At 41.7% G+C, this 71,474-nt stretch overlaps 5 protein-coding genes and 1 pseudogene across 5 annotated transcripts in view; 1 reads left to right on the plus strand and 5 right to left on the minus strand.

The window, feature by feature from the left end:
• Window positions 1–7,771: 7,771 nt before the first annotated feature.
• On the minus strand, window positions 7,772–9,353 carry LOC133911226 (EPIDERMAL PATTERNING FACTOR-like protein 2). The gene is made up of 3 exons (XM_062353433.1): window positions 8,579–9,353; window positions 8,432–8,472; window positions 7,772–8,315 (listed from the first exon to the last, which is right to left on the minus strand). Exons 1-3 carry the CDS (start codon window positions 8,652–8,654, stop codon window positions 8,061–8,063), a joined length of 372 nt encoding a protein of 123 aa, XP_062209417.1. The 5' UTR covers window positions 8,655–9,353; the 3' UTR covers window positions 7,772–8,060.
• Window positions 9,354–11,123: 1,770 nt separating this feature from the next.
• On the minus strand, window positions 11,124–13,143 carry LOC133910747 (probable protein phosphatase 2C 11; annotated as a pseudogene).
• Window positions 13,144–14,219: 1,076 nt separating this feature from the next.
• Window positions 14,220–14,575, minus strand: LOC133910748 (probable galacturonosyltransferase-like 1). The gene is made up of 2 exons (XM_062353035.1): window positions 14,487–14,575; window positions 14,220–14,445 (listed from the first exon to the last, which is right to left on the minus strand). The coding sequence occupies exons 1-2, from the start codon at window positions 14,573–14,575 to the stop codon at window positions 14,220–14,222; spliced, it is 315 nt and encodes a 104-aa protein (XP_062209019.1).
• Window positions 14,576–15,381: 806 nt separating this feature from the next.
• LOC133910749 (uncharacterized) lies at window positions 15,382–23,298 on the minus strand. The gene is made up of 21 exons (XM_062353036.1): window positions 22,981–23,298; window positions 22,768–22,844; window positions 22,366–22,444; window positions 22,153–22,227; window positions 21,949–22,063; window positions 21,802–21,859; window positions 21,668–21,739; window positions 21,251–21,387; window positions 21,050–21,173; window positions 20,888–20,957; window positions 20,565–20,661; window positions 19,993–20,404; window positions 18,746–18,813; window positions 18,542–18,612; window positions 18,111–18,371; window positions 17,267–17,427; window positions 17,121–17,176; window positions 16,960–17,012; window positions 16,765–16,888; window positions 16,210–16,307; window positions 15,382–15,706 (listed from the first exon to the last, which is right to left on the minus strand). The coding sequence occupies exons 1-21, from the start codon at window positions 23,179–23,181 to the stop codon at window positions 15,635–15,637; spliced, it is 2,481 nt and encodes an 826-aa protein (XP_062209020.1). The 5' UTR covers window positions 23,182–23,298; the 3' UTR covers window positions 15,382–15,634.
• Window positions 23,299–25,864: 2,566 nt separating this feature from the next.
• Window positions 25,865–34,209, minus strand: LOC133913209 (homeotic protein knotted-1-like). The gene is made up of 5 exons (XM_062356283.1): window positions 33,505–34,209; window positions 33,179–33,301; window positions 32,915–33,059; window positions 27,204–27,436; window positions 25,865–26,393 (listed from the first exon to the last, which is right to left on the minus strand). Exons 1-5 carry the CDS (start codon window positions 33,862–33,864, stop codon window positions 26,193–26,195), a joined length of 1,062 nt encoding a protein of 353 aa, XP_062212267.1. The 5' UTR covers window positions 33,865–34,209; the 3' UTR covers window positions 25,865–26,192.
• Window positions 34,210–69,597: 35,388 nt separating this feature from the next.
• Window positions 69,598–71,474, plus strand: part of LOC133913210 (uncharacterized) — a 2,270-nt gene continuing 393 nt past the window's right edge. Inside the window, exons 1-4 of the mRNA XM_062356284.1 lie at window positions 69,598–69,904; window positions 70,004–70,103; window positions 70,313–70,401; window positions 71,233–71,344. Coding sequence (XP_062212268.1) covers window positions 69,758–69,904; window positions 70,004–70,103; window positions 70,313–70,401; window positions 71,233–71,344 — 448 coding nt within the window. The 5' untranslated portion in view covers window positions 69,598–69,757. The remainder of the gene's footprint in view (window positions 69,905–70,003; window positions 70,104–70,312; window positions 70,402–71,232; window positions 71,345–71,474) is intronic.

Genomic DNA, 71,474 nt, shown 5'->3' on the forward strand with positions numbered 1-71,474 from the left:
TATGATGAATCTATTTAAAAGTATTCACCTCAATACCCGTCTAGGTTTCAAAATAAAAAAAAACTCTAAAAAGAGCTACTTTCAGAACTTCTAGAATTTTTAAGACCTCAAAGATATTCCAAAATCTGAGAAAATTCACTAATATTCCTCTCATATGGCGTAATAATTTCTAAAATTATTTTCAACCTTAGGTTACTTGGTGAAAAAGTGAGTTCCTTTGCAATACTCCATTTATATGCATTTTTATCATTTCATGTAATATTCTATTTTTAATTCAATTTGAATTCAAACATGCACAAATTCATCCAAACTCTTATGGAATACATATAAATATGAATGTGCACAATTTGGGATGTGACATCAAATAAAAAAAATGAAATGTCAACAATCAAATAATTACCTGCACAAAATTACATCGAACGAAAATATCGGCAATTGAATATCATTTCTCAATTAAGCAGAACTACCATCATCATCGCATTATCACGTAACATTATCACATAGCAAATGATCAAATCTTCCGAGAGTTAGTGCTACCAAATTAATCTACGCAACATTAAGCCGCAATATAATCGCTCTTCTCTCGAGGCATCTAGAGAGTCACCGGCTACTATATATAGATATAGGCCAATGTACACAGCTATCCTTGCAACACAAGAACTGATCGAGAACGAAGCTTTATTAGGCACAGGTAGCTAGCTACAACAATTACCGGGCAGTACAAGACCTCCATGACACCAGTAATCGCGGCTCTCGTTCTACTCCTGCTGATGATGCTCCCCTCTATTGCGTTGGCAACGCGCCTACCCGCAAGAACTATTATCGATCGCCTCCCCTTGGATCCCCTAGTCATCTATCCCTCGCCGCCGGTGACTGAGAGGGAAGCACCTAAAAAATGATTGACTTAGGATAAACCTAAATGAACTTATACATGAATCGTGTGAAACAAATGATTTCATCGTAAGCCTGTTCATGAGGCCTCCATGCTAATATCACTACGTCAAAACAACCTCCTAGAGACAGTTTTTTTGCCCCTGTAGACACGGGTATAACCACGTCTAGGTTTCCTAGACACGGTTTTTGCACCCGTCTTGGAGCCGTTGCCGTTGCTCCCGTCTCAAACACATAGAGACGGTTTTGAAAGCCATGTCTCTTAGCGAGAAACGATCCTTTGGTATGGCCAAAACCGTTGCAACATTATGAATTCAAATTTGGAATCAGATTGCTACATACACAAATGTTTATCTCTATTATAAAACTAACCGTGTCTAGTTTGAAATAGAAAATATGAAATTAAACATGTAGGGATGGCTAGCAACATACTAGATACGGTTTGCTCTGTCTCTACGTTGCATGTACATATGATCAACACCCTACTAGATACAGTTTGCCCCGTCTCAATGTTGCATGTAGAGACAATCAGCACCCTACTAGACACGGTTTGCATCGTATCTACGTTGAATGTAGAGATGATCAACACCCTACCAGGCATAGTTTGCCCCGTCTCTACATCACACGTAGAGACGATCAGCACCCTACTAGAGACGGTTTGATCCATCTGATAGCTGCATGAAGAGACGGTCAACATCATAGTAGACACGGTTCACACTATCTAAAGGTTACATGTATATACGGTTAGCATAGTACAAGACACGGTTACACCCGTTGCTACTCTGTTAGATCATGTTAATAATTTTTGTATTATGAACGGATTTCATTTTTTAGACACAATTGCAACCATCAATACTGTTACGTCATAGATCATATTTGTATCTAGATGTGCTGAACGATCAAACACAAGAATGTAATAATTCAAAGTTCAATCTTTCTCTCATCACCAAGGTCCACACATCAGTTTGATGCAAAGAAAAACAACATACTAAAGAATATTCTTAATGATGATATAACGTTCACTAGCTAGTGAAAAGTGACAAATGAATGATACATCTACAAGATCGAGCTAACATGCACGTCCAATGCAATATCTAGCTAGCTTGATGAAACTGCTATGTATAACTTTTCTCTAGTCTTCGTCTGAAGATCTATGTGACTCTCTACTAGTTGAAGATGAATCATTATGTGCTGACTGACTTGTGCTGTTCTCGTCGAACTAGAAATATAAAATAAAGTATGTTAGTTTGCGAGTAATGTAGATGTTCATTCAAAAATATGATATCCACAAAAGGTATATTGTTTAGTTTTGAAAGATATGAAACATATAAGAGTACGGAGACGAGTAAATTTGTAATCACCTAGTATATATCCATATAAATTCATATTTATTAGCATGTCAGTCAAAAAAAACATCTTTAAAATGCACATAGCTCTCGTAGAAACAGTGATACTTGAGACATGAAATCCTCTTCGGGAAACTTCTTTTGCAGAAATGATAACATAAATTTCATGAAACCCTTTGCATCATTCTAGTTACTAGAGCTAGTTCCTGGTTCATTGCGTACAGGGGAGTTCCGAAATCTTATACTATAGTAATTTAATGGAGTAAATGAAGTATTACAAATGAACTCACTTTTTTACTAAGTAAATTAGGGATAAAAATAATTTTAGAAATTATTACGTTACATGAGATGAATATTAGTGATTTGTTTCCAGATTTTTGAAATTTTTTTGAGGTCTTAAAAATTACTAGAAGTTCTAAAAGTAACCCTCTTTGTAGTATTCTATTTTGAAACCTATATATGGTATCGAGTGAATCCTTTTAAAATAGATTCATCATGAATTATATAGCATACAGATAAAGTTTCATGAATTTTGAAGCATGACAACCCTAATGTCCAAATAGAGGAAAAATTGGAATCCTAGCACTGTTCATCCGACCTTCAATGATGGTGTGAAAATTAACTCACGGCCCCGCAAAAATATTTTTTATTTTAATGAGCGAAAAATCAGTTTTCGCGTATCGAAATAGTGAAAATATGATTTTTGCTAGTTCATTATGCGAAAACTAGATTATGCTAAACCATATGGCGACATTTGGGTTATTTTTATAATTTTTGAATTTGTGCAATATTTTTGAAATTTCCGTAAAAAGATAATATTAAAAAGAATCGTCAAATGCAGCCGCCGCGACGCGCACATGCATGCAGTTTTTGTTTCTTACCAGCAGATCAGGCCCGTTGACGTGGTGTCAGGCGACCGGTGAGGCGGCTGTCGCTGCATCTCTCGATGGCCCCCGTACGTCATGTGGTGCCTCAGCGCCCGCGCGGGCGGGGGGACGCGGCTCGGGCGCGGGGTAGCGCGCGTCTCCGAGTCGATGCCGTGGCACGGGCGCGCTGTCGGTCGTCGTCGTCGTCGGCACCATTGCCCCGGCGGCGGGCTCTCCCGTGGCCTGCTCGCGCCTTGCCATCTCGCGCGCACCTGCGTTTCTGTCGACGACTTCGCGACCGGGATCACCGCTTTTGCGTTCCTCGCTGCCGTGCTTACCGGGCCCTGGCACCGCGGCTAGCCAGCCATACGGTGCGCGGAAAGACCGAGTCGCCGTAAAACGGGAGCACGTGAGATTCCTTCGCCTGATCGGAGTAGGGAAGGAAAAATTACACCCATTTTATCTCATCCTATATTTACATTAGGGTTCATGTTAGAACGTTTGATGAAAAAAATATGGAATGTATAAGAGAATTAATAGATTGATGAGAAAATAAGACGATTGAGAAAGATGATACTCGTTCCGAAGTTGTATTTTTCTGTAGCCGCTCAACGGCTGCTCGACCGTGATCGTTCAGGTCTTTTCGGAACGGGTCCGGCTCCTCGTGGACTTTTTGTCGACCGATCGAAAACGATACCCTGCGAATCGATTGCGAGCCACTGATCAACGCTGGCACATGAGACATGTGGATGCCACCAAGTTACTCGGAAAAGAACGTACTATCCCCAGCCCGCATTGCTGGACCAGTCACCTACTGGCTACTCAGCTGTGCTACCAGCTGCCACCATTTATCTTTACGTCCAAGCGACGACGTTTCCGAGTCAAGATGTTGCTCGCAATCGGTCCGGAGGTTTCCTCACATGCATCACGCTTAGGCGATCGAGAAGCTCGTCGACGGTAGGACTATGTATGTCATGATGTCTTCTAGCTGGGCCTATCTCCTGGCCCCAGCAATGGCGCCGGCCGTTTCCCCCGCTGGCCGGGACGTGTTAGGTGTGTCGCCATCGTCTCCTCTCGATCTACAACATCTGGGTAGCCGATTGGCTACGTAGCGATCGAACGTGCCTGGCACCGTTCGCCTCGATCGGATACGCGCTGGATTCTGCAGGCTTTGTCGCGTGCGCGCGCGTGCGTGCAGCTCCATCGCACAGTCTCGCCATACATACTTCCCCCCGCAATTATTCCATCCCCATCCTTCCCCCCGCAATTATTCCATCCCCATCGCCGTCGTCTCGATTGGCATTCAGTCCGTGGCTAGAACCCAGTGACGACCGGTGATTTTTATTTAGTTGTTATATCTATTTAGATAGATTGATTTATTGATATGAGCTTTTGTTCACCGAATCTAAGATCGAACTAGCGGATATAAGATTTAAGATTATAATTAATTATTTGTATGAAGGTTATTTTGTGATACTAACAAATTAACTCTTGTACGAGTGCCTTCATTCGCTAGGCCTAAATAGAACAATGTATACAAGAAACCAAACACATTTCTCATTGAGATTATACACATTCGCCAAAACAGATTCCTCCTGTGCAGGCAACCAATCAACCCCTTTAGTTCCCAACACATGGGCTGCGAGGAGGGGGTGAATGGACTGCATTTTGTTTTCCTTTCGTACAGTCGGATCTTAAGGGTACGTTTGTTTGGAGGACGGGAATTGATTGGATTGGATAAGGTCATTCCTATTTTTCAGGATGAGATAATCTAATTTTCTGTTTGATTGATATGGATGAAATGAGCTAAATTTTTATTTTGTAGATGGGATTAGAGTGAATAGAATGAACTAATTTTCTATTTGGTTAGATGGATTGTTTATGATAACCTTTTAGTGAACTTACCTCTTGATTGTGTAGCATTTGGATAAAATTGTGCATGTTTGAATTTGTTTGAATCCAAAATGAATTAAAGAGAGAATATCACATGAAATGATAAAAATACATATAAATAGATAATTACAAAGTAACTCATTTTTTCACCAAATAATATAGAGCTCAAAATATTATTATAAATAGTACATCACATGAGAAGAATATAGTGAATTTTTTCTAGATTTTTGAGAATTTATTTGAGGCATTAAAATCGCTAGAAGTTATAAAAGTATGCTTCTTTGAAAATTTTTAATTAAATATTGGTTCAGGATTTTGTACGGACCAATTAAAACAGGTTACTAGTAAGCTTTAGTTTACTTATAAAAATATTTAAAAATTTATATTACTCTTATACTTTAAATAAAATCAAGAGTTAAATGAAAAGCATCTAACGCATACACACAACAACACAGACAAGGTAAGGGCGATGGATGATGGCTAGGTCCCGCTATTTTTTCCGGATCAGCCCAACCAGGATATTAAGAAATATTCTTTAATGGTGATCATCTTATCTATCCTACCCATCTAACTCAACATCGTGAACAACTGAATGACCATCTCCTATCAGGTTCATCCATCATGCATCCAAACACACAAAATTCCTGATCCCGAGTGCGCGCGCTCAGTAGCCCAAGTCATGGCCCATTGGCCCACAGGAGCTCACTAGTGCCCGGGTAACTTGTTCTTGGTAATTTTTTTAAAAAACTTTTTCCTAGTAATCTTTTTTTCAAAAAATTTATCAGTAACTTTTTCGTAGTAATTTTTTCTTAAATTTTTTAGCAGGATAGTTTTTTTAAAAAGTTTCTAAAAAAAAAAGGAAAGAAGCGGAGGGAAAGAAGTTTTCGAAAAAAAAGGAAGGAGGGAGCTGTCGGGGAGATGGGCGAGCAGCGCGAATTAGTCACGTCCTCCAAACACACCCTAACATGACCGGTTTGATGGACTCTGCTCATGGGATGGGCACTGCTGCGTGACACAAACATGGGCCGGGATCCAAGATCGTGGTAGCCCCCCTTCTCTGCTGCTCACCGGATGTTTGATCGATAACAATATAGCATGTAATCAACTGGCGTTGTAAATAGTGTACAATGACCTTGTCAGTGCCCGCATGCACCTGATATGTAGCTAGTGTCGGTAAACTTGCAACTGGTTCGGATGTGAAATTTCTGCGAAATTCTTGCGTTCTGAAAGGAGCCTGACGAAAGTCGCAAATGTTAGTCTTTCATCTTCGTCTATTTGCAGCCTCTGAACAAAGGAAAATTTTCCCCATACTTTCACTAAAAAAAATAATCTCCTTACTACTCTGTATGCTCATCTAGTCATTTATTTCACTGCACACAGTTGTCTGCTGGTAACTTGGAAGCAACACCTCTCATGATTGTTGCGTTTCGCTGCTGCTGCTCCTCTTAAGCAATGGCTCGGCATAAATGTTCCTGATGCTCGCTCTCCCTGTGAAATGCGAAGCGCAGGGGGGCAAAAGAGACAGACGCTTCAATGCCGAGGTCGGCTTGGGCGTGACATGACCTCTCGCTAGGAGCCGAGGGCTCGCTTCATGACTCGAGTGAGAATTTATTTGGGCACAGCACTGTCCTTTCCTCGTGCCCAGGTGGTCAGGCAAAGATTCATCCTTCTCCGTGTGGTAGGATCTGAGTTGAATGCAGTGGCCTTTTTCTGAAGACATGAGTTCGTCATGCAGTCGTGCACATAGCTAAAGCATAAAACTTGGATGCCTAGTTCAGAGTTCAGACTCGTATGGCTAGTTTTGGTAGAAGGTCAGTTCTTCAGACTACTCACAAGCTCGATCTCAATGCTGGATTTGAGCTTCGAATGTGTGCCCCGTTTGATTGGCACTTGGCATTTTTCTGACGTTTACTGCGGCTAATGGAAAGAGCAGCAAGATTCGCCAAGTCTAATGCATTATGCTTAACTGGGAGAGTTCAGGACTGGAAAGTGAAATGTGCAATGGACAGTCTTCCGTGCATGGAATTGAAGCCGTCTAGTGCATCGTATTGTACAGTCTTTATGTAACGAGATCGCTGTATCCGTTTATCATTGTACTGACTGACGTGAAGCCGATTCCTGGAGGACATGTCCTGAACCTGACGTGTATGAAATGCTTACGGTACAAGTTCTTCAAGAGGAAAAGACACCGCTAGCAATGATGCGCGTGCCTCCAAGATCGAAAAGTTTTTTTGTCTTACTGTTTCTCCTTTTCAGACACCCTTTTTTTCTTTCTATGATTCTTGAAAAAAAACATAGCAGGTAATAATGTAAAATTGTCCACTCCTGAATCCTTACAGTGGTTACTAGTTGGCCAGTTGCTAATACTACTCTACAAATTAAACGTCGAACGGCACATAAATAGTTAACCAACACTGGACATTTCTGCATCCTGCATGGACCATCTTTTGTGAAGATAAGTCACTCAAGCAATCAGCATCAGATTAGATGGAACTCTTTTGATGTATCGAAATGGTAATGCCACACTACTGATGCAAAAGGACACCACTCTTTTTTTTTCATGAAACAGTATGATCATCCTTATGTATTAAATTTAAAATAAAGAGAGAATACAAAATATATTACCAACCAAAAACAAAAAAAACAAGAAAAGCCCTAAAACAGTTATTTTAAAGAAGCAAGCCATTGACACATGTCATCAATTCTAGAACTTTTAGCTCAGTTAATTATTTGAGCCAAATCTTGCTTGAAAAAAATACCAAACTGCTTGTTTTCATTGCAAAAGGTATAGCAAGTCTTCTCTTGAAGGACACCACTCTTAATATAATACACCAAAGCCTATAGGCTTACACTGAGTAATAAGAAGCAAAGTCTTCCAGTGATGATGGATCACCAGCTGCAAACTACAAGCATCTTTCTCTATGCCTACCAAAACCTAGCTAGTGATGAGAAAATTTCCAAACAACCATCTTGGTCATGGATCATTCGGCATCTGCAAGAACTAGTAGTGACTAGTATATCATAGTGGTATGTATCGTGGGTTCAGCAGCTCCAGGGAACCGGATCACGGATCCATGGCTCGCCGGTCGGCGCACCTGCACTTCCAGTTCAGGGGCTTGTAGTCGGTGTAGCTCTCCTCGACCCTGTCGCCGACGGCCCTGAACAGGCGGGCGCGGCCGGCCTCGGCCCTGTCGACCCGCGGCGCCACCGGCACCTGCACCGCCTCGCACCGGCCGCACGGCGCGCACTTGCCCTCGCACCGCGGCGGCCTCGACCCGATCAGCGCCTCGGCCATCGCAACACCCTCCTGATCAGCAGCCTATACCTCCCATTGCGCAAATGCAGAAGCAAATTAGCAGAAGCAGTTCGTTCGCATGCCTAGAGAAAGATGAAGACATGAAGCTCATGCATGGTCAGCCAGAGAAGACAACCCACCTTTGGAGGATCCTTGAGCTGATGATAATGCAGTGCTCTACCTGCAAGAAATTAAATCGATACGCTTGTATCAACTACCAATCTGTCAAGAAAAGAATAGGGCGAGAGAGGACATCTAGGTTTAAGCAGGCAAAATATTTTTTTTACCTTCGGTGCAGCAGAGGCCTTGAGAGGATAGCAGCAGGAGGAGAAGCAGGGACGAGGAGTGAAGGAGAAGTTCCATGAGAGAGCTTGATTGAACGTTGCCTGCCTAGTCACTGAGTGAGGTGGGCAACAGTTGCTAGGTTGCCTACTTATATCAGAGCGAGGATGCTACAGCACCAACATGCTCACTGTTCACTATGGCAGGAGGGTCCTTGTAGCTCCGGTGTTGGGAATCAGAGAGAGAGAGAGAGAGGAGGTTATGTACAGCAGTGTACTACGGATCAGGTCATTGAATGCGTCTGAATCCTGAGACCATAAAGACTTCGGCCATTGCTTCGGCTGCAGTGAGAACAGAGAGAGAGAGGAGGGCTGTCAGCCTGAGGAAGTGAGGAGCACAAAAGTTGGAGGAGAGAGAAGCGCAGCAAGGGCTGAAGAGCTGGTGCAGAGATAGCAATGCGAAAATGACACAAGCCTTGCACGCCCATGGGCACTGATTGCTGAGGTCCTTTGGGACACCACTCGATGAAAAAAAGACTACTCCATTATTTGGTACGAACTGAAGCAGTGAAGCTTGAGAGAGAGAGAGCAGGGGAAATGCAAGCGAGAGTGAAGTGCTTACATGCAACTAGCCTTGTTGCCAAAATAAGGGGCCGCGGTTGCGTCGTGCACAGATTCTGCGAGAAGGGATCACAAATAGGTTCAAGAATTCAAGAGACATCTGGAATAGCAGTGGAGAAAGAAAGAAGACACTACCACACTGTACCTTGCCACTTGCCTCTACCTTCGATCCGGAATTCGGGATAACTTCTGATGACTGGTGCTCCACTGCTAGGATAGCCAGATAGCAAAACATTTTCCCAAAGATTTTGCTTCATCGTGGTCTCCAAAAAAAGGGATTTTGCTTAATAGTTACATATGTCAATGGGCTTACCTATTGATCACTTATTATGTGTTTAGTAGGGATTCAGATTCTCTTTAAAAACATTTTAATTTCGAATTCTCTTTGGAAACACTCCTCTGATGAATTAGAATTATTTTTGTAAATCGTTTGACTAACTGATTGAATTTAGTTCTTAAAAAGATAATGGTAGTGCAATTAACCAATTTGCTCTTGTCCTGATTTATTTTTTTCATGATTATTTAGTGTAACAATAATTCTATTTCATTTTTCTTGGAATAAACCAAATACTCAACCAGCCCACTCTCATTCGGTTTATTCCAGCCCACTCTTCTCACTCACACACTCAAACCCGAGTGACTCAAGGCGGCGACGGCACTGTGTGCCTTTATCGGCGATGAACGGAGGCGCGGCTCGGCCAGCGAACGGCGGCAGCAGCGCCAACACGTCATCGCATGGCGGTGGAGGCGTTTGGTCACCGGCACGCAAGGAGAAGGTCGCGGGAAGAGGAGGAAGAAGGGGTGGGCGGGTGGGCCGGCGGTGAGAACTGAGAGCTCCGATCCGTTCGAGGACACGGCCAGAGTGGCAATTTCGAGTTAATATGGTCAAGTACATGTCGAACCTCATACGCCCGCACCAAAGAAACGGACGTTCATGGCCTATTCACATAATCGTATCGGCTGACGGATTCGCTAGAACGGCCAAGAATCGGTTCCGATTCCAGCAGCCAAACGCACCCTTACACTGAAAATCCTAACGACAACAGGATCATAAGTTCAGTAAATAACAGGTCAAATATAGCTAGTCAAAGAACAGTGAGTGGTGCGCTGTCGAGGTGATCATCGCTGCGAGCAACAGAGAGTTAAAAGAGGCTCAGGTCAAGGCTGGAAGCTTGCTACAGTACTAGAGCAGGACGCACGGCAGGAAGTCAATAGCCGTAATTCTCGCCATGGGTTCTCTGTCCGAGATGCAAGACACAGCAGGTTTTATTGGCTGGATGACACAGTGTGGCCCGGTACATCTGTTGACTGTCATGCACAGCTTCTGCGGCCTCTGATGGCCTGATCCCTGATCGTGAACGAGGAGAAGAAGCAGCCCCCCAGCTTGGTGGCCGCCGGCACAGGTCGTTGCTGAAGCGGACGGCCGGCGTACATGTGGATTTGGGATGATCCGTTTGATAGCAACTAGTAGTATCTGATGGACTGTTATGTACTCATGCGTTATAACAGGAGTCGAATATTTTTACGCTATAATATGTGTTGCGGTGGTTGAACAAGCGACGACGAGTGGATGCCGATGTCTAGACTGGGGACAAGCAGTGTGACCTCACGTGGCTGCTCGACGCCTGCGCCTGTCGAGAGGCCAACAGTGATCCCTCCCTAGACACCAGCATCCTAGGTACATCGTAGGACACACGGTGCACGATGGGAAAGGGCGAGAGAGGAAGTGAATAGGGCGAGCGGGCAGGGAGGAAAACGAGAGAAGGATCAATCTTGTGGGGCATCAATCAGTTATAAGTAAAACACAATTATGAGTTATAAAAAAGTACTCACATACTTACGGCACGAAGCAAGGTGCATAATGTTAACAAAAAGTATAGACCATTGATCAGTTATAAGTAAAACACAATTATAAGCTACAAAGAAGTACTCACATACTTAAATCATGAAGCAAGGTGCACAATGTTAACAAAAAAGCAAGAGAATGCTCACTAATTGCTCTTGTCAAGTTTGAACTTCTATTTATTTATCCCATATGGATGAAACCCCATACATTTAGTATTCTCTCTTAGCTGTGAGCTCCAGTTTACGGTCCCTTGATAGATTATATGCCTATTATAGATGTGACATAGAGAATATATACTAAGGCTATTAAAAATATCTTCTTTACTAACTAATGGAAGAGCAAGAATATATACCTACCCACCCCTTGAAATTACACACCGGGAATCATCAGCGTTTGCCACAACAAGTTGGCTATTTCTTATTAGTGCTACACATGTTGTACTCCCACATGTCGGCCCAACAAAATCAGAGTGAGGCCCCTGACAAAAGATTCCATAACTCAAACAATCGTGATAAACTGCAACATGTGAACTCCAGAATATCGAAACATTGAAACTTCATATTTCATAATTAGCTTATAGTACATCATTATTGACAACACATCTTTCATGCTTGGGTCATATTTGTTCTCTTTGCATAGGTTTTATTTTCCACCATAAAGTTCAGTTGTTAATGCAATTCACAACTGACATGACTTAAAGTATTTAACAATTTGAAACAGATAAAATTTATATTTCAATGAGAAATGAAATCAATTGTACATCTATTTTTTTTTAAAAAAAGTGAAAATAATTGTAGCCAGTTGCATATGTACGTCCTCAAAGGCCCAATCATCTTGTTGATTATCACTGCTCCTTAGAGATCAAATCAACCCTTCTATCATACCACTAAACTTGTTTATCTTATCTCCAAGTGCAGATAGTTCTTTCCAACCTCTTTGTCCTCGCATCATTTCATCAATTCTAAAGTAGCACAACCACAGTATTAGAAATTATCATCTTCATGTTGATAGTGATGTTAACAAATGTTGAAGCGTTACACCATTTCATGTGGAATCTGATTTGCCATATGCCTAAAGAAAGCTCTAAGGATAGCAATACCTAGGTCACTAGCTGAATAGGCTTCACTTTTGAGAACTTGACTGTGCAGATATTTCACACAGAATTTGGCAACCACTCTTCCTGAATAAAACGATCCATAATGAGATACTGCAGTCGCTACAAATAGTTGGCATGGCGGTGTCCCCCATGAGTAGTCTAGTACAATGAAGGAATGTGAAAAACACTTATCTTTGTGAGTATGCTTACCTCCATAGCCATCAAAAACACCAAAGAATGTTATCTCGCTATCAAGATCTAGCAATATAGAGTGTTGCAGGGTTGCACAAAATATTAAACATTGTACAAGAAATAATTTCAGAAATAGCATGATTGATGAAAATGCTAAAACCGCATCCTTGAAAAATTACTAACTATGTATGTAGCGTGACACTGAACAAATTCAAATCACTGTGCGAACTAATTAAAATCACTATGTTAAAGCACCATGGCAACTACGAAAATTCACTATGTGAACTAATTAAAATCATTATGTTAAAGCACTATGGCACTATGGCACCATGGCAGCACACTAATTGTCTCCATCAGCAGCAACTGAATAAAGTCTTACATGGTTCCTCATATGTAGAATGCATTCCAAGTTTCATCGTACCCATGACAACTACAAAACATGGAGATATGGCTTATTCTCTTTAACTTATGTTTACTAATACACAGGAGTTGAGATAACCAAACGTTTTCAGAAAGTAAGTCATTCAATAAATAAAAGAGGTCAAACAACTAATGTTAGCCACCAATGCACTTAGTGAGTGAAAACATAGAATAAAAATTTCTTTTGGAAAAAAGACAAGCCACCTCATATAGAAGTCTAATAATATATTCTCTATCCAGTTGCAAGTACTCCCAAATCTGCCTCCTATCTTTGTCACATCAAACTAAGATCTATATGTTGATTAAGAGAAATCAGTGCCTCATGTGAGAAGAGTAAGAATTGCTGAATTGAAATAAAGGTGGGAGGAACCATATTTATTGAATAATTAATTACGCAAAATCGGAAACCTACCAAACAAATCTACAAACACTGACATGCAAATTTTGAGTGATATCATGCAACACATATGCAAACATCACTTGCGATGTGGTAAAATTAAACAGTCAGAGAAAAACTCAAAAACAAAGCTTAGCCTTCTCAAATTATCTTTAAACTTTGCTCATGTTGTAACATATACTAGAATTGATTCATCAATATGCTCCTTGAGAGTAGAAAAAAATAATAGAACCAGCCTTTATCATATGTGGGATACCATTGATCATAATGACACAAGCTCAAACAATGATTATAATCTGTCACTAAGTTTTTTAAGCATATCTTACTTATAATTTTCCTTAAGCACATGATGACGATGATATAGCAATGACAAACAAGGCCAGAAAGGTGAGACCCCAACAAATATGATGAGTTAAAAGCAATAATGACATACTAAGTTACTAAAAGATCTGTAAAAGTGAAATATGGGCACATAATTCCCAAACAATTTAGAGATCTTTTAGTGGAACTTTCTACACTATTGCACCAAAGTAACAAATTTTTAAAGAAAATCGAGAATCACAACTCATAAATAAATAAGATTAAATACATATCAAGTGTAACACACGTGTAACCCACGGATGTAACGCTTTAATTCCTAGTCAGTTCCTTTTTTAACATGATTATCCAAAGAGTAGGTATAATGTGTGAAATTTACTTTGGTCATGTTATTCCACAAGGCCCCATAATAAGCATAATTCTAAATATGCTAATCCTATATACCAGAAAAAATAGTAAGAACTATAAAAAAAAAACTCTAAAATTACTAAAGCATTGTACATCATAGTGAATTGATTGTACACATGGACCTAACGTTTCCAGATATGGCCAAAGATTGAAAATAACCATACTATATTTGTTTTGTTATTTTATCCGACACATTATGGATGTGGGGAAAATGGGAAGGGAATAACCTTGAGCGCTTATAGCGGATTTCTCTAAGTACCACGAGGATGTACTTGCCGAAACCACTCCGAGCGATGTTGAAGTAGCACGCGTGCTGGTGAGCAAACATCGATGATAGCGCGGGAGACGCCTAGAACCCCGGTGTGAAGTAGGCAGTGAAGCTGGTGCAACAGTACTCAGGCGCTGCCACGGCTGCCTCCCCCGGGAGCAGGGTCGCCGCGAGCACCGCGATGTTGTTGGTGAGGATGACGTCGGAGTCGAGGTACACGACATGACGCACGCACGACGACAACATGGGGGCAAGATAGGACCGCGCGTAGTTGAGCGGCCGGTCGAGCGCGCTGCGGATGGAGGTGCTGATGAGCCCCTCACACACTCCTCATCGGTGAACGGTTACACTCGGAACGCCAGCGACGGGAACGATGCGCGGACGGTGTCCATTAGTTCCACCGACGCCGCGGACCCTATGGCGGAGGGCGACAACATGGCAAACCTCGCTGCGTGCGACGACGGAGCTTGCGGGCTCACTTCGGTCAGTAGCGACGCGGTTGAGATGGTGGCAGCGGTGTCAGTGAAGGGCGACTGTAGGCGTCGGGGAGGCAGATCCGGGCGGTGCCAGCTCGGAGTCGATGGCGCGCGCCCACCTAGTGCAGCAGCTCATCGGCGTGGCGGGCTCACCTCGGTCGGCAGCGATGTAGTCGAGATGGTGGCAGCGGTGTCAGTGAAGGGCGACGATAGGCATCAGGGAGGTAGATTCGGACGATGGTGGCTCAGATCTGGTGGAGATAGCGTGGATTTGGGCGGTTGCATCGCGAGATAAGACAGAAGCGAGAGGCGGCGGGGAGGTGGCGCGACCAAGGCGTTGTGTGGGGAATCGGCTAGACGGTGGTGAGGCACCTGAGTCACGAGGTGGAGGGAAGGAGGCAAGGAGCGTGAGGGGGTCGGGGAAGGGGGGAGCGAAGTGAGAGCAGGGATGGTGTCGTCGGCGCGACGACGGCTTAGGAGACTGGAGAGCAGTGGTGTGGATGGAGGGGTGAGTGTGCAACATGCAGACCCCACCTGTTGGGGACGTGGGAGAGGAGCAGGACAGGGTGAGTAAGCGACACGAGAAATCATTGGACGAACGTAGAGAGTAGATGGCCCACACAATGGAGGTGAGAGATTCAGAGTATACTTGAGATTCAAGTGGTACGAGACTCGTTACTTACTTTTCAAGTAGAATAGATTAATTATCAGCCGATAATACAGGTGATCTATGCGTTGGGGAAAAGGGAATGTTTGGCGCATCAATCTGAGATCCTTGCTGCCCGCCTCTTACTTCTCTGTTCGAGAAGCAAAAGCACAGCGAATTTCATTGTATACATGGATAACAGATTGTGGTCCAGCACATCGGTACATGTACAATGCGTTGCTGGAGTCTGGAAAAGAACCTACGCGGCTCAAAAATTACAGGAAGCGTAGAGACCCAACTTACAACGAGTTCTACACTCCGACCGGAATTGACCCACAAAAAGAAGAATTTGGCACCACCTTAGCACCCCCATGTTAGTAAAGAAAATGATCGATCATGTGAAAAATCACGTCAGCTCCATCAGAATTCAAGAAATAAGTCTTGACCTGCAACACAAAACAAATGCAAAGAATGAATCAGTGTTCATGCAGCTACTAATTTATCTTTCTGCATTAACGCAATGATATTTCTAACTCATGAACTGACTAATTTATCTTTCTGCATTAACGCAATGATATTTCTAACTCATGAACTGATTGCTTGAATCACGTTTTCACTCTGGGATAGCAGCTTAAACGGAAAATTACACACTTCAAGTTTTGGCTTAAACAGATAATTAAGGAACTGACTACACACCTCAACTCATTTCTTGAACTCCTAAAGCTAATATTGAAAAATAAACGAAAAGTTCAGCGAAACTTTTTTAGCTAAGAGTATTCAGTAGACAGATTCTAATGAGATCTCACAACGTAGCCTTCCAAAAGGAGAAACTTTTTTGCCTGTGCAAATTGTTGAGAAGTATATCTAAGAGTGAAGAGTACGAGTATCAAGTAGGTAAATAAGAAGAATGTAAAATAGAAGGCCAAGGGGAAAGGGGTTCATCACATACCTGAATGGTGCTATGAGCAAAAATCCTTTGTCTACTTTTCTTGAAGCTAACATCTACCCTTTCCCATGGAAGTCTATTCAGACCTTTGAGCATCACTTCTGAAGTTAAAGGTAAAAGGTTAATTGGGTTAAGAAAATAAGAATCTCAATAAAAAGACACGGAACAACCAATTTAGCAAACACGAAAGAAGAACAAAATTTCAATCCCAGTGTAAACATTTTCTTTTAAAAAAAATAAATGCACTGCAAACATTCAGCAATCCCTAAAATATAGTCATCAAAATAAAAATAAAAATGGTTTCAGCTGGTTCATCAAGAAGTCCTTCGGCAATAAACACTGATGATGTTCTCATGACACCATCCCTCCATTTCTGTTCTTATTCTTAAAGGGAAAATATATGGCAGACTAAAGGAAAAATGTGGAGGCCACATTAAAGAACTATAAGGAAGGATGCCTCTTCTTTGTTCATGGATCAATGGCTCAGCACAAAAATAACTATGGAAGAACATGCAATTTCTTCATTCCAGCTAAAATAAGAGAAATTTCGTACCGTACCTTCCATTTCACTTGTAGTTTTTGCCTGGTAAATCATTGCGTCCGAAAAATCAACATCCTGAGCCTTTGTTTTTTCCACATATACAATATGTGGATATCTACCATCGTTTATAAAATTTTGGTGCTGATGCACAGGAATTTTCAGATATAGGAACTCAGTTAAAACAGCAAATGGGCTCATAGTGAATATATCACCTTGGGAAGCTCATGTTGATAGCGTATTGAAGATGTCCTCCAGCCAACGATAACTATTCTTTTAGTCAAGGCCATACATCTAGTAGTTTATTGTTAACCAATAGACAAGCCAAAAGGCTTATATGATCTGGAAATTGAAAGCGTTTATGCAACAAGGATACAATCATTGCAAACATTTGAGTAAGCAACACGACGCTTGAAAGAGCGCAGAGCTGATCTGCATGCAGAAGCAAAGTATAAAATACATTGAAATGTCAGGACTAACTTCCCCTTTTGTGAAACAAGTAGAATTATTTCCATGGCGTACATGAAATGGAGATCACCATAATCAGTAACCATCTGTAGAAGGAGTGCTGGTTTCTCATCTTCAATATCTTTCAGGAAAAGATGTTTTCCGCTTCTCCCAGCTATCCAAGACAAACGATATACCATCTTTTCCAATTTGTTGGAACCATGAAGCAATGGTATCTGCTAGTGCAAATCAATAACTGAGTCAGTGAAATCTGTGCATCATTCATGGCCACAACAGATGCAGCCACGAGAACCAATAGTGTTGTACTCTCTGGTCCGTCACTAAATACATAGGTTAACCACATGAAAAATAACATAACTAGATTTTTCTTAAAGTTACAGCATATAAATCTTCACTAGTATATTATTATTATTATTAAAACCCATGGTTAAAGTTTTTTTTTCAGTGAACCATGGTTAAAGTCTTGCATTAAGGACTGTGAAAATAACAAAAAATACTTATATTAGTTACAGAGGAAGGGGAAGATAACAGTGGATGCTAGTATGAATATGAGGAAAATAAGTACATGCATGTAGTACAATAGAGAAACCATATGTGGATTTGTGCTAGCAATCATAAGATTAAAATAAAGAAACGAAAACGTCTTATGTTGTAGCACCAACAGGGAGAGTTATTACATACTAAATTATGCACCAGACTGGTTACCATTCTTAACATTTAAACTCAGTTTACAAATGGTATTTAGTCTCTACTATAAAAGGTGACCAATAATAATATAATATATCCTGTGGAAGCAACAGGGATTATCACACGTCTACATCACAATAAGTAGGAATCGGAGAAAGGAATTAAATATCAGAGTCCACAATTAACGGTGGTGGAAATTTTTTAACGTAACCTGTTTATGTGATCTTGTACCAAGGTGTGGTGTTGCAAAAGTGACGAAGTTAATAGGCTCCAAACCAGCAATTTTTCCTTCAACAGTATGCTGGTTGCTGGAATAGTCAACAGCATGCTTCTCACACTCTTCATGAGAATATGTTTGTGTAGCACTCTCATATAATAGTGCAATAGCATATCTTGCGATTAGTCCACCCAATGAATGTGCAACAAAAGAGATCTTGCGAAGCTCTGGTCTACACTGAACAACGGAGATCACCTTAACACATAAAAGTAACAGTTAATCCAAAGATACATGTGGAGAAAAATAATAGATGCTAATGATGATATTGAATAAAGGAGTTAATTATGAAAGAAAATGCAGAAAATGCCGATCGATGTAAATAGAACGTCCAGTCTTGATTATTTTCAACGTTCATCATTACTTACCTCCTCTGCCAGTCTTCGTCCCATCACATCAACCCCATCAAGAGTTCGAGTAGCTGAGTTGCACCCGCTGCCTGCACCACCAAGGAATATTCCCATTTAACTGTGTGAAGCAGTACAAATGAACTGAAAGAATGCTAGTTTTGATGTCAAACAAATTATAGGGACTACAGGGTATGAACCTATATGCGTTGCTGTTAAACTTACAGTGAACAACCACATCTTCAGGGTGTTTCTTGATGAAATGTTTTGCTGCGAAACGCCAATTTTCTGCACTGCATAGTTGAAAGTATAAACGTTTGTAAGAGCTGGGATGGGTGTCGCCTCACAAAGAATTCTAGCAATGATTATGCTAAAGTCATTAAAGTTAGTTTGCTCATGTGGAACTGTCGTAAGGTGAAATGGAGGTTTTAGTTACAGCAGTAGATTCCTTCTCCATTGCATAATGCTGGAACTTGGATCGTAGATCAGTTGCAGACATTGCAAATGGATGCCAGGAACCTCGCAGGCAAGCGGTTTGGGTGCCCTGAGGAACATATGCCAACATTACAGCTACAGGCCTCGCATTATCATTCAAGGAGTACAATTTACAATATATTTATTCGAATAAAGGTAATTTAATCCAAGTCCAAGTCCTCGAAAAAAACAGCATTGCATATAAATCCTAATCCTTGCATGACAATGTTAGGCCTATAACAGTAATGTTCAAGTTGCTGTGATTTGCCGTTTCCTCATGGATCCACCAGTTAGTCCCACTCCCACAATTTTTTTCTCGAACATGCAAGCGAACTACATGTCATTGTATTAAAGATGAAGAGCGGTCCAATTATAATCCACACACAACAAAAGAAAGAAACGAAACAGAACCACACACACACTATCATTATGGAGTAGTTAGTAATCATTGTAAGAAGATTTCCCTCATATTGCAAGCATCCAAATATGGAGCAAAGAAAGATTGGCATTGTTGCGGATGCAAATATTCGGATTTGCTACAACTGAAGCTTTGACTAGATTCAGAGCAAGCTTTGAAATGTGAGAGTAAAGCACTGCCGATGATAAAAGCTGCAAAATACTTGCTTCACTTCCAAAACTAACTACTGAATGCTATGCTAACCCCTAAATTCATGAGTTTCCAGGACACCCCTCTGGGATTTACTCATTTCGAGGACATGAGTCATCAGCATACGAAACAAAGCATCAGAAACTGAATCGAGATATAAACATCTCGAACCAACTCTGCCGACGCCTTTCACTTGGAAAACCATAAATTTTGTCCTGGACCGTGACACGGTTAGTCCTTCTACTAGCAGTAAGTAAAATCTTAACTTTCGTCAAGCTAAAAGAGCTAGCACGGTGTGCGTGAATTGCTTGAGGAATACAGCTGCCGTTCGTCAAGGGAAGGCAAAGAACAAAAGAGAAAGGGGCAAGAGGAGATGAGACAGAAAGGTCACCTGCCGACGATCCCATTGACCGTCACAACCAGATGCGTCGGCGTCGGCTTGGTCCCCCCCTCGCCGGCGCCGGAGGCCGACGTGCCCTCGTCTTCTCCTGTGGCGGACACCGTGAAGCACCCGGGCCGCGGGAGGCACGCCGCCCCGAGCAGCCGCCGCCGCCGCCTCTGCTTCTTCTCCCCCCCACTCGCCATTTTCTCTCCCTCTGACGAGGCCGTGGGCTGGTGTTTTTTATAGGTGCTTGGATTCGGGAAGCCGTCGCCGTCCAAGACTGCGACTTTTTTTCTATTCCGCGCCGCGAGGTGGTTGGTCGCCGAGGAGGCGAGGCGAGGCGTGGCGTGGCGCGACAATTCCAACCGCGCTGCGTCGTCCCCATCTGCGTGCTCGGCTCGGGGGACTTGTCGAAATACGACTTATCTCAATCGTCCAGTATCCCATTTAATATTTATTTATCTATTATTTTTTCTTATTTATATTATGATTCTTTTCATCCAACTCTCCAACACAAATCTCAAAAAAAAAAATTTGAATGGACACCATCATCAGAGTTTGGCAACCGGTTGGTAAACTACCTGGAGCGCGACAGCGTAGGCTAGGATGATACTGCATGTACTGCAAAGCAGTGACGAGCCAGAAACGCAGAACCACCGCATCAGCGTTAGTTACAATCTAGAAGGGCGTGTTCCAGAACAGAGTGCGAGAATCAATCTGATTGACTGGTTAGGTCGGCAGACTTCTTTGCTCTCCAGAAGCAGACGGCAATTTCGACCTCTTTGCACCTCCGACCATGACGTCGTAGACCCCCATAACCGTTTCAAGGAACCTGACGAATGCATCCACGTAGGGATCTAGAGCTTTCTGAAAGAAAACTCCAGACATGCATATCTGAAGGTTAGGGGTCGGTGATCTTCACGGCAACAGGGTCGCTGCAGTACGGGCAGTTCCCGAACAGGACATCGAACGACCTGCGAACAGGCGGAGGACAGAGGATTCGTGAGAAGGAAATCAGATGATAGTACACATCAATGCATCACTCTGGGGATTCATTTCGACATACTGCCTTGTTGTGGTGATGGAGCGTAGCCAATCTCTGAGGCAGACAGAGTGGAAAGCTCTGCTGCAGCTAGGGTTTTCGCATGTGTAGTTGGTCGCGCACCCGCTGTGGGTGCCGAGCTCGTCGTCTGAAGCAACAATTGTGGTCAGGGACAGTGTTACATGAAGAGGGGTTGCATGAAAAACACATGACAACTCTGCTCACCGACTGGCAGATGCTTGGCATAACATATCCCACAATCAGCTTGCTCGTCATCTTTGATGCTACTGACTGAAGGGGGTGCAGGCAATGCAAAATCCAAGACTGCTGCCAAATTTTCATGGAATTTCTTCTTTGCATCCCTAGTAATAGAAAAAAGATCATAAGAGTTTATCACAACTTTTCACATGACTGTCAATGTAAGCGTAGAGAAATTTCAATTATGCATTCCAAGTATACTAGTATAAACCAGCATCCGTAGATTTACAGGAGAGAAGAAACTGGTACAACAGAGTTTAGGTTTAGCACATGTTAACTTGGCAAGCGCTCAGTAAAAATATTTGAATGCGATCAAATACAATAGTTCATCGGAATAAAACATAAGAAAGTGTACAATGCAACGCAGGAAGCATGTGAATATACCATCTTCTGCGGTTTTTCCTCCAATTCACTATGAGCGGTTCAAGTTTCCCATCTGTGCTCAAGAAGCGACACCTGAAAAAAGGGTGATGTCAACCATGGTTGACTTGAAATAGAGTCCTGAAATCTGACCTTACTCTGGCAAGGAGCTGGGCTTGCGTGCATCAACATGTAGTAAAATATAGCAATCATCACCTGGCGATATCAGGCAACACGTGATATTTAATCAAAGCTAAATAAGAGAAGGAACACAACTATTAATTCCAAAAGAATAAGGAAATCACCTAAAGCTATACGACGATGAGACATAGCATAGGTCATTTTTTTTGGATCAACAACCCAAAGGGCTTTATCAATCTCATCCATCGTAGACCAGAACTCTTGTAATATCTTCAGGTGCTGGTTGTGTAAACCCAATAAGAACAAAACAATATAAAAGGTGATGACAATGAAAAAGCAGCTCATATGGTTGAAGTCTTGCAGCCTACCTCTTGGAACTGGCAGAGAACATCTTTCAGCTTTGTTCTTTTTGACCACTGTATTTTTGGGAGATAAGGTACATCCTGTTACATTACACAACATAAATCATATGGCATGCGCTACCTTTCTGAAATATCCTGCTATGGCACAATATGATAAAAACAAACTTCGAAGAGCAACATTGATTGTTTGGCAGAAATATATATAGGGCAAGAGACTACCGCGACAATTGATGGGGGGCTTGCAGGATAGCTAATGGGAAGTGTGATCTCCAGTGAATGGTTTCGTCCCTGCTCATCCCTGGCAATCAGAGGCACTATAAGCCTTAAGTTCAGATGATAGACTAGAATTGAAGAGATGTGATCATGTGATAGGAACTAGCAACTTGCAAGCATGCGATACATCTTCCATAATACGCATCCTATGTGGGTTCTTTCAAAATTATTTATTGAAAACAACCTTTTTAAAACAATGCATCAAACTGACAAATTTCAGTATATCCTTCATGCGCTAGCCTCAGCCTCACTCAACGATGACAGTTTTGTCTCCAAACAGTCGTACAACAAATGCATAAGTAACCATCACTGCTTAGTGCCGACTGGCAGCACGAGAGGAATCCTTACACGACACGGAAGGTGAGACAGGACACCCCGTCGTCGCCGGTGGCGCTCACCAGCCGCTCCCACCCCACCTCTTCGATCTGCACGCGCGCACGTCCAAAGCAAAAAAAAAAAAACGCAATGTCATCGAGCCCACGCATGGGAAAAGCGAAACGGAAGAAACGATTCCCTCGCCGCTTCTAACGCTGCGGGCATTTCGTCGAGCAGCTGGCGTACCTGCGCGAACACGGAGCTGTAGAACGCGGGCGGTCGCCGTGTCCCGGTGTCCCGCGGGAGATGCTGGCAGTCTCCCTCGCCCGCCCGCGTCTGCGGCCTCACGGGCGCGCGCGAGAGGCTGGCCGGCGGCTCCATGTCTCGACCCGGCGCCAAGGATCCCACGGCGCGCGCTGGACAAGTCTGGTCAGCTCCAATCTCCATGACAGCAAAAACACCAAAAAAAAAAAGGGGCTCGGGCCGTTGAAGAACCGGCCCGGGTAAACAAGCGCTCCGGTACGGCTCAACCCACTGACGCCTGGGCCTCCGCCCCCAGGAGTCCTCCTCCTCCGAGTTTTTTTTTATTTTTATATTTTTTCATTAAAAATTTAAATAAATAGATTCTTATGAGAGAGCGGTAAGCAGTCCCACCGCTGCTAGCGGTTAGATACAGTGCATAAACAGTAAACCTCAATGAACAGTACTCTAAAATTTAATTTCGCTCCTAACTTCTCTATTCAAAATAGTGATGTTCTGTCGCTCCAAAAATCCTAAAACTTTTTTTACGTGTTACATAATATATGTGCAACCCATTTTAATTGAATTCACCCAAAAATCCTGTGTATAATTTAAACTAAAATTCTCCAAAAAAGACTACTTTTATAACTTCTAGCAATTGTTAGCACCTCAAATAAATTTCTAAAAATCTGGTAAAATTCACTAATATTCTTCTTATGTGATGTGATAATTTCTAAAATTATTTTCAGCACTAGGTTAGTATATGTTTGAATTCAAATTAAGTTAAAAGAAGAATATCACATGAAATTATAAAAATACATATAAATGGTGCATTACAAAGGAATCCACTTTTTTACCATATAATCGGGCTGAAAATAATTTTAGAAATTATCATATCACATAAGAAGAATATTAGTGAATTTTACCAGATTTTTAGAAATTTATTTGAGGTGCTAACAATTGCTAGAAGTTATAAAAGTAGCCTTATTTGAAGCATTTTAGTTTAAATTCTACACAGGATTTTTGGGTGAATTCAATTAAAATGAGTTGCACATATATTATGTAACACGTAAAAAAAGTTTTAGGATTTTTGGAGCAACAGAACATCACTATTTTGAATAGAGAAGTTAGGAGCGAAATTAAACTTCAAAGCACTGTTCATTGAGGTTTACTGTTTATGTACTGTAGCTACCCGCCCCTCAGAGGGCTGTAAGGCTACCGCCCACTGACAAGGCCATAAGAGCCTGGGGACTGCTTACCGCCCTCTCAGGGGGCGGTAGGCGTCTGGTTTTATAATTTTTTTCACGAGAAATCTATTTATTTAAATTTTTAATCGAAAAAATATAAAAATAAAAAGCTCCTCCTCCCCCACTCCCGGTGTGCTCCCTCTCCCTAGTCCGCCGCATTCTATCAACCGCAGTTGACGCCGGGCCAATGGATGATTTGCTACCATTAAAAATGAGTTTCGCTTATTTACCACCCTCACTCATAATTATAGATTCAGACAATCACATATGTTATTAACTTATGTGTCATTATGATCAAGGACAAAAGTTTTGGATGACAAATCATTAATTTTTCCGTCGACGCCGCCACCACTAGTCACGGCGATATAGGGCTTGGCCGCCGGTCTCCGGCTCGGGCGCGTTTCACCGGCATCGCCCATGGAGGCATTGATTGCCGTCTCCGCCAAGGACGATTCCTCCTGGAACTCGCCTCACCGCCGTTGCCGCATCTCAATCGGTCGCAAGCAGATGTGGAACAATTGACTTCCACACCTGGAGCAAATTCGCATATGAATTGGTACATTTACATGTCGGGATCTTGCCGGAGCGCGACCTGTCAGAACCAGAAAATTTGAGCTCTTAATTTGATCGAACCCCGGATGAACACACGCACGCAAAACTGGAACACGGAGATGGTAGAAGGTTCTAGAACTTGACGAGAACCCTGAGAACTACTTGCCTACGCTACCAAACTACAAGACCACCAAATGATCACGGCATATTCCATTTCCTTCAGCTACTCCGGTTAAAGTATCCGAAGTTCAGACAAAGTGCAGTTCGATTGCAAAGGCGCTTTCGACCTGTCAAAACGAAAACCGGCTACACCGTCGATTCTTCCCGCCAACTCTGTGGACCGTCCGATCTTCATGACGGAACCATACCCTTTCGCCCCGCCTTCCTTCGGACTTGCGCTCGAGCTTCAGACATTCAGTTTTGTCAGTGTAGCTTCTTCAGGTTTTGACACGACCCATCAGCATCAAAGCAGAAGAGAGACGGCACCGAGCGTGTAGGAAGTAAATTTTATAGGATCAATTCTATAAAAGATTCTCTTTCCTGTAATAACACGTATCCACACTTTCTTTTTTCTCATCAGCTCAGGTATTTAGAGCATGAGATCGATTGTATAAATAGTCTTATCAAAATCTTTCTGATAGTTCTGTAAATTTGTTTTCCGGCGCGTGAGACGATTGCGATGAGCGACAGATCTTGCTGGGCAGATTGCCGGGGGGAGCTGGGCCGTCGTGGTTTTGTGCAATGGGCCTGTTTGTGTAGGCGCGGAAACGACAAACAGCCCACATGCGAGCCCGGCCCGTCATGCTCCATGCATTTGCCGCCGCCTCCCGGAAACCCAAACCAAGGCATGCCGCGCCCTACGACCCTCTCCGACGCGACGGAGTTACCGACGCGGTGCTCCCCGGGCCTGTCCGGGCCCGCCGGCACCGCCTGCGATCGATCACGTGGTAAGTGCGCTCTTCTGCTCAATTCAGCCTCGTTTTCGTTCCCCGTTGCGTCCAATCTGGTTGTGCTTCTCTGAAACACAACAAGAATATCTCTGAAATAAAATTCACTTGCAGAAAGGACGAAACTTGAGCAGGATTATCAGATTAGACAGAAACTAGCTAGATCATGCAAATTATTCAAGCATGTGGCAACCAGCGATCCATCTGTGTCAGGTCACTCATACAACCACACACAAGCTGCACACTACATTGTGGAGCAGCACCTAAAGCAAGTTCATGCACAGGCATAGTCATACATAGCGTGGCAACTGGCAACAGCAACAAAATAATTAGGCATGGCCTCCTTAAGGCGCATGCATTCGGCACACTACACTTGATATAGCTATCCAAGTCTTCAGTTCTTCAGACACGGAAGACACTTGCAACCATTGTCTTTAGGTAGGTCGTGGTGGGAAATGAAAGTGATGGAAAGCTACCCGAGCCGATACAGCCCGCCATCGTTGATGAAATGGCCGTCCATGTAGAAGGCGTTCGTTGTATGGTACCCGTCCATCATCAGGTGGTGCATCTCCTCCGACGGCTTCCAGTGCCGCTTCCTCTGGTTGATGAACCAGTTATTGATCTGCTTCAAGTCAAGGCCGGTCGACTCCGCCAAGGCTACCTTCTGAGTCTCCTGCTCGATTAAGCAAAGAGTTAGTATCCTCAAAAAATATAAAACGAATAGTTAGAAAACTGGAGGGTAATTTTCTATTAGGTTTTAGGAATGGTGTTACTTCATAGTGTAAGTGACAGGAAAACAGGAAGACTGTTGAGTGCAATGTGTCCCTAAACTTCATGTTTGTATCGCTTAGAACACTGTATTCGAAAAATGCACTTTAGGACCCTCATACTTGCATGAATCGAGACATACTTCAGCTCACTCTAATCTGTTGGTTGTTTGAGAAATACTCAGTAGGGGATTCACAATCTGACAATGCATATGTCCCTAATCTTTCCTATCTAAAGACGTTATCACATTTCTTCAGAGAAATTTAGTTGCTTTACATTAATGTCATTAGCAAGAATTTAGTCGAAGTATCAAATACCTTAAATCACATCAATTATACATATAATCACCTGTTACTAATTTACATTATATTTGGACATGTTTTGAAGCAAATTAAGGCATAAATGAGCGATTATCTGGTTTAAGCAACCATGTGACACAACCATACAGACTTCGAAGTGACTGAATCAAAAAGTTCGAAGACTTACGTTGTACATGGTGTAGCTTAAATGTATCAAATGTGTTTTGTGTCAAAGAGAGCGCAGAATATTCTTCTTTTTGTTGAATTACCGTGTGCCATAGCTTTTCATGAGTTCACTCTACAGCCGTCAGTGCTAACAATGTATTTAATTGGGTATAAAAACTGCATGTAGACTGTAGCTTCTAAATCATGCATCTCCCTCAAGAATTATTGTGGAAGTGTAAAAAGAGAGTTACCGAGGGGTAAGGCCATTTGTAGTGCAGATCCCACCAGCTAAGGAGCTGCTGGCGAGCATCCTTAGGGAGCTTCCCTTTCTTCTTCTTCTTTGACAGTTCTTGCTTGAGGGAGCTCAGGTAGCCACTGTACTTCTTCAGGAGATGGTGCTTGAGCTCCTGGTCTACACCATGCGCATCAACTTCAGGGAGCTCTGCCTCTCCTCCACTACCTTCTTGGTCCTCCTCGGAAGAGCCTTTAAGCATAGCAAATGAAACTGTTAGCCACGAAGAGAAAAGTGATGGAGTCGAATTCATATAGTGAGATTATGCAAGCATCAAGCTGGCACACCTCAGCAATACTAATATACATGTTCCTTACAAGTTGCAAGCTAGACAATGAATACTAAATCATGTGTAATAGGTAAACCACATCAAGTAGCAATGCATGCCTGCGCCTACGAGCAGTTACATAACATCAACCCGCTTCCATGCGAGTTCAGTCTTGACGAATTTGTGAGTTACATCGGTGTTCTCCACTATAAATCTAATATCTTCAGTATATCCTTCGGAGTACGGATACTGTGCTCGTGTGTGCATTTACACCCATATCGGTATGTGCACTAGTGCATTCTGAAAACGAATATAAAAAAGCATAGATGTTTCTGTACATTTTAATTAGTTTGCCTGAAAATTTGATCATTTGTGCACTGTGCAAAAAAGACTTAAACTGCAATTATATGTTCACTAACTTATCTTCTCTGCACAGTCCACATGCGAACCTACTTCTGCACAATTTTTGGCAAATTCACAATCTAATTTATGTTTTTGAAAATAGATGCAAATGCACCCATGAAGACTTTGATTTTTTCCTATTATCTGACCATCATCTAGATGATAATCTATCAGGAAGCAAGGCACAAACAAGGAATACAGGTCAAAAACTTGAAATAGATGTAAGCATATGTAAAAGCATCATAACATAAAGGGAAAAATCGAATTATTTTGTGCAATACTGAGTTTCAATGTTTTTTAAATAAGAATAATAATAGAATAAAAAAATAAAATAGAATCACCACATATAAGATATACTAGGAGTCTTTAGGTTTTTTGTTCTAAAGCTTTTTAGAGCACGATGCACAATGGATAAGATAGACATGCCCCATGATTTCTAGAGTGGAAACAGTATAAAATTCTAAACTTGAAAAATGTAACACTTTTTTAATCTTGTATGACAAAGATTCTATTTCATCATATGTGAGCTTGCCTTTGAACATTGTAATGAGTAACACATGTATTATTAATGACTAAAAATTTCAAACAATATTATGAACAAGGTTTCCTTAATTGGTGCTTATAATCGACCATATTCAAGAGTTGCATCCAAACTTGACTGAGTGAAATCTGCAAAAAAAAAAAAAAAAAAAAAAACCTATGGAGCATCTGCCATCTATAGTACTAATAAATGGATTAGCAAGGTCAGTTATCAACATGTCAACTGTAGACTACAGTTAAATTCTTAGTCTTTTGTGTGCATGCTACTATGCCAGCCTATTAAACATAGAAAGTTTAGGAAAACTGCTGATATGCTACAAAATTATAGAATGGCTAAACCTTCCTAAGCTGCACAACAATTATCAACTAGAAGGACCTTAGCATTAGCATTAAGGTAGTGCTAGTTTACGTTTAATGTTTTGTACACCAGTCGGCTGTGGAGATTTGTTTGCCTGTTTCGTGCTTCTTTCCACTTCTCTATAAAGCTTGACACGCAAAACTTTTGCAGTTCGCAAAAGGACCTTAGCATTAGTACTTTTCCATTTGCTCTACAAAATCACATAGATATTTGCATATAGGAACAAATATTTTGCTTTTGTGACTTCTCAGAGAAGTAAAATTAAATAAAGAGATTATTTTTAAAAATGACCTTTGACCATCTGACGCTTCATGATATTCATTTCTATTGTATTAATGGCACAAATTTATACAGTGAGTGGTCACAATTTGCATAGGAAATAACAATAAAGTGTTAAGGACCCATCACACCTTATGCCCAAATGTGTGGTTATGTCTTTGAATTTAAAAGGAAAACTCATTTGAAAAACTTTGATGGGGTTTTGGAACAAGCGGTCCTTACTTGACAGTGAAAATCGATGCATATTACTAGCGGGTCTAGAACTGTCAGTGATAGGTGTTCTAGGAAGAAAAAAAATGAAACGAGCCGCCAAGCGCGGCTACCCCCACCGAGTGAGCTACGTCGCCGCCGCGCTTGTGCACAGCCCTTGACCGTATGCCCGCCGTCACACTCGCCCAGAGCCGTTAGCCACTCACTCGTTGTCGTGCTCGCCTGCACACCCGCCGTCACTCTCGCCTAGAGCCGCTCGAACATTGTGCTCGCCCGCCACCACGCAAGCTCAGCTGCACACCCACATGCATAGGAGAGAGAAGCACCGTGCACACAAGCATGGGAGAGAGGAAGAGAGAAGGTATTAAGAGAGGGGGTAGAAAGTAAGGTTCTGCAGAGGAAAGAGGAGACCGAGCGGGGCGAAATATCAACACGTGTATGTAAGCCAACCGAGCGGACGTGAGTCAAAGACCGATTGAACTAAAATTTGGGGTCTGGATCATCAATGGCGGTTTGAGTATCAATAGCGGTTCTGACCACAAACCGCCACTAATACCGACTATCAGTGTAGATTCGTCCTACAAACCAGTAATAATACTCAGTATCAGTGCCGGTTCTTAGCGGCTCCATTATGGTTCGAGCGCGGGAGTTTAAAAACCGACAGTGATACATTTACACTGCCAGTTCTGCAATGATGAGAAGCTATTTATGATCGGTTATGTAGTAGTGTAATTATGGGGCATTTGTAGGAATTAGACAAGTATATTATGTGATTAATCTGAAGGCCTGTTTGGAAATGTGGAAAACCAAAAATGAAAAACATTGGCTGGGATGCCCATGTTACATCAAGAAGCCTACATGAATTAGAACTTAACACAGAAACTTCAAATAAACGGTTTGACGTAACAGGAAAAAGAAAGGACTTCAAGACACAAGGGGAAAACATGAGGTAAGACGAATTCATGTTAGTTTTAGGCCCAAATACCTATGAAATAATCATGGCATAGGAATCCTAAGGTGCTAGTCCTTAGTCCCAGATGCCTTCACAAGACATTTTAAAACATGGTTTCATTTCAATACTGATAAATTCCTTCATTTTTTATTTGGTCCAAAACTGCCCTTTCAGGAAAATTAAAGCAAATGAAAAACAACAAATTTTTAGGACCCTTTTCTACGTGCATTATAAAATCGAAAAAATGCAGTGCTCAAGGTGGTACATGTTGAAGAACTCTAATCACACTATTGAATGTGTGGTACTCAGTATTGAGCTAAGTAAAACGTGAATCCATGAAGTTGATGAAATCAAGAACAGAAGTGATCGATGTAAAGCAGTTTAACAGAATCAGATACTAAAAAGAGTGAACACTGAATCCCAAAAAGGAAAAGAAAAAATGAATGGAACTCATGCTCTCCAGAAATCAAGAACAAAACCATGAGATGCAAATAATTAATCATCTGAAACATTTCTTAATGGCACACAGATAGAAGTGCCAGATCATCAAATCACACTTCTTTTCTCCAGTTGCGTTGTCTTTTCCACTGACGTTCCAATGCAAAATCAGTCGGGTCTTTTTTAACCTTTTGTTTTATGTTCTTTGCTTTCTACCGAGCAACTTCCAGTGTCTTTTTTTTGGTCTTAACTCGACACAAACGGGAACTCGTGATATCTGTGTGCCCTGCTTTTGCATGGCCTTGAAAGAATGCATGCAACGAAGAATCTTGGAGTACATGAGCAACATCAGTCAGAAAAAAAAAGCAGTGTTGTTTTGTGATTAATTCAATGTGTTCCTAATAGCCATTAACACGAAATCTAATAGTTTTCCTTCACTTGCTGTCATGACTTAAGGTTGTTACTATCCCTTTTATTTCAAAAAACAAAACACATGAGCTTTACCATGGAGGGCAAAGAACAATTGAATCTGAGACGTATGATTTGACAGCTGAAAAATACAGATCATGGAGTTCAACTTGGATTACCCTCGTAAAGCATCCAATGTTTGTTGACAGTCATTATTTATGAGAGAATGGGGTGAAGTCTGTCACAAAATACAGGAACACATCTAGCTACTAGTAGATCGTAGACGCATATAATATAGCCTAGGAGATCACACATCCATTGCTGGAGATCTCACATCAAATAATGGGGGCTGTGCATGCACTTGCTACCCTAACTGTTTCTATTGTTCCCGAGGCACACAGACCATTTTGTCCGCTGCACAGGTCAGAACACAAAAACTGAGCCACATATGCTGCTCCATTTACTCATCTGACTACCTATGCAATGCATCATTCATTCATTTTTACTCAGTGTTCGTTGGCCTGGGCTTGTAATGCTGGATACTAAAAATCTTAGGGCACTAGCATCAGATGGCAGCTTCTTCCCAAGATGCTCCATTGCTCCAATAGTGAAGTGATTGTGTGTGTTGTAGTACTACCGCTGCTCCAGTGCTAGGTGAAGTGAAAACTCTGAACACTGCTAGTAACTGTGGTAGTACAACTGGTTACTATAGCCTCGTGATAGGTCATTAGAAAGGCCCATGGCGTCGTCTGATCCACCTGATGTGTGCATTTTAAAATTAGCAAAGACTAAGAAGCACACATGCAGACGGCAGGGCCTGTGCTGGGCACGCATCATGTACCAGCACATCTGGAAGACCACACCACAACACAAGAGATTCTAGGACAACAGGTAGCTCCATTTCTTAAGGGGGAGAAAGAAAGACGACAAGAATGTTGTTCTGGCTTGCGTGACAGATGGGGGATGAGCCTCTCTCTCTCTCATAGCACTACGTGTGTACTTGTTTCACTGACATACGGCAGTGAGACTCCTCGGCCATGGACTGTTTTGCTAGCACAATGCACAGTACTGTGCTCCTTCCCCAAACCCTAGAACAAGGGAAGGGCTCCGTAATTCTCTCTGCGTTTCCATCATGGGAAAAGATGGCTGCCTGAACCAGGAACTCGCTGTCACAAGCACATATATTCCTTTGAAAATGGAATCCATGGGGACGAAGAAGGCATCCATGCCAACAACCAGAAGAGCAAGTGACGGATTACTGCAGAAAATGACGGATTACTGCAGGTGGGGGGCTACCGGGCTAGCCCACCAGGCATCGCAGCATGGATGCAATTGTATGAGCAGAAACAGAGCTCCTATTAGTGCTAGATAGCTGCACTGCTGCACATGTGTGAGGACTATTCCTTGCCAACAGAAGCAACGATCGATGGAAGCCAGGTAGAAGAATCTCACAGATGCACGGCCAGGAAAAGCAAGCAGGGAGAAGAATCTTTTGGAAACCCTGATTAGGAATGCTGCCGCATTAAAACATCAAGCGCAGATACGCCGATTCATGTGCAGCTAGTTATTCACATAGATGCATGCACAAGAAGATACGCTTAAAAAGAGAAAGATATAGATGCCAAACTGCTGAGAAATCGCATTAATTTGTTTTCTTTTTATATGCAAAGCAACAACATATACGCAGCCAAGAAAGAGGGCAACAAGATGAACAAAAGGGCACGAGGCAACTGATCCAAGAAATCATCCAAGAACAGCAAGAGGAAAGAAACTATGGATATCTGCACGGATAGAAAGCTGGTGCGATTTCTATACCAGACGAAAGGATATTGCGCAGCGACCTGCCGGAGATGGACAGCGAGTTGAGCTGCGACTCCACTCTCCTCATGAACTCCATCGCCTCCTGCAGCGGCCTCGTCAACTCCTCCCTGAACTTCACCAGCATCTCATGGTACGCCTCCTGCACACGACGGAGTTGAAATCAAGGACGAAGGACACCGTGTGTGAATAAAAACATTGAGAACACAGAAAGATGATTTCTTTTCCAGAAGAGAAGTCATTGATTAGCTGATAGCTCACCATGAACTGGTCCAGCTCCGGCTCCGTCGCTGCGCCAAGGCCGCCGAGCGCCGTGCGCTGCCGTGCCTCCAGCTCCTGCGCCATAGCCGTCAGCCTCCCCAACACCTCCGGTGGCGCCCCCACCTGCAAGCACGCACGGCCACTCAGAAAGCTCTGAACACTAGATGTACATGTCTACATGAGCAGCATGCATACACTAGTATGTTATGTAAAAGCAACCAGCGAGCCTGCATGCGCCATGCTTGACATCAGATGTAGGAGAAACTTCTCGTAAAGAACTAGAAGCAGCAGCGCTACTGTTAGTCTGTTACAATTACAGGGCTTGCCTTCTGGCACTCGAGGTAGGCGGCGAGGAGCGAGTAGTAGTGCGGGTGGGAGATGATCTTGGCCTTGATGGCCTCGACATCGGCGCCGTAGGACGACGAGGAGGGCTCCTTCGCCTTGACGCAAGCGTCGAGTAGGCTACCGCCGTTGGCCAGCTGCAGCACTGGGTTGCCGCCGTCGCCGTTGGCGCCTCTGTTCCCAGAGGCAACCGTGTTCAGGGTGAGCGGCAGGCCGGCGCTCGGAGGTGGCTGCGGCGGCGGCGCAACGACGGCGCTAAGCGAAGAACCCCATGGGTGGTGGTGGTGGTGCTGCTGGCCGTGGCCGCTTGCGCCAACTCCAAAGTGATGGGTGATCTCCTCCATGAGAGTGGGCGGATCTCCAGTGATGTAGTGGTGCAGCGATCGAGCTCTCAGCCCACTTTTCCCGAGCTCCTGCGCAGAAGGGAATTGTTTGGAGTTGAGGTGAAGTTCTTGGGGGGAGAGAAAGAGGAAAAGGGCTTTGGGAGGAAGAGGGAAATGAGGAGGGTACCTGGAGCTAGCCTTCTCTCTCTAACCTATCATTAGAGAGGAGGGAGGGAGGGATACAGGAGGCAAAAGGCTGGAAGCCAACGCAGCTGCCTTTGGAGAGAGACAGTGCAATGGAGTAGAGTGGTGTTTGTGGGGGCTTCTTTTTCAGGTCAAATCAAAGGCTTGCAGTGGTTTTGTAGGGAATTTCTAGCTTGTGTGGATGGACACGAAGCTGGATTTTTTTTAAAAAAAAAAGGCATATCAAGAACCACTAGTTTTGTAATCAGGACTCATTTGGTTGGTTGTCAAATATTAACATGTCAAGCATTAGATAAAAGTTTCTTAGGCGAGTGTTTATTTCTCTGTCAAATCGTGGCTTACCGGTGATAGACATACATTTGTCAAATTGTCGGGGATAATTCTAAAAGTAAATCCAGGTATACATATCGTTTGACGCGTACGATTTTTAAGGTTAGATCTAATGGATTCAAAACACTATGGTTTATCCATAGATCTTCCATGAGATAATAATTCTACGTCTTATCCATTTTCTTAAAGATTGAATAAACTTGTTACATAATATTTTTTTTATCATGTGAGCCAAGTCCTTTCTCTTTATATAACAGGAGAAAATGTGCACATAAAAACATATCTTTATCTGAGAAAGCTAACAACTCCTAGCTCATCATGACGAAGAATAGACACTCACACTGTGCTCTTGTCGCCCTGCATAACCCGTCCCATCACCAAACGTCGTCATGCTCATTTGCGAGGCCATCCCGTAGCATTAAATACTACGAGACCGATCACTGCGTCGAAAGGAAGTGCTTGTGGAAGGAAAACCCTTGAATGAGTGGCATTAAATGTGATTTGACTGATTAGGTAAGTACCTGCCCTGCGACTAGGATTTTGCTGGTGCACACATGAGCCTGGAGAAGGAAGCGGCGGGACATGGCAGCAGATGAGGAGGGAGCAGCGCAGGACAGCAGTGCTTGCAACTTGATTGCCAGCGAGCTCGGGTAGGTTGTTAGCTTGCTACCACCAAGATATTGATGATAATGAGCTTGGAGGAGGAACAACATAGGAAGTTGGTGGTCGTCATCCGTCCACAAGAACCTTAACTCCACCTTCACTTGTTGCCGCTATGACCAGGAGATCTGCAAGTATCCCCGTTTTGTTGACACCTTCCTCATCTATCGTCATAGCACCCTATAGGATCGAGAATGACGACTAGAGAGATTGTGAATAGGCACCTTACCAAATTATTTCGAAACGGATGGCCTTCTCTTTTTGTTTCACGCAACATATTGCAAAACTCAAGCGAAAGCAAAATCTGAAAATAAGCAAGTTACAATCAAGAGCACAAATGAAATAATGAGTCTCATGGTTGTATATGAATCATATGTTCCATTAAAACCAATTCCACGAGTCATAGACACAAAAGATAGTAACTTGAAGGAAGAAACACTTTGATCCAAAAGGATAGGCATCAGGGGAGAAACTATCCAAGTTGATGGCTTAAAGGCAAGAGAATTCAATAGTTAATTATGTAAGTTTGTACGCAAATTTTATACCTCTAACAATGAGAAGAATTACTCCAACAAGGTGAAAAATTTCAGCATAAGCACAAAAACGAAAATCACAACCGGGAAAAAATTTGCTCTATACAATTATTCAACTTAGTCCAAATTTATGTCATGTCCCATATTCCATAATCACATAATTGAGCATAACTATGCTTCTTAAGCATTATGTTCAATTTTGTGTAATTCGGTTTGTGACTCTAGAGCGATTCGTTTAAAGTCATTCGGATGAGAGAGAAAATTCAGGAGAGAAAAGAATTAAACTCGCAGTTAAAACGGACCTCTTTCTCTCTAACATGTGGGACCCACCTAGCCCCACACCTTCTCCACTCCAAAAGGAGCAGCTCACTTGCTCCCTCTCTCTCCTCCCTCACTCCCACACGTGCAGCAGCAACTGCAGCTCCCCCTCCCCACTCAAGCTCTCACTCCCTCTCTCTCCATTTCTTCCGAAATCCGAGCTCTAGAGAAGGATTGAAGGTATGCATGTGGTACTATTGCATTCTAGAGCTCATAAGCTACTCATCCATCCAATTCATTTTCGTTTTCTCAAAAGATTCGAGCCGGATTTGATGTCTTGTGGTGTTCTTAGTTGAAGCACAAGGAACACCGGAATTCTTCGATTTTCCTTCATTTCCTCCGCTTCCCGACGGTCACCCAGCTTCATAAGCATCTTGAGTAAGTCTCTTAGTCTCCCCATGGCAAGAACTCATGGTTTGATTGATCGATTTCGAGTTTTAGCAAAGTTCATGAGTTTTTGAGATTTTGGGCCAAAATGAGGATTTAGATGAGTTTTGAGCTAGAATTTGAGTTGCTTGGTTGATGAGTGAATTCTAGACTCCATAAACCATCTCAAACATATTCCTCTTTAGTTTGGAAAAGATCTTAATTCGATTTGGCAATTTTTCCCCAAAATCATAGCAGTTCTGGGCAGTGCGGAGTATCCGCATAAAAGTGCGGATAGTCCGCAAAAGTGCGGAGGTTCCGCACTTTTTGGAAAAATGGTAATTTGAATTGTATTCAAGATTTTCTTAGGGTTAAGTGCAAAGTTAGTCTAGAACACTTGGTATGGTATATGCGCAGGTGTATGTAGCATAGATTCAAGTTTGGAGTTGAATCGATCAACGAATCGGTTAAAACATATTTCCTGTCAATGTCCGGAGTGTTTGGAAGGTCCGCATAAATGCGGAAGGTCCGGAGAAATTTTCGGATAGTCCGGAGAATCCTTGAGTTACGCAATGTCTGGATGTTCCGTATAATTTTGCGGATAGTCCGCATATGTTCGGAGGTTTCGGAGAATTCTCTGAGGGTTCCACACTTTCAGCAACTTTTCAAATTGGTTTGAGTCCCAATTTTGTTCTAATTTGCATGTTTGCACTTTTAACATGTTTTGTGTATCCTATGGTATGCTTTGTTGTATTTCATCCATACTTATAGTATTGCACGTGTTATTCTTTTTAGAGAACGTCGAGCTGGTGATCCAGGAGAGCGAGGGAAATTTTGGATAGCTACCTGAACAACAAGGCAAGCATATATCATATTGAACCCTGTCAGTTGAACTGAATGAAATCTAAATATTGATAAATTATGCTTATATATAGGTTTGCATGTATAGGAATTCGATGTCGTGCTTTTATGGGTAGAACCTATGTCGATCGCATTGTCTCTACTTTGAATTATTGTTGATCTATATCCTTGTAGCCTGGATTTATTCATGATAAGGTCTAACTTAAAAGTGATGCGAGATGCTTAGCAATGCATAAGTCCTCGGTAGAAGTCGAGCGGTGGAACATTCTATCGTTCGCGAGCTATATGTTAAATTACTTTCACAATGGTTACCGTGCTGGGTTATTGGTGATGGTTGGTGATTGGTGAGCATGAGACGAGATGTGGGCGGTATTAGAGTTTTCGTCTGCCTCGGTGGAAAGTCCAGGGGGCAGGTCGGGAGAGGAAACTCGAGCACCATATACCGCTTGTATCGTTTAAGGCCGATCGTCGGGGTAGTTGGCTTTAGCACTTACTTTACACACCACATGCCGATCTAATGGTAAGGCGAGCTAAATACCTTCGCAGCTGTGGCTTTGTGGGTGTTGACATCGACGATGTGAGCGGGCGGGCTTGTAAGCGGTACTAGTTTGATCCGGGAGTAGTTCTAGTATCTCCACACCGAGCGATGCATGCCCCACACGTTTGGGGCTGGTTGGGAAAGGTTATCACGAGTACCCCCTTATGTGCACTTTGGCCAGTGGCACAAGTTGAATGGTCCTCATGTCGTGTGGGTCCAGGAGTATCCCCGTGTAGGGTGTATAAACAGTTTGAACTGCCACGCTATCGGTCATGAGCATGCTATTGTTTCATTTGTACCCGGTCGTAGAGTTCTCGTGGTTGGTTCGGTTATGGATCAGATATGTGGTTTGTGGTTCGAATATGTGGGAGGTGGTCAGGATGGCACTTGTTATACATTGATAGTAATATGGTTTCGGTTTCATATGATCAGTTAGTAGTTGTAGGGTAATTTCATACATGTTGGTTAAGTTAGTTGCTCACACATATGTCTAGTTCGCTTACCTCATATGTTTTACTTAACCTTGTGGCCTACTCTTGGTAACAGCTCAATGCATAATTCTTGGAGTCAGGATATTATATATACTCATATTGTGTAAGATTTGCGAGTACCTTCGTACTCAGGGTGCTGCCCTTAAGTTAGTGCAGGTTCACAGGTCGTTGAGGAAGAGGCGGTATTTGGTTACTTCGTGCCCGCCGATATAGGTGGTGGGCAAGAGGTCGTGCTTTTGTGATGGAGCTTAAGGGCATATGGCTCCATCCCCCTTTTGTCGTATAGCTTTTAGTCTTCCACTACTTAGTTCTTTTGCTGATTAGAAGTTGAGCAGGTTGTGGTCTCCTCATAGCTCTTTTTTGCTGTAAATTGTGATAACTTGTTGCATGCTTAAGAACTTGTAATATAATGTTAATTGTTGAAATGCATGTGTTCCGATCTTGGGCATAAAACACGTGCTAAGACTATCGGGATGATATTCTGGTTAATTATCAAGGTTGTGATTATAGATAATGATCCTCCTGGTGATTAATTAGAATATTATTTGAACGGTTCCTCACAATTTAAGTCTAGCAAAAGAAAATTCTAAAGACATACAAGTCAAAGCTCAACTATTGTGATTACCTTACAATATGAGATGCAATACAAATGTAACAAAAGTAATATAGAGTATATATAAGAACAACTCCCCCTCACACAATGTCATAGGGATGATACACTCCTAGCTCACCTCTTAAATAGGCAAATTTTGTTATATCTAGAGGCTTAGTAAAGATGTCGGCTAACTGATATTGGGTATATATGTAGCTCAACTTAATGTATCCATTCTCATTGTGATATCTCAATAAGTAGAATCTCACATCTACGTGTTTGGTTCTAGAGTGTTGAACTGGATTATTGGCTAAGTTTATGTCACTAGTGTTGTCACATAAAAGTGGCACACTTTTAAAAACCAAACCAAAATCCCTCAAGGTAGCAACCATCTACAAAATCTGAGAATAACAACTAGCGGTAGCAACATATTCAACTTCAGTAGTTGACTGTGCAACATTACAGTCTTTGCGATAATACCAATAAACAAGAGAGGTACTTAAGAAATAATAAGTGCTGGAGGTACTCTTCTCATCAATTCTACAGCTAGCAAAATCTACATCAGAAAACCTCGAAGAGAGAGAAGACGTAGAAAGCCAAAGATTATACTCAAGGGTGTGTTTGAGATACCTTAATATTCGCTCCACCGCTTGGCAGTGAGAAGTCCATGGTGATGGTTGGAAGCGGACACACAAACAAACGTTCTGAATGTCGGGTCATGTCGCTATCAGGTACAGAACAGAGCCAATCGTGCTACTGTACTCCCACTGGTCTACCTTCTCGCCATCTTCATTCGGATCAAGCAGGGTCGAGGTAGCCATCAGTATCGCTAAGGGATTAGCATCGCTCATGTCAAACTTTTTCAGCAAATCGTTGGTGTACTTCATCTAGTGGACGAAGATACTTTGCTTACATTGTTTGATGTGCAGTCCAAGGAAGTTGAGCTCTCCCATTGTCGATATCTCGAACCCCCTACTAATAGTTTCTGCAAACTTAGCCACAAGTGCATGAGAAAAACTACCAAAAATAATATCATCCTCGTATATCTGAACAAGAAGAAAATCATTACCATAACTAAAGGTGAACAAAGTTTTATCTACCGACCTCATTATATAGCCATGCTCTAACAAGAAAGACATTAGCATATCTGACCAAGCCCTAAACGCTTGCTTAAGCCTATACAAAGTTTTCCTATGCTTGTATACTATATTTGGGAATTTAGGGTGTTCGAAACCTAGGGGTTGCTTAATGTAGACATCTTCTTTTATGAAAACATGTAGGAAAACACTTTTGACATCCATTTGATATAAGTTGAACCATTGGGAAGCCGCAATGCAAGGAGAATCCTAATAGCTTCTAGTTTAGCTACCAGAGAAAATGTCTCTTTAAAATCTATCCCTTCTACTTGAGTAAAACATTGAGCTTCAAGCCTAGTCTTATTTCTCACTATAGACCCATCCTCCCTCAGTTTATTCTTGAAGACCCGTTTGGTGCCTATAGTGTGAATGTTAGGGGTTGGCTCTATAAGGACCTAAACTTGGTTTTTGTTAAAGTTTTCTAGTTCTTCATGCATGGTATTGACCTAATTTTAATCTGATAAAGCATGTTCAATATCATGAGGCCCAAAAGAAGCAACAAATGCAGAATCAGTGAAATGAGCATAATAAGTAGATTTGGATCTTGTTAACCTTTAATTTATGTCGTCGATCATCATCTGTGGAGGGTGTCACTGCTGAATGTGTTGAGAAGCTTCGCCCTGCGAAATGATCTCCCCCTCAAACACTGCTGGTGCAGACTTAAAAGTATTTGAAGTGGAAATATAGGCTGCAGGACCCTCTAGCGGTGTAGAAGAGGTAGGAATGGCTCAGGAGCAAGTGTGGTAGTAGGAATTAGTGGATCATCCTCGTCATCCCTGAGAGCTGGAATGTCATCATCTATAAAGATATTTTCGCTCATCTCTTGGTCACCTGCACACTCAAGAACATGACTAGCACAAGGGGTTGATTCATCAAAGGTGACATCATAGGACTCTATGATGGTGTTAGTATCAAGATTAAGAACCCTATAAAAAATGATCATGAAGTGAATACCCTAAGAAAATACTATTGGAAGAACTAGACTCAAACTTGGCAAGATTGCCACGCTTAGGATGAAGCATCGACAACTAAACACTCTCAAATGTGAAGCCTTTGGGTTTCTCTCAAAGCGCAACTCATAAGAAGTCAAATTTAATATTGAGCACAAGAAAATCCGATTGGAGATATAACAAGATGTGCTAATAACCTGAGCACAAAACTTCCTAGAAGTCCTATGCTCATTGAGCATCAATCTAGTCATCTCCACCAAAGTCCGATTCTTCCTCTCAACCACGCCATTTTGCTAAGAAACACGTGGGACAAAAAAATGATGCTGAATGACTTATTCAAGACAGAAAGTATAAAAGAGATAGTTCTTAAATTCGGTACCATTATCATTGCGAATTGCTTTCAATGCGCTAGGAAGTTCTTTGAACAATCTCAAAATCAAGCTATAAAAGTGTGAGAACACTTCATCCTTACTCACAAGAAAGTTGACCCAAGAATAGCGAGAGAAATCATGAATAATAACAAGAACATACCACTTCCCACCTGTCAAACAAACTTGGGATGGACCAACAGTGTTCATATGAATAAGTTCTCCTGGTCGTTCAGTAATCACCAGATTAACTAGTGGGTGAGAGACGACAACCATCTTGCCATGCCGATAAGGAGCACAAACATAGTTCTTCTTAAACTTGAGCTTAGATAATCCTCGGATCAAACTTACAGCACTCAAACGAGTAAGCAAATTAAAGCTTATATGCCCTAGCCTCCTATGCCATATCCAAAGCTTAAGCTCAAAAGGTGGTTGAGCAATCAAACAATGAGAAGAACTAACAGACGCAGAAAAAATCAGCTAAAAAAACTCCCCCAACTTTGAAAATCCGGCAAATCAAAGCACCTGAGAATCAAGAACTTGAGAAGTATCACGTTTGAAACGCGCTTCCAAGTCCTCATCCAGCAATCGAGATACAAAAATCAAATTGTATCTCAGATGGTCTACCAAAGCCACATCCTTGAGAGTAAACCTCTCGTTCGTCCTTACCATACCTTTGACTTTCACCCTTCTTTTTTAATCATCCCCGAGAGTGATGTATTTATGCCTCTTTGTCATGGTGAGGCTAGAGAACCATGATGCATCTTCGGTCATATGACGCGAACAACCGAAGTTGATGAGCCACTGGTTCTCTAGGCCTTCGCTTGTCATCTACATGCGAGAAGAATAGTAGGTGCATAGCTCAGTACTCGGATTAGTCATAAATTTCTGAGTAATCCGGTACTGAGTCAACCGCCCTAAAGTAGTAAAAGCAGGTGCATGCAAATCAACACTAGCACGTAGGGGCGAGTACCATGAAGAGGAAAATGTGGTTCGCCAAAGCGCTGAAACTTAAAACCTTTTACACGTGGATCAAAATAATATGAGTCATGGTAAAATCCATGCTGGGCACCAACTCTAGGAGGAAACTAAGGAGTTCTTGAGACTCGTGAGTAAGAACGAGGAAAAGTCTCATGTACACCAAAAAGAGGGGCGATACATATCTCGAGTACTCCATTCCCACTCACGCTTCTCATCTCTCCTACGGCAAAAGAAAAATCCAACAAGGTCACCCTCTCTCTGATAGTATGTGTAGTGATAGCGTATCTCGAGAACTCGACTCCTGGTTACTCTAGACTCTCTCACAGGGGCTCTCATCTTTGGTTGTGGAGGACTCTTGGGTTTCTTATTGGCAGGCTGTGGTGTCGGTTTCTTGATGGGTTATGGTGTGGTCTTGTTCTTTCCTAGCACAGGTTGAGTAGCACTGATCTTGGCTTTCTCAGACTCTAGGTAGTGGGTGTGGTGAAAATAGTCTTGTCAGAACTGATGTAAGCATCTCTCTCAAAACCCAAACATAAAACTAGCCCAGCCTTATCAACACATATCTTGGTATTGGCTAAGATCAAATCCATTTTGTCTCTGTCTTCTGAGTACTTCTCCACAAGAGAAGGAGGTACTCATTCCTAGTCAAGAGCTTTTGAACTTGCCCTCTACCCAGTTGAGCTTGCCCTAAAGGACTATACAGGTGGAACAATTCGGCAGCACATCTTTCAAACATCCAGCACTTTCCAATCTAGATTCTAGCTCCATAACACGCTTGTCTTTCAGTTCGACATCCTTTGCAAGTAAAGGGCAATTCTTGCAAACGCCTAAGATAGTAGATCTAGACTCCTCCTCAAGTAGCTTCTTCTCGACACTCTCAAACCGACTGGCGGTTTGAGTATGCACATTCTGAAGCTTGGCAAGTTCAGCCATGATAATTAAACAAATCTCACATTCCTCAACATCAGGTCTAGACCTAAGCAATGCAAGTTCAGTAAACACAAACTCATACTTAGACCTAAGTTTCTTCAACTCACGTACAACTTTCTTAAGTAACCTATTTTGGCTAACGAGAGCATCATTCAAGGTATTGACTTAGACGTAAAGCTACTTGTAGGAAGGCGATACCTCGGAGGAATCGAACTCGAGGTCATTGTCATTGTTGTTGTTGTTGTTTACCATAATGTAGAGACCGGTGAAATCCTTGTTCTTCTTCTTCTTATCCTTCAGCAGTATCTCCTCCTCCTTTGAGCTCTTCTTCTCACTTTGAGAGGTGTCGATGTCACCGAGAGCTGCTACGAACGCCCTCAAAGCCGCATTGACCACCTTCTTGGCTATCATATCATGATTCTTCTTGAAGAATGGCTTTTTATTCTTATTCTTGTGCTTATCGTAGTCATGGTCGCGGTCTTCCCTCTTCTTGAGCTTTGAGTAATCTGCCTTGAAGTGAGTGGTATCACCACACTCGAAACAAGCACAAGAGCCCCCTCTCCTTAGGTCTCTTCTGTTATTTTTGAAGGGAGTGAATTTCTTCTTAATAAGTTCAAGGTTCTCATCATCCAGTACGTCCACCTACTCCTCTGCGATAGAACTCCAGGAAGACAAAGTAAATACACTTAGTGAAGTGTTAGCACAAGAGAAGCTAGCTCCAACCTAATTGCCACCATTAGATCCGGAAACCTACGTTATGTTTTGAGATAAGGGGGTTTCCGAGACCTATCTGAGCTACCTTAGCTATCTCAGTGGATTTGAGCTTGTTGAAGAGTTCATCTCAAGTCAATATGTCATAAGTTGATGACACTTCAATACTCGAGATGTTCACTTTCTATATGATACAATCAAGAGCATAGAGAAGTTTGATCGCTCTCTCATGGTCAAAGTAGGGTAAAACACTAGTAGATCTAAGGTTGCTAATAATTTCATCAAATCTAGGAAATATGACATCTAAGGATTCACCGGACTCTTGCATAAACATTTGATATTCTTGGTTGTATATACTCTGATGTCTAACCTTGATTTTGTTAGTACCCTCGTGAAAGACACTAAGGGTAGTCCTAATCTCATGGGTAGTACGGAGGTGCTGAACCTTGATAAACTCATTCTGACTCAAGCTTATGAACAAAATATTTCTGACCTTGTTAATGGTCTCATACTGTTCAATTTGAACCTGAGTCATACGAGCAGTAGGGATCTCATAGTTGTAATTAACTATTTCCACATCACACTTCCTTGGCTTAGAAGATAAGCCTCCATACGAACCTTTCAATACGAAAAATCATAGCCATCAAATAGTGAAATCTTCCCACTTTTGTCTATTGTCACATACGGATCATAAAACCGGTTAAGGTCAATAGGTGATCAAACCAGCTTTGATACAATTGTAGGACCGAAAATGACGACTAGAGGAGGGTGAATAGACGCCTTACCAAATTCTTTCGAATCAGATGAACTTCTCTTTTATTTCACCCAACACACCTCAAAACTGAAGTGGAAGTAAAATCTGAAAATAAGTAAGTTGCAATCAAGAACACAAATGAAATCATTACTCTCATGGTTGCATATGAACCATAGGTTCTATTGAAACAAATTCTACGAGTCATAGCCACAAAAGATTGTAACTTGAAGGAAGAAATATTTTGATCCAAAAGGATAGACAGTGGAGGAGAAACTATTCAAGTTGATGATTTAGAGGTATGTGAATTCAATACTCAATTGTGTACGTTTGTATACGAATTTTATGCCTCTAGCAACACGAAGAATGACTCCAATAAGGTGAAAAATTTCAGCATAAGCACAAAAACAAAAATCGCAATCGAAAATTGAAAAAATAGCAAACTTGCAAGAGAACCAATAGAGATAAAGTAGAAGGAGTTGAATACAAGCATGAGAAGAAAAATAAACTTCATTACTTCCAAAGGTTGGCACTATTTTAGACAGATTATAAAGATTTTCTCTCTCAAATTTCTCACCTAAGACATAGGCTACGCACTCCTCTTTCTCTTTTCTAAAACCCTAACGCAAAGTTTTTATATGGATATCCTAATGGGCAAAATTGGTTGGTTCAACCTCACCTATAGCACTACTCCTCTATTTATAGATATAGATTCCTTCACCCCTAAATTTTAACTTTTTCTCAAAATACCCTCTATTGTAGTATACTCCTACCTACAACCGAGGATATTTTGCTCTATTTTCTCCTCCATTCACCGGACGGCCGTGACATCTTTATGACTTAGTTTCGCGTCGACGCAAACTTCACGATGATGCTATATGCACTCTACCCTTCCACGGTTTTAAGGTCAAACTATAAAACCATCTTGCACGCTTTTCAAAGCATGACTTACATAGGCTTGCTTTGACTTTAAGCAAGCATCCTGATGTCTACACATGTATTTCATCTTGCGATCTTGACTGTTTGTAAGTATCTCCCTCTCTTGATCCCTTAGGCCACCATGTCACTTGCATCGATATCCTCTTCGCTTGACTTTATCAACACGCTATCTTCATCCATCCTTCCATATTTTGCTTGACCACCATGTGCACAAATAGATCACCTTTGACTCCGTCCGACCTTCTTGATCATCTGGCACCAAGCACCCTACTTGACCCCAATCATCCCGCCATCAGCTGCCAAGTTATATCCATCATCTGCACAACATGAGACAAGCACACATGCATCTCTAACTCCATCATATGTTAGTCAAAATCAAAATCCTCAGTTGATCAGAACATCTCAAACAAATCGTGAACACCGGATGATCTAGCATGCACACCTCCTGATCGCCGAACCATTCGGTGTGTGCAAACCATCAAGCATTCACACTTCCGATCGTCAGACCATCCGACGTATGTAACTCCTTCGGACCAGTAATCTTGCAATCTCTCTGCAAGAATTGCTCTGACGAAGCATCCCGCGTTTAATCCTTTAACGCCGAACCATCTGACGAGTTCAAGTATACCAGAGCCGATTCTGCAACCTCTATACAAGAATTACTTCGGTGTTCACAGTGTCCATCGCCGAATCATCCAGTGTGTACTTCAAATTTCGCCTTAGAGTTGAAATGCTCCAGTGTGTCCTATCATAGCGCCGGAACATCCAGCGTGTACATAATCCCCGTCGTATAATCATCCACATGTACAATTTTTCCTGGACCTAGAGACAAACACACCAACTATATTTTCGCTGCAACTTTAGTTTGTTATGAGCATCATTACCATACATATGTATGCCAATACAATTCAAAAATCATAAAACAAAAAATAACTCAGTTATCAATCACTCATCCTAAATAAACTAAAATACAATTTAATTTCTCATGCCCCCAAGTTGTTGCTAACTACGTTGTCGTTATCTTCATCCCTCTTCCTCCACGACTGCTAAGCGCAAGTAGTCGTAATCCACCTCATTGCCAGGGGAGAGCTCAATCTGTCCCTCTTGAATCTCAATCTAGTAGTTCGCTCCAACAGTGGGAGTGCTAAATCTTGCTGATGGGGGAGGTTGATTTGACCACGATAAGGCATATCCGGCAGGGGAGGGTATCGTTTCCAGCTGAGGAAAGGCATGCGTAGGAGAAGAGGAGGGACGCCATATCGGCATGTGGATGGGATCGATAATACCAGTCCATGTGAGGAGACGAGAGGTCAGTGGTTGCATGGGCTATTTTTTTTAAGTAAAAGTGGGTCTCACTCTACTAATACCTCATATTGTGGCAATTGCAGCAACAAATACCCACTCGTGTAAGCAAAAGTAGATTTTAATAATTAATTATAAATAATTAAGGGACTAATATATTCAATAAGTATTTGAATAGGTAAAAACCTTATTAGTGTAAGTGACACGACGTTGACGACCATCAAACAATTGAAGAAAAAAAAGGCAACAAGCAATTTTACAAGTAAAGTATTATTTTGTTTTTGAAATGAATATAGGGTCGTCTTACTATTAAGAAGGGTGCATCTTTATGGTTTGATCATAAACTTAGAGTTCAAAAAGATCTCTACTTAGTTTAGAGAGCGGCACAAATTCACAATATGAACACCAAGTCAAAATGTTCTTAGTGAAGTTGGTTGTTCCGATGTAAACATCGAAAGTTCCGATGCAATTGGATAGTCCAAAATTTTAGTGTGTTTAAAGGATACTATTAAGAAGGGTGCATCTTTGTGGTTTGTTCACAATATGAACAAAGTTTTAGTGTGTTTAAAGGAAAATTTGAAAAGCACATATTCACCTCCTCCCCACCGTCGTCTCGATCGTTCAATAAGGCTCCCTCTTAGTATCCATTTGGATAATATATATTGCATTTGTTATAAGGCCACACCCAACAGCTTTCCTTCGCGGGCGAGATTCCCATCGTGAAGGGATTCTCGTCCCTTTAGCGCTCTAATGGTTTCCCTTCATGGTTCTCTTCACGACGGGATTCACAGGGTCATTCCCTTCAGGACAGGATTATTTCTCTTTTTCCTTCGCGATTCCTCTCAAAAAGAAACTGTTGGAGATGAGAGAAAATAAAAAGAATGAAAACGAGAAAGAGAATCAGAAAAAAAACGAAATGAAGAGAATATAGTTAGGATGGTCTAAGGGCATATTTGTTTCTTTGCCAAACTTTGCAATGACTCGGTTATGCAAATTTGTGACGCGCCCCAAAAAGTATGCTAAAGAAAACGGGTGAGGATCCCCGTCCGGAGGTACGGGTACGAGCGTGGTATTTCGCACCCGAAAACCCGGAGGAGAGCAGGGCAGTGCACAGTAGGGTGGAGGGGAGGGGACTGGGGACAGAATGTAACGTCGTCGGAGGAAGGGTGCGCCGAGTGGGACTGCCATTAATCTTTGGTCTGCCAAGCGCGCGCGCTCTCTCTCTAGACTCTACTTACTCTCGAGGAGCTCTGGAGCTGGAGGCTGGCGACCTGACGTCGCAGCAGTAGGAACTAGCTAGCTGATCGCTAGCTCTAGCTCGGGAGGTGTTGCGGTGGTAGCCCTGCGACGCGAGCACATGCAGGCAGGCCAGGCGAGAGAGGGCACACGGTGCATGTGGGCTCCCGGCCCTCGTGGTCTCGCGGAATTGGGAAAACTGCAAAAACCCCCCCAAAGTCACTTGGATTTTGACTTTCCCCCCCAAAAGTTATTTTGTTGCAAAAACCCCCCTAAAAGTTTGACTTTGTTGCAAAAAACCCCCTAAAAATTTAAAAAACTAAAAAAATCATTCAAAAATTCTAAAAAAAACTAAAGACAATTCTAAGACCTTCTGTGAAATTTGTTTTCAAAAATAATATCCTTTGCATCATATTTCATGGAGAGGAAGTTTGGAAAAAAAAAGATAAATGTGCAACTCATTTATTAACTCATGTTATTTTAACTTTTTCATGTCTACCATTATTTTTCCTACAAAAATCATTATTTAAGTAAACTAATAAAAATGGTTCCACTAATTTTGTGGGTGTTATAGATTAGTTATGAATTAATCTATCTGTAACGCATTTACTCAATCATGCACGTTACAATAACTATTTCAAGATTTCATGTATTTTTACAAGATAGAGGATCATGTAAGAAGACTAGAAAATTTTGTTTCATGATTTTTGGATTAGTAAATAATTAACTATGCATTTAACTCGAATTAATAAATGAGTTGCAAGTTTTTCTTTTTTTTCAAACTTACTCTCCATGAAATATGATGCAAAGGATATTATTTTTTAAAACAAATTTCACAAAAGTTCTTATAATTGTCTCTAGTTTTTTTTAGAATTTTTTGTGATTTTTTAATTTTTTTTTTGAATTTTTGGGGGTGTTTTTGCAACAAAATCAAACATTTGGGGGTTTTTTGCAATAAAACAACTTTTGGGGGGGAAAGTCAAAATCCAAGTGACTTTTGGGGGGGGTTTTTGCATTTATCCCCGCGGAATTGGACCCAGCCCCATGCTTGTACCAGTGCACTACTGTTCAATGCTAGTCTCTCTAATAATGCTCTCTATCTCTCCAGTGTGTGGTAGGCTCATGACTCTTTTCGACCGGTTAGTGCAGCTGCACACGGTTTGGAAAAGTTTTGGGCTCTTTGTCTGGAAAAAGGACAGGGCACTAGAGAAAAAAATGTAAAAAGATCTAAAAAAATATGCTCCAATATCAAGACTATCACAAAATTACACTCTTAAATATCCATATGAATTAATTTACTCTACAATGTATCACAAAACCGCCTTGGTGTCACATGACAGCCGCAAAACTTTTTCCGTCATGACATGGAATAATTTTTCATGATAGGGACGGTCGGGTCACTTGTTGGCCGCTCCGCTCTCGTTGTCAGGCAATGAATCGGTCAGTTGTTTGTGTTTGATTCGTTTGTTGGCCATAGCGGTGCTTTACTTTCCGTCACTGGCAAGTCTAATCTCGGCGAGACAAGCCGAGCAAGAGAGCAAACAAACCAAATACACCTTAATTTGCATGGGTGGATGCACAAATGTGCCATAAAACCATATTGTAGTCATATGCTTTAGTCTCCATAGGGCGGACCTCCGCTTGTTATCACGGATGAATCTTTGAACGACGGGTCAAAGTTCATGTGATATTTGTGACTACGGAAAAGTGGAACCGCCTTGCCATGGCCATTGCAGATGACTGCGCGGTTTTGTGGCAAGTTGCAAATATAAGCCAGGTCTCTAAAAAAACCGATTTTTAATCTTTTTTCATTTTTTTTATTAATATAAATTTATCTAGTAGTTGTTAAATTGACAGATGGTACGATTTACAACCAAAATTGACAAATGATACAATATAGATATGGTTCACCAACAAATAATCTCTGTTACAATCAAGCATTCAAGCTATTTAACTTGACCAAAAGTATATGTACCAATAGTTTCAAGAATTATACGAAAATAGTATCAGTAGATTTTTGTCTTCAAATACACTTTGATAATTAATATTATAGTTCTATTGTTATTTATTCATGTCCCCGAGCGTGACCAGAGTGAGTAGTGTAACATCGTACTCGTTCTTGAGTCATTTTTCAACTTAGGGTGGTAGAGTTTTTTATTTAAATTTTTTATCGAGAGTGATTCTTTTAGAAAGTGATTTTATATTTGAAAGTGATTTTATAGTGATTCTTTAGAATAAAGAATATGGAGAAAGTGATTCTGTGCGGAAGTTGAATAAGAAGAAATTGCGTTTTTCAACTCCCCAGTTTCTAGTTCAATTCAGATAATCATTCCCACGAATTCTACTCAGAGAGCTAAAAACTGAAAACTATTATTTGGCAAAGCTCCCTCTAATTCTAACCAGTAAACTGCTCTGAAAACTCTGTCAAACAAAATTTTAGCGTTCTATCACAAGCTGTGGAGATTTCAACTTTAGAATATCGGTTTCATCGAAGCTAGAGTTCAGTTGTACTTTTATACAAACATTTAGTTAGTTTAAGAGCATGTTAGTCCGTGACGGTAGGTTGCCATAGTTTCCACGCTTTAGATTTACGCTCGGTTCTGCTTGTAGCAATATTCGTTTATAGCCAGTTGTGTTCCACACGTAAATGATCCAAAAGAGAGCGGCAAATTTTTCTCTTACTAGCCAATGGTTGACGATTATTTTTATAGCCTATTCTTACTGGGCAAAAGTTACTATATATTAGCAAAAACCAAACCGGACCATAGATACCATACCACTGAGTACTACTAGTCCAAAGAAATACTGCTAAATTGTGCTACTGCTTGAGCCAAAGAAAGTACTCCATTCGTTTCCATTTAATCGGCCATTTTGACCATGACATAAATCCCTAGACACTCATCTTTTTGAGTGGATTGACAAAAATACCCCTAAGTAATTAGGGCTTCTAGAAATTTCATCAATGTCTAGCTCGTATATTGGAAATTTCTAATATGAGTGTGCCGTTCCTTTTTTTTTATAGTGACCCTATGCATATATGGTAGGGTATACTAGAGGTAAAACTAGAAATAAAATGTTAAGATACGTATAGTGTTAAATATTTGTAAAAATAAATAAAGTGGTCAAAGTTGATATTTCCTCCGATTTCAAATGTATGTTATTTTAGACTTGTGCACAAAGATTAATAAAGTATATCAAATAATCTTGTTGCCCTTTATTTATTCTGTATTGGAAAAGATAACTTATTGATTTGTGAGAGTGGTAGCATTTATTAAACAAGGGCAAGACTGGAACAAAAGAGAAAAAAAAATACATTAAAGTTCGAGAATAAATTATATTTAGATAATAATTAAGGAGGCTAAAACGACCTACATTTACAACCAGATGGAGTAGTAGATGCTAAGAAGGGTGTAGGGGCATGTTTGCTTCATGCTTTTTTCTACTTCTGTTACTGTCGAAAGCTAAAAATCAGAACAAATAAAATTTTGTATAAGTGATTTTTAAGAAGTTAGAAGATTGTTTCTGAAGAAAATAAAATAAAATTGAGAAACTCGATAAGAGACGTTTTTCTAAAAAAACTATATGCTAAGAAACTAAAAATTTATTATAAAAAATAACCGTCTATTTTAAAAACAGTTTTTTAAATAAATAAAAAATATATTTTTTAAAAAAACTTAACAAGAAGAGCTCAAACAAACATAGCGGTTGAACACGCCAAGTGAGCTAGTAGCTGCACATATGGGGGCCTGCATGGTTCTGACAAGGACTGACTGTGCCTGACTCGTTGCTGCTGGTTTGTATCTTCTTGGGAAGGGAACGAGACGGGTCGGGTGCCCCTGGATTAAAATAACCCGGAGATCGATCATTCCCCATGCATGCACGCCATGGTCAACAAACGCATCCTTCCATAGTGGAAAAGGTTCCTCTACTCTACTGCCATAGCTTCTTGTCAAGGGTTTCTTTTGACTAGCAGTTACAGCTCCTTGCATGGCACGCGCAGCAAGATCGACGAGGATCCGCAGTAGCTGTAACGATGGCTATGTCGACCGGACGTCCGGACATGCGTGTACATAATCGAGGCACCCGTTTGATGCATGTTTGAAATGAGAGGTAAAGAGAAACTAATGATTTCTCAGCAAAATACTTGCGTTCGAAACATTTTGGATCACTTGGGTTATCTGATTGTATGCACTACAAACTGAGCCAACTTGAAGAGAAGAACGTTTTGTATGCCACTAGCAGTGAAGGCTGAGAACCGCAGAATCTACGGCATGCAGGGTTGAATATTTTTCATGGCATCGGACTGCTAGCTAGTACTGTTTCGATGAACTTTTTCACGAGTTACCACATAGCAGCCAATGATCGACCAGGTGCTGGTAGCTTTTCCTGAAAGCACTATCACTCTATTTGTACCTACCTACCCAGACGGACCGACGTACGTGATGCTCTCAAAGATATGGGCATATAAAAAGAAAAGCTGTTTTGAATTTTGACAACTTTGAGGCATTGCTGCTCTTTTTTAGCGCAGATTGCAAATGACTCTAACATGGCAATCAATTGCCAATTATCTACGTGTTAAATTGGGCGCCTTTGCTGATTTCCTTTGGAAAATCGCTTGCTTTTTATGGAAAAGGCTGGATCTTCGTGACAATTTTTTTTCCTGATAAGATGAGTTGATTTATTTATAGTTCTGGGTTGGCAAGGTGCTTTTGCTTGGCTATGTGTTTACATATGTGCACTTTTTTTTTCTGCATTCACGATGGCCCCTTTTTCAGATATTTTAAGACGGTACAAAGGAAAATAAAGTGCAGTGCTGTAGGTTATGATTATATCAGGGCCAAAATCTAAAATTAAATAAGATATACGAGTGTATTTGTTGAAATAGATAACATGTTACCATATTTACAATTTTAGCATTCGTATTCAGCACATTATTTATCAAAAATAGAATTTCGGTATACCGTACGCTGAAAAACCACGGACCCGGTCATATTCGTCACACCGTGTGTCGAATATGGCAATGTAACCTATATTCAGTATACTATGTGCCGAATATCAACCGTATTCGGCACACCGTGTACCGAATACGAGCTACAATGTCGTATTTGGAATACGATGTGCCGAATATGACATTTGCCTATCATACGGTCACTAATTGGGCACACGAATATATTTAGCATACTGTGTGTCGAACACAGTGTCGTATTCGGCACACCGTGTGCCGAATATGTGTTTTTCGACGTATGGTGTACCGAAAATTCATTTTCGATAAATAATGCGCTAAATACGGATGCTAAATTTGTAATTACGACAACATATTATCTATTTTTAACAAATATATTCATATATATTGTCTAATTTTGGACTTTTCCCTTATATCATGCACCCAGCATTTTCTTGTGACTGAAATAGAAGCTTCATTCATTGTTCCTGAACTCAGCACTATATTTACATCATCTAAATGCGAATATGCACTTTTATATGCATATCTTTGGTTATCCTTGATTGATCTGTAATTTCTAATATTTCTGGTAGGATGAGTTGATTTCTATATCGGTTCGGGTTAACAAGGTGCTTTTGCTTGGATATGTGCTTTCATTTGGCTAGAATCTGATTAGTCTATTTGGCCTGTTCTATTTTGTTTTGCAGAATGCAATAAAATGTTCTGCTTTAAATTTCGGTCGCCATTTTTATGGAGGAAAGCCACGCACGCACCACCGGGCGTTTAAGTTCAGGCAGCGGTGCTCACAACGCTACAAGAGCACATTAGTGAGGGAGTGATAATTTTTTATCAGTGAGGTCTTAGGGCCTGTTTGTTTCAGCTAGAGATTCTGAAAAGCAGCTTATAAAAGCTGGATTGTGAAAAACTGGATTGTGAAAAGCTTTTAGACTGTAGATTCTAAAAAAAATTAATGGACAGTTTAGTAAAATGGACTTTCACAATCTATCAAAAGCTGAGGAAAACCAGCTTCTCAGATTCTCACAATCCAACCAGCAAATTTTAAAAAGCTATAACCAAAAGCTGCCTGTTTGTTTCAGCTTCGGATTATAAAAGCTGAAAGCCAGAATCCAAAGCTGAAACAAACAGGACCTTATACTCATCACTCTAAACGCGTCATTAATAATGATTTATTAGTGACAGATATTATTCGTCACTAATGATGATCATCAGTAACAGGTCACAGTTAAGACTCATCACTAAGGAGTGTCTCTTATAACCTGAGCATGCCTATTGCCCATCACTAATGATGGTTATTAGTGACAGGTGCATTTATTATCCGTCATTAATGATCGAGTTTCAATGACGGATGATAACCTCACATGCCACTGATGACTTGATCATTAGTAATGGGTAGTAACCGCACTTCATCATTGGGACTCAATCATTAATGACAGGTAGTAAATGAATTCGTCACTGTGATTTGATTATTAGTAACGGGTGATAAATGCATCTGCCACTATGACCAAGTCATCAATGACGTGTGAGGTTACAACTCGTCATTGATGATCTCTTTAATGACGTGTGACGTTTTCACCCGTTACTAATGTACTAATCCCTTGAAGAGTTTAACCTGTTTCCTAGTTGCATCCTGAAGCAATGTCAAAATTCGGCCACCATCTTCTCGTGCAAATAAGGTAATACATATACATATTTCTACATCGAGATCACTCATAACATTCATGCCATAATCACCATATATTTCAATATATCCACGTTGTAGGGACTAAAATCACAAGATATCAATATATACATAATCAAAACGTACAACAGCTCAAATCCACACCAAGAATGGAAGTACAAATTACATATCTCAAAAATAGAACCGTAAATTACATAAATATGTACACTATCTCCCTAAAATAAAACTCGCCTTTCGAAGAGACCACTTCGGTCATTATGAACCAGGCAGTCTGTCCTCGAATGTTGAAGAGTGTAGACTCTCCGATGTTGCCATCAGTAAGTTGAATTCCTACTGAATAAAAGTAGTTATGGAAAAAGTATACAATTAGCATGAGCAAAATTATTTTATTATCAGATATTAGTAATGAATGAAAGCAGATATGAAAAGATTATGATATTATCTTACATTTGGGAATTTAATATCCTTTGTGACCATGTTCAGCACCATATAACGCATAACATAAAAGTTGCAGGCGTTACTCGGTGGTTGTTGGTGGCATTAGAGAGGGAAAAATCCATCAATGCAAAAGAAAAATGGTAGTAGTAGAGTATATGTAAATATGTCTATTTGCATTTACCGTGAATGCAGTCTTATATGTAAGTGTGTGAGGCTCATTCAGGTCGTACTTTGAATCACAACGCATATGTGTCAAAAGCCCTACATGCAAAGAAGGATTCATTAGTCAATATTTGGAAAAAGTTTAAAAAATTCAATATGTAATATAAGTCATGAAAAACTTACTCATCGATGATTTGTTTGACCAAAGTATAGTCACATACTCCCTATTCGTTGTTACGTCCTATTACTGGTCTTGATGAATCGATGTATCAGGCCAAGTTCTACTTGGAGGCAATGACCAGTAAGATCCAATATCCACTCATATTGTGGGCGACCATCAAGTAGTCCTTCATCAAAAAGTGGCTTATTGCCCCAGTCACATATCCTGCATTGAATTTCTTTTCTTGTTCCATCACAGAATCGTCATAATTTGGGGATCAAGGAATCCAAAGGACTCCTTCTTCCTCGTTTCTTGCACCAAGTCTCTACATATAAGAAGTTAGTTAAATTAGAGAATTAGTGGTAATAATTAATGAACGTATAGTTTTAAAGGGCTTACAATGTAAAGTATCACAATAACCCCACATACAGGCCATCGATGTCGAGGTCGTATAAGTCATTGAAGCCCATAATGAAGTAACCGTCCCTATTCAAGAAGTGACGATTTTGGTACTAGATGACAATGGAAGTCTTCTTCACTCTACAACCTTACAGGTAGTAATTATGCAACTCGACACTATGTTGTCCCAGCCTCTAAACTAGATCTGCCGGTAGTAAGAGCTTCGGAAGCTATAATGTTGGGTTAGCCTTAGTCCAAGCTGTTCCTATCTCACACTTCTCAGTGCTCGAGTCCTTACCAGAGGACTTGGACTTCTTCGGTAGTTGTTTCTTGGACCTTGACTTGAACTTCTTCTTTTTCTCTGGGCTGCCCTTATGTTTCCTAGCTAGAGATGGTGGAGTGGGCAAAGGCGACGCATCTGGCTCATCTCGAGGCTGAAGTTGAGGTAGGAAACTCGATGCACTTGAACGTCTAGGCGGATCGCTCCTAGATGGTTCGTTGTGTACCAAGATGTCCCCCCCCCCTCTTCTAGGATCATTTGAAGATGAGTTTGATCTAGTTTTCGGATCTCATCATTGGGAGGGGGACGGGTAAATCTGTGTCCATGGCATTGACATGTACAAAATCCACGAAGACCATGGCGTAACCAGGACGTATCGAGACTGTATGCAACACCTGGACCTCTGGATGCACTTGGCCCTTTGCAACCTCAAATTGGTAGCCATCAGGTCTTATGTCTTATGACCAGTGAGTATGGCGTGGGCCCATCGAGAAGGTCTATAGTATTCAGCTCCATAGATAGAGAGAAGATAGGTTGTTTAACCTCCCTGGAGGTTTGACTACTATTGCGTCCAGCAATGGGGCTATCAACCGCTATTGTATTAGGAATTATGACTCTATGACGCAAACCTTCGCATGACGTCTTGTGAAACGCTCTCCGTGATTGACTGGGTCAATGCTTGTACATCGATTGCACCTGACCTCTTCCTCTTTTTATACATCCCGATACGTTTGGAGAAGCCTAACTTATAGCCCTAGAAACTGGACACGTTTCGCACGCGACCTGGGTGCTCAGGGTTTCCCAGCGCAGTGGAGAGCTCGTCATGTTACCTGACCCTGGTGAATGAACATTTGGAGGATTGGGCTGCTATTTATTTCACCTTTTTAGCGACTACCTTGGTTTCGATGGATTTGAATGTGATTTCTCCACTATCTGACAACTTACCCCTCGCTCACAAATACGACTACGATCGTCCTGGGAATTGCAACCAAGGATTCTTGCGGTCTTCATTATCTAACTTTCATCCTTCGTCTGCCGTTTGTCCCTTTCCCCACATACCCGACTGTGCCTAGGTTGTGCTTCTGCTTGTTCTTTGCCTGAAGCCGCTTCTGTAGGACAGGGATAGGTGACTAGATGGGGGGGGAGGGGTGAATAGACGCAGATGGCCTACTCCTTATTCACCTAACGCTCCTAAAAAATGCACAAACGGAAGCATAAACTTTAGAGAGACAAAGAGAGAAAGAAAGGTCCAAGTTAACATGACTTCACGAATAAAATATAAACTATATACTCTATTCAAGATCATTCCATATGTCTTTGTGCATAGAAGCTTGAAACTTGAAACGAAGAACAAAGCGAAAAGAAGTAACTCTCCAAGTTAATGGTCTAGATGCAAGAGGATTTAAAATCCTCTCAAATACATGAGTATATGAACGTTTATTCCTAGAAACAAGAAGAATTACTTCACAAAGGTTGAAAAACTGCAGCTCAAAAAGAAAAAAAAATCACAACCGAAAAAGGAAAACTTGCAAACTTACTTTTGAACATAGTGCAAGTACATATTTACAGGAAATAAAAATGTAGGAAACATTTTTTATTTATCACAATCTAACAACTTACCAAATAACCTATATATATATATATATATATATATATATATATATATATATATATATATATATATATATATATATATAAGTTATTTGGCCGTTATTGCCGCTAAATTTGTCATATTTCTTGCATGCATCCATGATAATTCAGGGAGTGTAATGAAGCCCAACATTAGCTGTGATGCCATCACAATACAGAATGGCCCATAAGTAGTGCACTATCAGTACCGGTTGTGAAAAACTGCAACTGAAGATGTATCAGTGCCGGTTCGTAATCTCTCACGCACGAAAAATGAGTAAGCTGCCAAGAACCAGCACTGATAGTCCATTTTCAGTGCCAGGCCCCTATACAACCGGCACCAATAAAACCGGACACGAAATATTTATGAAATTGAGTGTTGGCTCGTCTAGCTCAAGTTCACCACTACCTTTTCAGTGCCAGGTCACTATACAACCGGCACTAATAAAATCGGACCCGAAATATTTATGAAATCGAGTGTTGGCTGTTCGGCTCAAGTCCACCTCTACCTCTCTACCTTATCTCTTCACGGGATGCACACGCGCGGCTCTCATAATCCCCTCCCTCTCTCTATCTTATCTCTTCCTCCTCTCCTTCATCTCTCTCCCCGGTCAGCCTCGCTGCTCGTCATGGAGCTCGCACGGCCCGCCGTCGACACCGGAGGCAATTTGGCACCGGTCATGGAGCTAAGCACTGATGGTTCGAGGTAAGCAGCCGAGAGGGCCTGTGTTGTGAATCCAGAATAGTATAATAGATTCAGTTGAGGTTTGAGTTCTTACTCGGGATAGGATTTGAGATTGTCAGATGTTTGATTTGTGTGTGCCCGGGGTCTAAAACTCGGAGCTTTACGATCGTAGGAGCAAGACAAATTAAGTGGATGAGCACGACGTAGCTCTGGACAGGCGATTCTGGCTGAATGATGCCGAATCAGAGGTACGATTCGTTGGCTCAATGGCTTGAGTTCTTACTCGGGATAGGATTTGAGGTTGCCAGATGTTTTATTTGTGTGCGCCGGGGGTCTAAAACTCAGAGCTTTACGATCATAGGAGCAAGATAAGGGGATGAACTCCACTTCCTTTCCTCACTTCCACAACACCGAATAAAATTGTGGTTGTATGCTTCTTGTGCTAGTGTGGATGTATACATCTTGTGCTGCAATGTGTGTGCTAGTGTGGATGTATGCGATTTGTATGACATTGTTTAGAGAATAAAATTGCGAGTATATGTTCTTGTGTGTTCTTGTGGATCTATGCGATCTATATGATATTTGTGTGTTCTTAGTTCTGTTCTAGGAATTGGTCTGTGACTTGTCGGATCGCTGCAGCGGCGGCGGTGGCAGCTGAGCCGGCTCGAAATCTGAGTCGGCTCGTTTATTTTTTTGAGCTTCGGGAATCTTTTCAGTGCTGGTTCATAACTGTGGACTGGCACTGATACGTATTTTCAGTGCTGGTTCAAAAATAACTGGCACTGATAGTCCTAAACTATCAGTACCGAGTAATCAGTGTCGGTTAAAAAACCGACACTGATGATGTTTTTGAGCCGACAGTGATGTACCTTTCTGCAGTAGTGCATGCTTAATCTGGTTCATTGTTGTTTTGTCAATCCTATTTTTCTTTGTTACATAATGCCACCACACGAACAAAAGCCAAAATCACGTTCATGTATTGCTTAAGACCTATGGACAGAGATGTTCCTGCACACCTGTCCTAAACCATCATTACCATGAGTCCGAGCGGTAGCTCGGTTGACAAGGATGCTCTTTGCGCCAGAGCCATCGTGGGGTTTTTCTCTAGAGGTTGCAGCGTTCTGGATTATTTGGGTTACGCTAGGTATCTCGCGCATTAGAGATATAATAGCTTCTAATATCTTCTAGCGTGTATTTGGACGCGTACGCGTGTATTTGCATGTGATGTAAGGGTGGTATGTATACATGTTGTACCCTTACAAGCCATCTTTACCATACTGGGTGCATACCTTTACGCTTTGTTTTATAAGTACTCATCTATCCAAAATAATGTTGTATAATTATTTCAAAACACTCCATTTATGCATATCTAAAGTTGACAGCTTTCAAGTACGGGCGCGCAAGCCCCCCTCCCTTCAACTGGTTTCATGCATGCATGTGATGATGGGTTAATAGGGAGCAAATGGGTCGGATAATCATCGCAATTTAGCTGTTGACCAGGCCCACACGGCTACTTGTAAAACGTATCTTTTTTTTTCTCAGTCACAAGGAAGAAGCATGCACACCATGACACCAACATCAGTACACAAGCACGCCACGCTACACATCGACACCGTACAACACGTGTGTCATCTATCACATGCATAGAGACACAATTACACGTTCAAATTTAGTTCATAGGTACTAACCGAGTAACCGTATCACTGTCATGTGGAAAAGTGGCTCGCCTAGCTATAAGTTTGTACTCGTGCGCGACAGTTGAAAGAAAAAGATAAGAGCGTTGTTTAGTACTGTGTCCTATGCTAACTTTATTCCAAAGTGCTTGTGTACACATCACATGACAGGTCTTTAACTAGTTCGTTAAGCACATGCCAACTTTAGAAGACTTTTAGCCGCCTTAGGATCAAACTATCGGATCAATCATAAAGGCACGTCTTAATCCTTGTATGGAGATAAAGGGGAGCAGTATTATATATATTAGCGATTTGATCTTCTGGTACTTACTTTTATATTGTTAAGTGGTAGCTCCTCGTGTTCAGTACGTACGTTTCAGAAAAAAGTGTGGATGGACAGGATAATTAAAAATAAATTATCGAGAAATAAACACGGCGCCGAGTTCTACTTCTTAATTCTGGAGTCTGGACAGACATGACAGCCATCAATTGGCTTGTAGGGAAAAAGAACCGGCATAGCAAGGGATAAACAATTGTAGGGATGCGTCGTCATCTGGAATGGTATTGCTTTCTTTAATCAATCCGCATGTCATCTAAAAAAAGGTAATTAATCCGCATGTGGCCAATTAGGGAACCTAATTTTGAGATTGACGGAAGAGGTTTTGCATGGCAAAAAGTTCTCTGTGAGTGCTAGAGTGTAGAGTGTAGTGTGTGCGGAGTCTCCACATGTGTATCTTTATTGTTCATAGAACAAATCTGTTTCCTTCGGAATTAGCTGTCTTAGAAAAAAAATGTCTCAAAAGATCTGCCCTATATCTTACTCAAATGAAATGCACACACTGTTTGTTCGTTTCATGGCTATTTTTTGAAACAAAAGTTAGGGAAGTTTGATGAGATGTGACCACTTGTGCAATATCATTTTTATAAACCAAACCTTGACCAACTTGGGGCAATCAATTTTGCCCCGAGAAATGTTTAGCTTACAACACTTTTCCATAACTAAGGTCCTGTTTAGTATAACTTCAGATCTAAGATTTTTTGTGCTATATCCCTAATAAATTTTAGATCTAGGGTTGTGGTGGATTAAAATGGTTGTTTGGCACAACTCTAGTTTTGAGATCTATATTGGATTTGGATTTTTTATAATAAAATAAAGTGATTTAAATTTTTATTTTTAGTTTAAAATAAAAATTAGATAGATCAACTAAATACTATCAATCTACTCGCAGCTTGAGATCTAGATTTTTTTGAAACTAGAATTCGCCGGCTTAAAAATTTTTAGATATAGAGCTGTGCCAAACATAAACTAAGTATAGCAGTTATGAAGAACCGGTCACACTACTACAAAATGGATATATTTTTTTAGGATGGCCTATTTTCTTGAGGTAAAAAACTGAGAGTATTTGCTTGGCGGTTGGCCGACAAAAGCTTTCCTTATTTAGATTTTTTGAATCTAGAATTCGCAGGCTTAAAATTTTTTAGATATAGAGCTGTGCCAAACATAAACTAAGTATAGCAGTTATGAAGAACCGGTCACACTACTACAAAATGGATATATTTTTTTAGGATGGCCTATTTTCTTGAGGTAAAAAACGTGAGAGTATTTGCTTGGCGGTTGGCCGACAAAAGCTTTCCTTATTTTCTTGGCGGTTTTTGAGTCTTATGGAAATTGTGTTTCCTAGTAGTGGCATCGCTCAATTGACTAGGATCGTGGTGTTCGAGCACTCCTGGCTGACATCCGTTCTGCTGACCTGCTAACGTCTACTGCTTCAACACCTCAACGTTCTTAGCCTGACCGGTTCATGTGCGTGCGTTTAGGAGGACGTTTAGGATTTAGTTAAGAGCCAAGCCTCTTTGTAATTCAGCTATAAATAGCCAGCACCATGTACAATACATTTGTGTGTGGAATCTCAAACCCTTTCATGATGTTGGAGCGGGTACAATCCGCAATTGACAGCCTTCTCTCCTCTCAACCTTCCGCCGTCATGACTTCTTCCTCTATGCAATCTTCCCCACCCTCCCCCCCCCCCAGCTCGCGTCAATGTCACCAGCCACAGCACCTCCTTTGCGACCATTCAGATGTTCAACATTCGCTCCCACCTCCCGATTACTCTTGACCTTACTGAGTCGAATTATAATCAGTGGTGCGCCTTCTTTGATACTGTTTTTGGCAAATTCACACTTGGCGCTCATGTCAACACCATGACGTCTCAGGCTCCATCCGATCCTGAGTGACTGATGATTCACTTCCATCATCAATTGGATCTACACCACTGTGTCGAAGGAGATTCTTGACTTAGTGATGAAGCCCAACAGTACTGCACAAGTGTCTAGCAATCCATCGAGCACCTATTTTGCGGCAACAGGATTACGCGTGCGGTGTACATTGAAGATGAGTTCCAAAGCGTCTTCTAGGGAGACATGACGATAATGCAGTACTGAACCAAGCTAAAGACTCTTGCTGATGCCCTTCGAGATGTCGGATAGGCAGTCCGAGAAGAGAACCAGGTTCTGAATCTACTCCGTGGTCTCAATCCCAAATTTCATCATGTGATTCCCATCATCACGTCCAAAGACCCTCTTACATATCTGCTCTTGGTCAGTTCATCTCTCCTTCTTGAGGAACTTCAATCTGGACAAACTAAGAATTAGATCGCTACACAAGCTCTCATTGTTGGATGCTCCTCTTCTTCTGTTGTCAATACAACAATAGGAAACAGGAACAAAGGCAACCGACATAAGAAGAACAAATCCTTCAGTCCAATTCCTCCATCACTTGTGGTGGATCTCCATCCACCAGAGTTGGACCTCACCCTCCGACAACTTCTCCGTCGCTGAGGGCTCCGTCCTTGAACCCATGGACTGGAATGGTTCACTCCTGGACCATGCCACGGTGCCCGCCCAGTGCCAGCATGCTTGGTTCGCGCCCAGGTGCTCCCTCCATCCAACATGTGCTGACTGCAGCTCCAAGCTTTATGGGACCACCCTCGGCCACATCTTCTTGGGATCAGGATGGTCTTCTTCATGCACTCCATAACACCGGCGTCTCAACATCTCCGGCCAGTGGGTCCTCCAACTGGTTCCTCGACACCAATGCTTCCTCGCACTTCACCGCTAATCCTGGTATACTCCATTCGTTCCATCCCTACAATTCCAACAATTCCATTATTTTTGGTAACATCAACACACTTCATATCACTCACTATGGTGATTCTTCCATTCTCACTTCTGCATCTCCCCTATTTCTTCACAACATTCTCTTCTCCCCAAAATTAATGAATTCTCCATTCATGCCTTAACCCGTGGTAATCAAGTCACTATCGAGTTTGACAAACATGGTTTCTCTACCAAAGATCAACTCACCAAAAAGGTGACTCTCCAATGTAACAGCGACAGTGATCTCTACCCTCTTCGTCTAGCTCCACCAGTTTGCCATCTCACTACAAATAACTCGGGCGCTCTATGGCACCAGTTTCTCAGCCACCCTGGTCGTGCCTCTTCATGGCCGGGCATGCACTCTTTTCCGTTTTCATGTAATAAATCCTTCTAGCATAATTGCCAAGCTTGTAATCTTGGCAAACATAGGAGATTGCCATTTTCAAATTCTACCTCCCATAACACTTACCTTTTCAATTAGTGCATGCTAATGTATGGACATCTCCTATTGTAAGCATTTTCGGCCTTCAGTATTACCTTGTGATTTTGGATGATTACTCCCACTTCACTTGGATCTTTCCAATGCGCAAGAAATCAGAAGTTCTATATATTTTTCTTGCCTTTCACACATATATTATTAGTCAATTCCAGCTACCAATACTCTCCTTGTAGACTGACAATGGTAGAGAGTTTGACAATCATGCTCTTCACAACTTCCTAAAGGCCAGAGGCATTTCTTTGCGGTTATCATGGTCGTATACTTAACAAAATGGAAAAGGAATGAATCCTGCATGTAATCATTGACCGTGTGCGCAAACTTCAGTTCCACTCTTCCATGCTTCTGTCTTTTTGGGCCGAAGCGCTTGCCACTACCACTTACCTGCTGAACTGACGGTCGTGCACCGCAACTAGCTCACTCACTCCATTTTAGCTCCTTTTTGGCCACTCTCCTTTATGATCACCTTAGGGTTTTCAGTTGCTTGTGTTTTCCCAACATATCTTCACAGTCACCTCACAAACTCTCTCCAAGATTAGTCTCTTGTGTCTTTTTGGGTTACCCTTCTGAACACATGGGTTATCGTTGTTTTAATCCCCTCACCTGGTGCATTGTCACTTCTCATCACGTTCGGTTTGTTGAGGATTCATTTCCTTTTCAAGCTCCAACACATCACCATACATCATCTGATCACGGTGATCTGCAAAACCACCACCAACATGATCCATTTTTTCTGCCACCACAATCTTCAAACATCGCACCTAAACCCTCACAACCTTGTGCTATTCGATCACCTTCTTGAGACTCACCCACTGCATTTTCCTCTCCATCCAATTCCCATTCACCCAGGACACCAATGGCTCTGAGTCTTGCACTCGGCTCAGCACCCTTGTTGATGGCCCGACAACAATCCTACATCTGACAACAGGATGCAACTCCCTCCGAGCCTATTCCCACCGCGCCTTCAGTCACATCGACACCACATATACCTGTGTCCAGCTGAGACCCAGTCCACCCAATGATCACTTGTGATTGCGCATGCATCTACAAGCCTAATCCAAAATTTGCTAATGCCACTCATTTCACCCACGACATTTCCCCCATTCCCAAATCCATTCGATCTGCTTTGCGCAATCCGCACTGGAAAGCTGCCATGGACTAGGAATTCAAAGCCTTGCTCGTCAATGGTACTTGGACGCTCGTGCCTTGTCCCCCAAATGCCAATATTGTTATCGGAAAATGAGTGTTCCGGCACAAACACAAGCCATACATCTAGACGTCACGACATTGACTTCGGGGACACCTTCAATCCTGTTGTTAAGCCGGCAACCATTCGATCAATCTTGAAGCTTGTCGCATCTCGCTCATGGCCGACCATACAGCTAGATGTCTCAAATGCCTTTTTACATAGGCAACTCAATGAACGAGTGTTCTATCAACAACCTACCAGGTATATCGATCCATCTCGCCTGAATGATGTTTGCCTTCTTTCCAATCTTTCTATGGACTCAAACATGCGCCTGGTATACCCGTTTTGCTTACCATCTCTCCTCCATCGAGTTCATCTCAACGCGTTTAGATTCCTCCTTGTTCATTTATCGTCGTGGAGACGATACTGCTTTTTTGCTCATCTATGTGGATGATATGATTCTCATTGCATCCTTCGCTGATGTTCTAAACTGCCTTGTTCGTTCCCTTCAAACTCAATCCGTCATCAAGAGCATGGATGCCTTGCACTACTTCCTCTGGATTCAGGTAACACGAACGGCCAAGGGGCTCTTACTTTCATAGCCAAGTATGTCGAGGAGCTCTTGGAACACGCAGGCATGGCGAATTGTTAGTCCATCTCCACTCCGATTAACATCAAGGCCAAGATTTCGAGCACATCATGCGCCAAGCTCAAGCTCTCTAATCCTACCAATTACCATAGCTCGACTCGTCCGGATTTGACTCACGTTGTGCAACAAGTGTGTCTCCATATGCATGATTCACGCGATTGCCTTCTGACACTTGTCAAATGCATTCTACAGTAAGTTCGCGGCATGATGACGCTCGGTCTGCACATCTCCAGCTCCATGCAACTCGCTCTCATCACGTACTTGGACGCTAACAGGGCACGTTGTCTTGACACACGACGGTCGACGTCTGGCTAAACCATCTTCCTCGGTGACTCTCTGGTGTCTTGGTCCTCCAAGCGACAACCGATGATATCATGCTCCAACGTGAAGGCTGAGTACACGGCGGTGGCTAACTCCATTGCTAAGTGCGTTTGGCTTCGCCAGCTTCTGGGTGAGCTGAATTGCGCTATCCCTCAGCGACAATCGTGTACTGCAACAACATATCATCGGTCTACATGGGTGCTAATCCAGTTCATCACCGTCGGACCAAACACATTGAGGTTGACCTTCATTTTGCTCGGGAAAAAGTCACCATGGGTGCGGTTCGTGTTCTGCATGTTCCTACCTCGTAGTAGTTCACGAATATCATGACTAATGGCTTCCCTACAACTACGTTTAACAACATGAGATCCACCCTCTGCATCGCCAATGGAGACGCATCGACTACGAGCGAGGGGGGGGGGGGGAGGGGTTGAATCACTCTTGGCTGACGCCCGTTTTGCTGACTAGCTCAATTTCTACTGCTGACTAGCTCGTGTGTGTACATTTAGGAGGACGTTTAGGATTCAGTTAAGAGCCAAGTCTTTGTGTGATTCGGTTATAAATAGCCAGCACCATGAACAATACATTTGTGTGTTGAATCGCATATCCTTTCACATGGTTATGCATCTTGTCTACCCATGTTCTAGTCATAAACTCAGCTTTGGTGCTCACCTTTCCCTTAGATTTAGATTCTCTTTAACAGAACTCTAGCTTCGAGATCTATTAAAGATCTAAAGTTTGCAGAATAAAATAGAGTGATTTAAATATCTATTTTTAGTTCAAAATAAGAACAAAATAGCTATATCAAAGACCTTAAATCTGCTCACAGCTCTAGCTACAAGAATTATTGAGCCGAAGCTTTGCTAAACAAACCTTAAATACAGATATGAATATTATATGTACACGTAAATGTGTTCAATAATCAAAACACATATTTGTATTACGTAAGACTTATACTTCCAATCTAATCTAATATAGGCGTGTGGTTAGACGTTCATAAGTGTGCGTGAGCCTTGTATGCGTCCAACATGTATTTAAAAAGTGTAGCAGTTATTTAAACAAGATCTTAACATGTCCTCGTAGTAATGGCCTTGATGTACATGCGCCATATTGTTAGAAATTTTCGGACTCAACCCCAGCCCAAAAAACATCAAAATTAAAACCTAGTAAAAGGAGTCATATCCTTACGTTCAAAGTGCTCCCATCCATTCCTGATCGTTATGGTGTACCGTTGCCTAAGCTAAGCTTACCACATGAGCGTCCTATACAGTCGTGGATCTCAAAAGTGAACAAAAGCACAACGTCGATTCCGGTCAAGGTGTACGTAGTACGTTACGTGTAGGCCGTGGCGCAGCAGCAGTACAGGATACCGGACGAGACGAGGGCGGGATGCATGTGGATGGGAACCGGCCGGAGGGGACGGGAATAAAGCTGGGGGGCGGGTCGGGGTCGGGGACACGATCATGGTGAAGAATCTAAGCGGATTATTTTTGACATGACGCTTTGTCCACACACCTCATGTTTGCTAATGTGTCCATAAAATTCTCTCCTTTTGAACCCAACGACCTACATGTCGACCCGTAGAGTAATATATCTAACGTACATGAATATGGATCCAAATCATATGATTTCAACATAAAATCACGGATAAACAGTAAAATAAGGGAGGATAAACAGTATTATAGCTTCAAACACTGTAGCAGAATATGCTGTAGCACGATATTGTAGCAAAAATATTGCACTATCAATACTGTAGCAATATTATAGTATCAGATCTATCCATCTCAAATCAAACAGTCATATCAATTTAAAGTCACTGATTTGATGAAGTCAGCGGATCTCATTCCAGTAATATGACCTTTTTTTGACAAAAAGAAAGCAAGCTAAGCCATTTTAGTTTTACCACTGTAAACCGAGATTTGCTTTGATAAAAGCTCTCTAATTCAGAAAACAAATAGAGAAAAGCTCATTTTAATTTACTCTCCCATAGTATTGTATATTTCTAGTTACATCTGAACTTATTTTTCCGCCCATTTAACCTAGGTTTTTTTATATCGGATCCCTTCAACCCTTGGACCAGTTAGCTTGCGGATGGTGGTATTGTCACATGGTCACCATGTCACCCGATTTTGCCATGTATATCATACGGAGATACCGATATTGCCATATGTATACATTGCTCGTGGAGATTACCAAGGCGATTTCATGGATCTTCCTATTGCTAGCTAGATTATTTGCACATGTGACGTGGTATCCATGGTGGAAAAACCGGGTTACATCATTACACGACGGCCCTGCTGGCATCCGATGTCAAAACCCAACCTCAACGGGTGAGATGACCCCATACTAAAGCTTTTACGATGCCAAGTGGATAAAAACATAATCGAAGAAATATGTGCTTTTTTTAAGCAAAAAGATACTAAGACCCTATTTGAAACACATTAATTTTACAAAAAAATTATAAGAATCAGTTCAGTTCCTGCAGGAATGAGAGGAACTACTCCATTCCAAATGGAGCCTAAAAGTGCTATTTTGAAATGATGATACAATCTTTTATCATTTCTTTATCCACTATTTTCTATAGCGGTATATTCGAATGATCTTATAAAGTTATAAGATTAGAATCCGCTTAGGTAACATTTGCTCATAAGTACTGTAGGATGCCACTTTTCTAAGTAAATTATATAAAAGAAGTGATTTTATGTTGAAAGTGAATTAGTGAAAGCTAATTTTTTCAGCTCTCAACATCCAGTTTGTTTTAAAAAAATCACTTTCACGAATTCATCAAAAAACTAAAAACTGAAAATTACTATTTAGCAGAGTTCTCTTTGTTTTTGCTCGGGAAGATGCTCTGCAAGGTCTGTCAAATAAGTCCTAGTAAACACTGGATAGCGACTACATATTTACTTTAGTGCATGCAGTAAATAAACGTTTTTTAAGGTACCAATCATAGTTCCTTTCTCCTATTCCACAGTGCATATATACCTATTTTCTTTGTGCTACCAACTTGCAAGGTCCTAAAATTTGACCTTATCAAAATCAGGTTCTAAAATTTGTAACATCTTAGTTATGAATAATAAAAAAAAATTGACCGTCCAAAGTTTTCCCCTAGCTTAGAATAAGAAAATTTAGACCTAAAACTAAATGGGTACCAAATAACTTTAGACACCATTGAAATTTAGGGCGTGCTTAGTTGGCTTGACCGTCCAGCTCGTCTCGCCTCGCTTGGCAGGGCTAATCTTGCTAGAGTCGGAGAGCGGTTTCGACTTGCCCGAGCTGGCAAAGTAAATTATGAAAAACACATGCACTAAGGCAATGAGCAAGACAATTAAATGTCTGATTTTTTATCCAGCCAAACAAGAAAATTGGCAATAAGATATCCAAACGCGCCCTTTGTTTGGGCCCCTTCACTCACCTCAAGTTTGGACTAGAGAACAGTACGAGGTGACATTTGTTTAGGCCCAGGGATAGGCGTGGAGCACCAGTAGATATCTATAGATCAACGCTAGTATAATTTAATTAACTAAATAATTATTTTAATATACTTAAAATAGTTAATTAGTTGATTGAGTTAAACTAAAATGGATCCACGACCGCTCTATGCCCATCCCTATGGGCCGGTAAGCTACTTTTCCAGCCCAACTCAATGTATCCTAGTGGCCCAAACGAAAGGCCCAATACAGAAAGGCGGGCCATTGTCCCGAGCATCTAGGCTCGAAAAACGGCTCGGCGACCGCAACCCCGTCGCCTCCATCGAACTCCGGCGGCCGCATCCGGCCGACTCCGGCGATTCCCCGGCGCGTCCCTCCGCCTAGTCCTGCCTGCGCTCGGACGCTCTCATGGGGGCCTCCGAATCGCTCCTTTCCAGGCAGCCGGCGCTGCAGCCGCGGCCGCCGTGGGCGGATGAGATCACGACGGTGTCCGAGGGCCGGCGCGACGACGCCGACGCCGACCCACTGATCCGCCGCATCCGATCGCTCACCATAGTAAGAACGAAGCTCTGGCCTCTTCTGATTCTCCCTGCAGATTTCCCTTCCTGTTGACGCTTTGGGCTTCGGTTGGGTGTTGTTGTTGGGGTTTTGTAGGCTCCACCGCTGTTGAGCGGTCAGTCGGAATCAGAGGCGGAGAGCAGCCTCACCGACATCCTCGTCCGGAAGCCCTCCACCTCCTCCTCTGCCACCTCCGGTGAGTCGCTTCCACGCTGCTACTTTGGTTAGTTACTGTGTTGTTACTATGCACGAAGATTTTTTTTTGAAGCAAAAATGCTGGAAGCATTTTGTGTAGATTGTTCAATTGGACAGATGTACGCTGTATTCCAAACAATATGTAGTGAACACGGTTGGATTTTCGTAAATCTTGTTGAAGCTTATGTGTGTCTCTGTAATCGTCTGTAGGAAATCTGAACCCGAGTGTCCTGGGTGAGCTTTTCTCGATGTACCGTGAATGGCAAGAAGAGAATGCCAAGAAAATTAGCCGAAAGCAGGTTTGTGGAATTTCTGCGAGAGAACTTTCTGTTTGTTTGATGCTGTTGAGAATTAGCAAAGGAAAACATTTCTCATCGAAGAAATTCTTCACCGATAGGAGGCAGTTGTGTTTGGATTCTTGCTAGTTTCTCATTTTTTATTTGATACGATGTGGTTGCTTGAGTTATTCATTTACGGTTCATAATGTGTTGAAAAGAAAGCACCTTTGCTTCACATGTTTGCAAATTTTCTGTTCGGTGACATATCTTGATGACGAAATGAATAACCTAGATAAATTGTTGTGCCAATTGCCAAAGCCTTTTAGTTCTCTGTGTTGCTTATGCTGTTGTTACAACTTACGATACAAACACAACAATGGGATCCTGTGAATTAATGAGAAACATTGTACTAGTATCAAATTAATGGGCACAGACCGGTTGCTGTTTCAACCTAAACATTGCCTTTTCAATTTAGCGCCATAAATATAGCAAGAAAATATTTTGGTAGTTCATTTTTATGAATAACTGGTACAGTTTTACTGTGTTCCTGTTAGCCTCACTGTTTTGACCAATATTGGCCTTTGCACTGTTATGCTACAACCCATTAATTTGGTTTCCACTTTGCACAGTAGATATCCATGACTGAACTTAAAATGTGACGCAGAACTTAACTAATGAATTCTAAATGCACAAGGTTAGTGTGCAAGTGGTACTTACAGAACAGATAACTCTGAACATAAGTACATAACTGAAGATATTTGACATTTGCATTGTATGACTTCACGCCTTCTGTGTTTTTATTTGTCAGCTAGTTTATGGTGATAAGCTCTAATATAATATGTAATGGTGCAGGAGGAGATAGAAAACAAGATAGAAACGGCTGATGCATTGGCTGTTAAGCTTCTCCAGCGGTTCAATTATTCTCTTACTTCCATGAGATCCACCTCTCACAACCTTGCTGAAGGTAACAATTCAATTATTTCTTAAATATGTCTTTTTAAATAATAATAATTCGTCATCCATCTCATTGTTGGATATTTTAACTCTAGCCTATTTGAGGCTGAAAGCACAATTAGGGAGATGAACTTGTACCG

Source organism: Phragmites australis, chromosome 3 (assembly GCF_958298935.1).
Source record: "Phragmites australis chromosome 3, lpPhrAust1.1, whole genome shotgun sequence".
In the NCBI taxonomy this organism is placed as follows: domain Eukaryota; kingdom Viridiplantae; phylum Streptophyta; class Magnoliopsida; order Poales; family Poaceae; genus Phragmites; species Phragmites australis.

Coding starts and splice junctions, on each gene's coding strand:
- LOC133911226 (XM_062353433.1), bottom strand. CDS start 8,654: ATGGAACTTCTCCTTCACTCCTCGTCCCTGCTTCTCCTCCTGCTGCTA. Junction 8,473..8,578: donor AGGCCTCTGCTGCACCGAAG/GTAAAAAAAATA, acceptor AATTTCTTGCAG/GTAGAGCACTGCATTATCAT. Junction 8,316..8,431: donor AGCTCAAGGATCCTCCAAAG/GTGGGTTGTCTT, acceptor TGGGAGGTATAG/GCTGCTGATCAGGAGGGTGT.
- LOC133910748 (XM_062353035.1), bottom strand. CDS start 14,575: ATGTTGTCGCCCTCCGCCATAGGGTCCGCGGCGTCGGTGGAACTAATG. Junction 14,446..14,486: donor CCGTCGCTGGCGTTCCGAGT/GTAACCGTTCAC, acceptor GGGGCTCATCAG/CACCTCCATCCGCAGCGCGC.
- LOC133910749 (XM_062353036.1), bottom strand. CDS start 23,181: ATGGAGATTGGAGCTGACCAGACTTGTCCAGCGCGCGCCGTGGGATCC. Junction 21,388..21,667: donor AGGAAAAACCGCAGAAGATG/GTATATTCACAT, acceptor TTCTATTACTAG/GGATGCAAAGAAGAAATTCC. Junction 17,013..17,120: donor CTCAAATGTTTGCAATGATT/GTATCCTTGTTG, acceptor CTAAAAGAATAG/TTATCGTTGGCTGGAGGACA.
- LOC133913209 (XM_062356283.1), bottom strand. CDS start 33,864: ATGGAGGAGATCACCCATCACTTTGGAGTTGGCGCAAGCGGCCACGGC. Junction 33,302..33,504: donor CCTACCTCGAGTGCCAGAAG/GCAAGCCCTGTA, acceptor GCGTGCTTGCAG/GTGGGGGCGCCACCGGAGGT. Junction 27,437..32,914: donor GCGCAATATCCTTTCGTCTG/GTATAGAAATCG, acceptor CTATGCTTAAAG/GCTCTTCCGAGGAGGACCAA.